Genomic DNA, 72,089 nt, shown 5'->3' with positions numbered 1-72,089 from the left:
CTGCTCCTCTCCCCCTGTAATCCCCGTTCCCAGCGAGGCACAGCCTGGGAAGGCGGAAGAAAGCACTTTCCAGAGACTCGGCAAAGAGGAAGTGTCATTGACACGAGGGCCTGGGGAAAGTGGAAGAGACCGACACGGATCGGCTCCCAGGACACGGGCGATCGTCTCACAGGCTCCGCACCAGGAAGTCAGGAAATTAGTCTCATCAGCAGCCTCACCCTGGAGGCTGGCTCTTCTGCGCAGGTGGCCGAGCCACGTCCCCTGGCTTCCGGAGGCCCCTTGTCCCCTCAGCAGCCCACGTGGTGAGCCGGGATTGCCTGACGGGTTAACGCAGTGACAGGAGGAGATTTCACCCAACACGGCCAGGGAGCTTTGGTTGTCATGTCACTAGACAAGACCAGTTTCTGTTCTAAGGAGACTGGGGCAACATTTTAATTTCTCTGAAGATGTATAAATAGATGCATATTTTTGAATCTTTTAAGAAAGGACAAACACTCTTTTTGCTTTTGTCACGGTGTTTCATGTCAGCTTCATGCACACACACTGCAAGAATGCATGGACTGTGATTTCTGGTCTCACTTTTTTCAAAGTGGATGGAGAACACAAGGACACTTGTGAAACAATCTGAGTTCAGAGCCCTTCTGCGTTCTTGCAGAGTTTTTCCCCATTGTTTATGGTTGTCCTGCTCACAATTGACTTGATGACTTTTTTTAACTCCTCACTTTTAAAAGGTCACTCCAAGATATTCATATTAACTTTCAGAAAAGCAGCTCTTTCTCCTTTTTATACTATGTAATTTTTATTACATAATTTTACATAATTTTAAATTTCAAAATATTTTATCTAGCACCTCCTGTGTGTCTGACCATGATAGCTGATTAAAGTACATAATTTTAACAGGTGCAGAATGGTTTGGGACAAATCTGCATGGCTCTTGGTGAACATACAAGCCAAGTGCAGGGAGCAGAAGGATAAGGAGACAGTAAAGGGATGTCCACAGGTTGTGAGTGTCCCCGTGTCAGGGCATCAGGCCCTGGGGATTCCAGAGGAACTAGAGAGAATGCATCAGTGAAGCGAGTTGGTTAAGTGGAGGCCAATTAAGAGAGCTTTAAATCACCATCGTCATCATCAAAGCTGACAGTTTCCAGCATTTACATTAGGTTCTACATTAAACACATCTCACAGACGATCTTGTTTAACCTACATAATGGCACAGCACAGCTGTAATTTATTATTTCCATGTTACATATGATGAAACCAGAGTTCAGGTAGGTTAAAGGAGTTCCCCACAATTGTGTTCCTGGAGGCGCGAGGCTGAGTTGAAGCCAAGATGTCCTACTCTAATCCCACATTTTAAGATGTTATCTGATATTTTCCCTCTCAATGTGCTGTTGTCACTGTTTTACAGCTCGAGGCACTGAATGGTAGGAAAGTTAAATAACTTACGGACGTAGGGCTCACAGCTCTCTGGTGTGTGTGCCGGGGTGGAAGGCAGCTTTGTCCGACTCCAGTGCCCACCTCTTTGCACAATGCCCGTCTCACCCAGCTTTCCTTCATTGCAAGGATTTTCAGATCCAGGAGTTCCCATGGCCTCAAAGCATTTATCTCACCTCTGGACCCGCAAGCTGCGACCCTCCCGTGGCTCACACCGTGCCCAGGGGCCATCAGAGCCTGAGGTGGCCTGAGGTGGACATGGTTTGGGTGGTCCCGGGGCTAGAAGAAGGGAGTACTGATGATGTTGGTGAGAGCTGTCGGGGTTTATAGCTAATGACGAGAAATTTGCATACATTGCTCATTAAACCTCCAATTCCTCGGAGGTAGAATTTAATTCTACACAGGAGAAAACTGAAGGAAAAGCCATCCGATAAAAGAGCTGGGGTTGAAATCTCGCTCCCTGTGATTCTAAACCTGGAGTCCTGTTGCTGCTTCTGCTTTCCTCACCCCAGTAAAAGGAGCCCTGTTGGATTCTCTTACAGGACCAAGCTTGGAAGTATCCTCATGAGAGGAGGGAGTGGGTCAGAATCTTGTGCAGTTATCTCCAGTTTTAGGGGGTGTAATAGTGAGGGTTCTCAAGGCAAACAGAATCAACAAGAGATACCTGTGAATATAAGATTTTATAAGTGTCTCAAGCAACCGTGGGGATGCACCAGTCCAAATTCCATAGGGCAGCATGCATGAGTCCAAATTCCATAGGACAGGCAGTGAACTGGCAACTCCGATGAAGGTGTTTGATGAACTCCTCAGGAAATGCTTCTCTGGCTAGCCACAGAAGTGAAGGTCCTCTCTCTTTCTTGCTTACAATCTTCAACTGATTGGATTAAGTCCAGCTGACTGAATTCTCTCATTGTGGAAGACATGCCCTTCATTGATGTCATCAGTCACAGTTGGAGCAAGTTGACTGATGATTTAATAAACCAGCCTTCTGGTTTATTAACCAGCCATGAATGTCCTTGCAGTAACGGTTAGGCCAGTGCTTGCTTGACCAGACACCTGGACACCATCACCTGGCCAAGTTGACACATGAACCCAGCCATCACAGAGGGTCAGGGATAACTCTCATGCCTCTGTGTAGCATCTGAGTCTGGGCATTTCTTACATCCCCCCACATTGTCTCCCTCAGCAGGTGGAAACTTTGGACCCTGTTTATCTAACCAAGAATTTGAGATTTGAGTCAAAGCCTGAAACCCTCCCTGGGTTCTAAGATGCTTGCCTGGGAACCACATGCTCTGCCCAATTTCATGAAAATCTGGATCCTGCTTCTCTTACCCTTTAGCTGCTGTTGTCTGGTATTTGGTGAGGAGACCACAGAGCACTCAAAACTTTCTATCAACACTGGCTGCACACGGGGAGAGTCCTACCACCATTATTTCTCTTACTGCCACACCTGGTGGTTACACTAAACTCTCCCAGCAGCCAGTTGGAATCATGTCTGATCTAGCTACAACAGGCCACTCATCTCACTCTTCCCAGTGTCCCTACCCCTCCAGGTCCTTGTGTCTTCCTGCTTGCATGCACACACATGCACACGCAGCACACACATGCACAAATGCACACATGCATACACATTCACACACAATTCCCTTCTAGACTGAGTTGCGCAGAGCACACAGCACATCTTCCCCTTATCGCATCCCCAGGGCCAGGCCCAATCCTGGCTTTATGGCAGGTGCTCAATAAGTCATTATTTAATGGAAGTAACTACAGTAATGAAATTGTTTATTTTAAATAAACATTTATAAAGTCAGATGTTCAAATGAGTATTGTCTTTCAAATACTGACTTTGGAAAATCGTCTGTTTGGTTGATGGATGAAAACACTTTTGAGACTCATTTATTCAATACGGTGGCATTTATCAGACATCTGTGACATTCTGTGTTCAGGAATGGCTCACATTTCTCTCCCTGCCTTGGGGGCCCCTGTTTTCAGGGCCAGGGAGTGAGCCTCAAAACAAAATCTGTTCCTATTCTGTTTTCTTGGCTTTTAAAATGGGGGGTTAATCGTTCACAAATTTACAGTTCTACAGCCATGAAAATGTCGCAGTTAAGGCATCCAGAGGACCCACAAGTCGATACCTTCTCTGAAGAAAGCCCAACGGCACCTGGGTTCCTCTGTCACGAGGAAAGGCACGTGGCTGGAGTCTGCTGGGCCTCTCCTGGGGTTAGCATCTCACTTCCACTGCTTTCTCCTTAGGTCTCTGGCTTCTGTCTCTCTTAGACTCCTTCTCTCTCGGCTCCTGTGCACCCTTGCTTATTTCTCCCAGGGCATTTCTCTCTAAGCTTCTGAGGGTCCTCTCTTAACTTCTCTGGGACAAATTCTGGATTTTGTCTTTTAGCTTCTCTCCTGGTTCTGTCTCCAAAATGTCCCTGGGCATTTTCTCTCTCCCTGTTCTCTTATTGTCCCAACTTGACTGTGGGAAAATTTAGTTTTAGAATCTCAAGTCTCCAAGTCACAAGGGCCCTCAGAGGTGACCTACTTTTATCTGTCAACGAAAGTGGGAATCCTCTCCCACGTTCTACCAGACAACCACGCAGCTCTGCCTCGTCTCTCCCGGGAACAGAAGCCCTCCACTTCGCAAGGGTCTCATCCGTTCACAGAGCCAATGGCTCTCTTTATACGCTGTATTTGTCTTTCAGTGATGGATGGATCGTTACAGAAATGAAATATGTGCTAAAAGGATGGGAGAAAATGTACAGGAAAATGTGCTGGAGGCCCTGGGGCTGCTTCCAAAGGAGGATTAACAGTGTTTCTGAAATAAGTGTATAGACTTGTAGGCAGCCTCACTGGATTCATTATCTATTGCTGCATAACAATCTCATCAGAAATCAAGGAGCTTAAAACAACCCACATTTATTATCTTTCAGTTTCTGTGGGCCAGGGGTCTGGGCTGGGCTTGGCTGAGTCCTCTGCTCGGTTGCAATCAAGGTGTCTGTCAGAGCTGGGTTCTCAGATGACGGCTCGACTGCAGGAGGATCTGCTTCTAAAGCTCACGTAGTCGTCAGCAGGATCCAGGTCCTCGAGGACTGCTGGAATGAGGTGTTGGTTTCAAGCTGGCTGTCAGCTGGGCAACCAGTTCCTACCTGGCTGTTGGATGGAAGCTGTCTTCAGTTCCTTGCCAGGTGGGCCTCCCCTTTGTGGCTGCTTTCACTAAAACCACCAGGGAAGAGGATATCTTAACAAGAAAGATGTTAACGATTTCACATAATGTGGTCATGGACGTGCTATCCCAGCACCATTGCCATAGTCCACCGGTTAGAAGCCAGTCATAGATCAGCCCCACATTCAAGGGTGTGAAGATGGGAGATGGGGGCTAGCGGGGCTGTTCTAGAGTCAGTCCACCACATGTGTATCGGAGTGTAGTTTTCTTTACTCGTGTACTCTGGGATGGGAGTAAAATTGACAACCAATGCATTTTATTAAATCTCCTCCCACTACATTCCAAAGACCCTGTTCTGCAGTCACGTGGAACTTCTTCTGACTCTTCATGGAGACTTGGATTTCAGGAGAGCGATCTGGGTGGGAGATGGGACCATGGGAGCTGTCAGCATATGGAAGTAGTTGAAGTCCCTGGGCTGGTTGAGATTGCCCAGGTAGAGAGAAAAGAGAAGGGCGTAAGGGCAGAGCTCTAAGCAGCACCAATGTTTAAGGAGGAAGGAGAAAGGAATAGAAGGGACAGCAGCAGGGAAGTGGAGGGTGGGAAGAGGCAGGTGCAGATACTGAGCCATCATGCAAGAAGCCAAGCAAAGAGCCTTTTTCCAAAGAGATTAGTCAAAGGTGCTAACTTCTGCAAGGAGGTTGAGTCAAGAAAGTCCAAAAGGGAGTTGATACATAAATGAATGAGAAACAGCGAGATTAGAATGAAAGGTTTGGCTTCTAGTTTGGTAAACTCTCCATACCCTTTTTTCTGAATTTCCCCCAAAGAATGCTCCTCGCAGAAGTGGGCTCCTGACCTATGTGAGGACTGACAAGGGGTAAGTCCCATCACTGAGACATTTAAGAATGAATATTCTTATTTCTTACGGCTGTGAAATCACGGGCAACTTTTTCGGTCCAACGTTTGGGAGGCTCCCGTTGCCTCCTTCAGTAGAGCGGATGGGGAGGAGCCGGCGGGACGGACAGTAGCATTGGGTGGGAAGGAAGTAGGTTCAGATGGTGCATTGCGGTGGCTGAGCCTCAGACACAGGCAACACTTGGATCTAGTTTGACCCCATCCTTCCCCTAGCTGAAGGTCAGCAAGGGAGAAGCAACCTCAGTCGTGCATTTCTTGCCAACGTATAACCTCGAGCTCTCTTTCCACTTAGTTACAAAGCACATATTGGTAAGCCAACCACTGAAATCCAAAGACATCATCCACCTCCCAAAACATCTTTAACTTGCCCTTGTTGAACCAAATTATGACTGGGGAATTCACTGCCGCCCCATGGAAACTGAGCCAACTGTGCCAGAATGAGCCACATCAAAAAACCCTGTATAAGGACAATAAAACACGCACAGCAAGTAAATTTCAGGATGGTGATTTATATTGTAAAATAAATGTTTTATCTTATGGCAGGATTCCTTTACATTTTAAATTCCTATGATGTAAAATTGCCTTTTTTTTTTTTTGGTAAAAATTCAGCAGAAACATTGGTTTTTCAGTAAGTTGTCAGTTGTATGAAGAAAAGCACACCTGCCTTTGAAAGCCCCCTGAAAATTTGCATCCTTGAGGTTGTACAGTCAATATATTCAGTATAAGAAAATCTATTAATTTAACTCGGCCTGTTAGTATTTCTTAGAACAAAAATCATATGATCTGCATTCTTGCCAAAAAGGCATTTGACAAAATTCAGTAAGCTCAGTGGAATAGTACTAGTAGATTCATTATTATGATAAAATATATCTATTTCAGCCAGCATCATGCTTAGTGGGAAAATAACGAGGCACCACTGACATTTGGAGTCCAGTGGGTCTCTGTTGTGGGCTGTCCTGTGGGTTGTAGGATGCTCAGCAGCATTCTTGGCCTCTGTGCCTGTGGTAGTTAGGTTCATGTGTCAACTTGGCCGGGTGATAGTACCCAGCTGTTTGGTCAAGCAAACACTGGCCTAACAATTGCTGTGAGGACGTTTGTGGCTGGTTAATAAACCAACGGGCTGGTTTATTAAATCATCAGTCAATTGACTGCAGCTATGACTGATGACTCACCGAAGGGTGTGCCTTCCACAATGAGAGAATGCAATTGGCTGGATTTAATCCAATTAATCAGTTGAAGACTTATAAGCGAGACAGATAGAGGACCTTCACTTCTTCTTCAGCTGCCCAGTGAAGCATTTCCTGAGGAGTTCATCAGACATCTTCCTTGGAGTTGACAGTTTGTTGACTGCCCTACAGAATTTGGACTCATGCATACCCACAGTTGCGTGAGACGCTTTTATAAATTTTATAGTCATAGACACCTCTCATTGATTCTGTTTCCCTAGAGAACCCTGACTAATACAGCACAGTAGATACCAGAAGCATCTCTTCCCCTGCCCCCACCCTAGTGGTGACAACGACGAACATCTCCAGACATTGCTAAATGTTCTTGAGGGCAGGGGTGGGGTTGTGGAGAGGGGAGCAGAATCACCCCTGGTTGAGAACCACTGACCATCCCTCTAAAGTCCGGAACCAGACAAGGATGCCCACTGGCACCAAAACTACCCAACGTTCAACTGGAGTGACTGGAAAACACCATGAGAAATGAGAAAGGGGTAACTTTAACCATCTCTTCCTTCAGATGATATGATTCCATACCCAAACATCCAAGACAACCATAAACGGAAAAACTACCACACACACCAAGACAGTAGAGTAGCAGGATACAAAGTCAATATCTAGAAATCAAGGGCCCTTATGAACAAGAACCCGTTGGAAGATACTGTGGAGGAAAAGGCCTCATTTTGGAAACAATGGAAAAGATAAAACACCCAGGAATAAACTTAATGAGAAATGTGCAAGAACTATCCACAGGTAAATTGACAACATTCCTAAAGGACTTAAAAGGAGATTTTAATAAATAGGAAAACATCGGTCGTCTTGAATGGAAGGAGCTTCACCATGAAGAGGTAGCTTCACAGGCAAAGACACACAAGCAATATGCCCATAGTTATTCAGGAAACGGGGACTGGAGTCACTGGAGCACAGAATGAGAGTTAGGTGGTCCAAGAAGCTGGGTGGGTGAGCAGGGGCTGGGTAGGACAGAGCCTACTGAGGGGGCTTGGCCTTGATCATCAGGCAGGAGAGGATCTGTCTGCTTATCGCTGCAAGGCAGCCGTGTTCTGGTTTGCTAATGCTGCTGGAATGCAAAACACCAGAAATGGATTGGCTTTTATAAAAGGGGGTTTATTTGGTTGCACAGTTACAGTCTTAAGACCATAAAATGTCCAAGGTAACACATCAACAATCAGGTACCTTCACTGGAGGATAGCCAATGGTGTCCAGAAAACCTCTGTTAGCTGGGAAGGCACGTGGCTGGTGTCTGCTCCAGACTTCTGGTTTCAAAATGGCTTTCTCCCAGGACGTTCCTCTCTAGGCTTCAGCTTCTCTCCAAAATGTCACTCTCAGTTGCTCTTGGGGAATTTGTCCTCTCTTGGCTTTTCTGGAGCAAGAGTCTGCTTTCAATGGCCGTCTTCAAACTGTCTCTCATCTGCAGCTCCTCTCTAAGCCTATGTGCATTCTTCAAAGTGTCCCTCTTGGCTGTAGCAAGCTCGGTCCTTCTGTCTGAGCTTATATAGTGCTCCAGTGAACTAATCAAGGCCCATGCTGAATGGGCAGGGCCACACCTCCATGGAGACTATCCAGTGAAAGATCTCACCTACAGTTGAGTGATCACATCTCCACAGAAACATCCAATCAAAAGTCTCCAACCCAATCAACACCAATACATTTCCTGCACACACAAGATGGCATCAAAGATAATGGCATTTTGGGGGACATAATACATCCAAATCAGCACATGCAGTTTTCGTGATTCGAATGTGAGTGCAGGAAGAAAAGTCAGAGATTCCCATAGGCTACAAAGAGGGGCAGAAGAGAAACTAGAGGTACCCTTCCCCATCCACTGGTCTTGGGATGAAGTTTTTGTAGTGTCTGAGAGGTGGCGTCAGTGGCTGGAGCTACAGAAAGCCAGAAGGACCACATCCTGGCCGTGGTTTAGGCTAGTTACTCAGCCTCTAAGCATAGAGATTAGGGTATTCAAAGGCCTCTCACGCACTCATGGATTAATTACCTTCATGCTGTGGATCCTCACCTTTATAGCTTGCTCTTGCTCTTTGTGGATGATTAACAAATGTTTATCAGTCACGGTTAATAAAAACAGTATAAACTGGACACTCCTCAGGCTTCCTAAATTTACAATTTCACATACTTCCTCACTGTCTTCTTGGCAAACCAGAGTGTTAATAAATAACATTACCTATGGATGATCCTCAATATCTAATTTACTAACCAAATGGGGCTTGGGCATGGAAGGTTCAGCAATTTGTTTATATATGGCAGGAAAAAGCCATTCCCACCACAAGAGCTCCTCTGAAAGAGTTCTTATTCAACAGTTTTGTTGGTTGATGGAAACTTGGTAGAACTGGGTGAGAGAAGAGAAGATGTAACAACTCTTAAAAAACTCAGAGGAGAATTAACAGCTTATTTTTTTTCCTTTTCTTACAGCAAAGCTTTCTCAGATTAGGATACTTTTATATGTAAATATTGATGATCCTATACATATATTAGTTAATATTATTGCTTTTGTAAGTATAATAGTTGAAATTATTCACTGTTGAAAAGTTAACAGGACCTTGTACACAGATTTTGCCAGTTGAGGAAGGTGGAGGAGGGGAGAGGAGATTTATGACCCTAGGGTAGGAAGTTGCATAATATTTAATCTAAGATTGTGCATTGCCATTTTCCTCAAGGTTCTGACATTTTCCCCAGCAGTGCAGAGGCATACCCATTCGGGTCCAGCCTAATAAGTTATCAGTCTTAGATCCAAAAGGGGCAAATGTAACCTGAAGAGTTCTCTCTGTATTTAGCATTCATAATACACTCGTTTATATTTTCCAAAACTCTCTCAAGTGTATTATCACATTGGAGTGCTACACCAACTTTACAAGGTAGGAAGAAATTTTCAGGTTTGCTTTATTGATGATGAGCTTGCATTTCAGATTCAGTGAAACTTACAGGACGTACATATTCCTATATTCTGTCTGCTGCCTATTCATCACCTGCACCAATCGGCTGAATTCTGTACCATCGTCAGTTTCCTCCCATTATCCTTAGTCTCCTCTGCACTGTCTAGCTCACTCTTGCCCAATTCTTTCCCTCTCCCATCAACTTAGTTGCCTTGTCTTGGGAAAGATCTTCTCTGTGCCCTGGTGTATCTTGCACCCAGACCCCCAGGCCACCACTATTGGACGGTGTTAGACAAGTTGTTACAAAAAGGCAAGGTCCTAAACAGCAGTATTGGAAGTCAGAAGTTAATAGGCATATTTATATGCCCTTCAAGTGGAAAACAATCACATGTAGTACTGGATCTTGGGGAAACTGTAAAATGTGAAAATTCTGTCCCAGCTGCTCAAGGATCCATAGCTGTGTTTGTACAGCATGGTAAACTTCATTGATTTTGTTCTCTGTTTACTGACAAAAGAGCTCCAATTTATATTTTAATAGGAGACAACTAGATGCACAACTATTTATGCTAAAGGAATGACTCACTAAATATGGAATCTTGGACAAGACTGGCAGTAGAGGAGTAATTTTAGGCAAAACTAAGAGTCATGATACATAAAGTGTTGGGGACAAAAGAGGAGGTGCCCTGAGTTCGACTCTGTTTACAGCCGCCATGTGGCTGGAGAGGCTAACGCAGAAATCGAGGATATTTAGGAGATGAAATCAGCGAGTGGCTCTTGTTGATTGTCAGGCTTGTTTGATGAGTTGCGATGGAGGAGAGGGAGGGATTGAACATGAGTCCAGGTTTCCACTCCGATCTGGTAACATGGAGGTGGGCACCACTGACTGACAGAGTGAGCACAGGAATTGGAGCAAATTTACAGGAAAGAAGGTGAGTTCCTATTTTGTAGGGTGGTCCTAGAGATGGGAGGCGTCACGTAAGGTTAAAGGAAAGAGGCACCCAGGAATGAGACTCAGAAGGAGAGGTCAGAGGGGCACAGAAGTAGAACCAGGAGGCAGCGGTTGTCAGAAGACACGTTAGGTTCCTGGGCTGCTCAAACAAAAACCTTGAAATGGGTAGGGCTAAATGATGGGAGTTTATTTGCTCAAGGGGGATCAATGTCCAAATCATCAAGGTGATGCTTTCTCCCTGAAGACTGTGGCGTTCTGGGGCTGGCTGCTGGTGAGCCTTGGTCCTTGGCTTGTCACATGGTAATGCAGATGGCGGCATCTCCTGGCCTCTCCCTTCTTTTCCGGGTTCCATGGATGCTCAGCATCTGGCTGCTCCCTCTGTGACTTCTCACTTTCTGTTTGAATTTCATTCTCTTATAAAGGACTCCAGTAATAGGATTAAGACCCCTCCTGACCGAGGTGGGTCACTCCTTAACTGAAGTAGCCTCATCATTAGGTCCTACTTACAGCAGGTTCACACCCACGGGAATGGACTATATTTAAGAACATGTTTTCCTGGGGTGCACACAGCTCCAGGCCACCACAGAAGACAAAGGAGTGGATTCCCTCAAGAGGCTGGGATGGGTGGTCACCAGTGTCACATGCAGCAGAGAAGCAGAGGAAGTTAAGGACTTAACAGTGGGTAACGATTCTTGGCAATATTAGGCCGAAAGTTACTTTTACTAGAACTGTTTTAATGAAGTGTCAGGGGCAGAGTTGAGACTGAAATGGGGGAGAAATGAATGGTTGAATAGGAAATAGAGAGAGCACGAGAGAGCCTGGGCCCCTTTCCATCCTGGCCTTCTCATCAAGAGTGACTGTGATTTCAGTTAGAGCCTCTGTTTGTATCTGGGGCAAGGCCCATAAATCGTTTGCCTTTCTTCAGGATAATATTGTTAGGGAAACACTACTTTATATCATTGTAGCTCCCCCGTCATGACCCTCCATAAATATTCATTGACTATGTTATCAAATAAATTAAATATACCTTCTCTGTATTGAATATATAATAAATACAATAAATATCTATTATGCATTTATGAAATATGTAATATACGTATACATCAAATAAGACAGGTAATAATAATAATAATTTAGTCCACTCGGTGCAGAGTTTGAGAGCTAGTCATGGCGCCCTCCTTGAACAAGGGGTACAATGGTATTTGATTCTGTTTTTTCTGAAATTGAAAAGGCTTATTGTACCATGATACCTGAGAAATGACAATGCCAAGGTCCTTCTCACTTGTTAAAAATCATATGGTGTTGACCAGGGTTTTATTTTTTTTATTGAGAATTTAAATTCTGACAATCTGAATCAAAATTCCCAAAAAGATATTTGGTTCATCATTGGAAATACACTGCATGAATGGCAAGGAAGATTTTTTTTTTAATTGTATTTCACATCATCTCCCCCAAAGTGGCAAGATTTGATTATCCCCATCCATCAGTTTCAGCTGCCGAGAGTAAAAGAAAAGCCTCAGTGGGGCGTGGGATCCCCCAGAGGAGAACTGAACGCCAATTTGGAAACCTGTGGGGAAACCCAAACGTAATCAGGGTGGTCAAAAATCTTTTGTAAATTATTAGACACCCCAGTGGCCATACAACCTCTCTCCTAAGACTCATGGAAGATCCCACATTTTTCTGAACAGCAAACGAGAGAGCAAGAGTGATTGACCTTGACCTGATTTCACCCTCTTAGACAGAGGGCATGAGGAGAAGGGATTTGGGCAAGGACTCAAAGAGAACTTCATTCAAGATCTGAAGACTTCCAACTAGTTGGGTGACTTTGGATAAGGTTGATGGGCCTTAGTGTGCTCCAGGTCATATTGTGATAATGACACCTGCCTTTCGGGGTGGTTGTGACTACAGGAAGCCATGTGTGTGGCTGATGGTCACAGGATCAGTAATAATTCAAATTTAGCCCATGGTTAAGGACTCAAGTGGTGTTTCTGGGACTTCCCGGGGGCATCTTCCATGCCAGGAACCCTCACCAGCTCTTGGGGGGCTGCTACGTCCCCACCTCCTGTCTTGCTCTCAGATGTTGCTACAGAGACCCCTCATCACAACTGATCACATGCATCGCACCCCTACTGTCAGCTCTTACCTCATTTGATGCTTGTGGGGACTTTGTGTGGCACACCCCTGTAGTACCTTTATTTAACATTAGAGCTTTTCTGATCCTACTTGGAGCCGAATAAAATATTCCTCTCTTCAACTCTGGGTCAAAATTCTCTCTAGCCAGTTCTCCCCAGGGAGGCTTTTATTTATTGTAATTGATATTTAATTCATTAGCCTTGTAAATTTTAAAATGGAATTGTTCTTAACCCAATAGGTGTAACGCATATGGTTTATTTTATTTATGAATGTTGTAACTTTTGTATTGAAGTTAAAAGCACCTAGTGTCTCTGGCTCTTTGTTTAATAGCTTGTAAATTTGACAGATTAAATTCAGATAAATATTTTATACCCGTCAACCAACTTAATTTCTTCAGATGTTGCATTTCAAATCATCATTATAAATTTAAGACACCCAATTTTCTCAGTGCTCCAGGATCCATAGCCAAGTTTCTATTCTATGAGATATCTCATTGACCTTGTTCTCTGTTTACAGACAAAAGAGCCCTAATTTATATTCTAATAGGGGACTACTAGAGACACAACAATTTATTCCAAAGGAATGAATGATTAATAATGGAAATTTAAACAGAATTGACAATGGGGGAGAAATCTTAGGCAAGGATACTTCAAAAGCAGAGCAAGGAAGACACAAATCTAACCAAAGGAAGCTTCCTAAGTAACTAAACAATTTTTACAATCTGCCTGATTTAATAAAGCTGATTTCTTAAATGGGGCTCTGTTCACCTCAGCACTACTGTGCCACCTTGGTGCATAATTGTCTGTCGTGGGGCTGTTCTGTGCATTGTGGGACATTTAGCAGCGTGTTGGCCTCTGTCTGCTAAATGTCAGTAATATCCCGCATTTCCAGTAGTGACAATTAAAAATGTCTCCAGTCATTGCCCAGTGTCTGCTGGGGCTAAAATCGCCCCTGGTTGAGAGTCACACGCTTAAATATTTAAAAGTTTCTTAAAAGTTTAACTAGCTAACTCCTATGGATTTTGACAAAATCACAAGCTTAGTACTTCAGATGTTCACAAAGACTTTAAATGCCTTTAAAAATCAAAATATCAAAACTATTATGATTACAAAGCTTATTGCTAGCTTATAGTTAACTGCTTATCAAAGCCTTAGTACTCTCAAGTTGGATTTATGTTATCAGCTCTTTGTATCTATTTTCCTACTTGCCCAAACAGAATAAGTGGAATGACCATCTTGGGTTCACAGAGATTATGCCCGCGGGGTTTCCCAAAGACTCAGCTCAGAGGAGAGGAATTTTAGTCAGAGATTGGAAGGCCAAAGGGGGCTGGTTGGTTGCTCTTTGTGGTCGTCATTCTGAGGCTGCAGCTCTTGCAGCCAGCTTTAGTTCGGCTTTCTTTTCCATGCAATCTCATCAGAAATTTTTACTGCCTTTTTTGAACCCATGGGGTTTGCAACCTTCCCAGCCAGCCTTTTGCCAGATTTTGTGCTGATGCAATTATCTGCTGGGTGTGGACCAGCTCTTGAATGAGGCACACACCCCTTTGGGTTGATCAGTGTACTAACATTCTTTGCAAACATTATCTGAACCTCTGACATGTCTTTCCTTATCGAACCGCTTATTTGCTCCTTTTGAAACTCTCATGGACGCATGGATTTTCATTGCATAATTGCTTTTTTCTTTGCTGTTTGCATTGTCGCAACTCGGCCAGCAGAAGCCCTTTTAAACTGGATGCCTTATCCTTTAAGCTCTTCCCTGGGCTCTTTTCAAAACATTTTTTCTTCCTGGAAATAACGTTATATTCTAAGCTCATATTGATTTTCTCTGCACCAAGATATGGGGTCAGCTACTCTCTAAGAAGCCCTGGACAACAGTCTTGGAGACTAGTGAGCTGAGTGCCAGGGTGCGTGTGTCATATTGTTTTCCATGGGTTTTCCATGAGTACTGAGGGTGAAAAGGAGTGAAAAGGAGAAAAAAAGAGATAGTATAGTATTATTTTTTTCAGGTCATGATTTTATACTGTTATTTTTATTTTAATCTCACTGTACTGCCTATCTTTATAAAATATCACTCTCAGAGACAACATTTGTCACTATTTCTCTCTGTTTCATGATACCGGCTTCTTGACAGTTATTCCTTAGCTACTTGTAATATACCACACTCTAGATGGTCATAATGTACAACGTGTTTAAATTATGACGGTGTCTTGTCTCGCTATGTTGTAATTAGATGTTGGGCGTCTTTCCCTTTATGAGCCTTACCTGTCTCCCTGGCTGACATCCTGTAGACGTTTTATTGACACTCCTGTGACAACGGCTCCTTCTGCTGCTCCTTGCAGGGCCCAGTGCCAGACAGGAGGACTGGGCAGAGCCGGACGAGATGCCGTCTTTTGCACGCCCATCTCATCTCTCCAGAGTATGTGCACAACATCCCTTCCCTTTTTCTTCCTGTGATAAAAAAAAAAAAAAAATTTCTCCAAATAACTTCCATTTGGAACTGCTTCCTGGCTGACCAGATATACTCCGTTAGGCTCAGATCTCCATTTGTGTTCAAAGCAGACCGTCTACTAGAGAGGAAAAGGACCTCCTAAAACGCCTGCCCCTTGGTAAGAGCTCAATAAATGTTCTCTTATTTTTAAAAACAGTGGTATTATTCAGAGTTGAAATTTTTGCTAATTTTAATGTGGTTCTATGTATTATATGTTTCATACTTATGTATCATAAAATTTGCCATTTTAACCATTTTTCAAGTGTGCAATTCAGTGGCATTAATTGCGTTTACAATGTTGTACAACCATCACCACTAACTGTTTCCAAAACTTTTTCATCCCTTCCAAACAGCAAGTTTGTACTCATTAAGCAGTAACTCCCCTTTCTCCTTCTTGGCCCCTGGTGACCTCCAAGCTACTTTCTGTCTCCATGAATTTGCTTGTTCTAGATAGTTCACATAAGTGGAACCATGCACTATTTGTCTTTGCGAGTCTGGCTTATTTCATTTGACATAATATTTCGAAGGGTGTTGACATTTAATAGCAGAGAAATTTCTGGCCTAAAATCTCCTCTAGAATATCCATGTCCTCTTGGATTTTTTGCCCCTTAACTTTTGGAATTTCCCTGTGCCATAACTTCTTATAATGCCTGTGACTTTATACTAAAAGTAACTTCACGTGAGCTGTGGAAGAGATACTTAAGAACCTAAAGCAAAATGTAAAATATTCTCAGATAGATACACACATCTGGCACGAGACATTTTTTTCCTAAAATAATCAATAAATGCTCCTGAATGTATGAATGAATGTCCCCAACGGAATGTTCTATTGATTCTAAAGCAGAGACCTGAGTTTTCCTTGCTGTTCTCTCACTATATTAACCATTTCATCCTTCGAAGCAATTTGGCTAGCATGAGCATAAATGCTCGCTGAATTAACCCCAACGCTTCAGGAGAATGGCATCATTTATTTCCAAGGCTCTCAGTAGCTATTTAGCAGCAACAACTCAGTGACACTTACAAGTCTGCTCCATTAAAGCACCTGACACATAGTTCTTCATGTGCTTTATCTTCTACTCTGATCAAAAAGGAAGCTCCTTTCTCTCCATAAATGACCCCTCCATCTCATATTTAAAGACCCTCATAATGTACGTGTAGAAATAAGGAAAACCAGTAGGAGAACACTAGCCCAGAGGAAGCAAATGTTCCTGGCTCCCAGGAACAGTGGCCAAGCCATTGGTCGTGGAGAAACTTTGTGTCTGTGCCTTGTGGCTGCCTGTCAGCCACGTGCCCTGCCAGTGCCCCGGAAGATCCCCTGGTTTTCCACCAAGTAAGAATTGAAAAGGAAGTCTCTGGTTTATAGTCTTCTCATCAGCCTGGAGAAAAATTAGGTCAGCCCTGCCAGTGTCTCATTGGAAGCATGAGAGGCAATCGCGAGCAAACTGGAAAGAAGGCTCAGGAGCGCTGGCACGCGTGTTTTGTGACCTTTCTTGTCCTCTGCTCTTTGTTCCTCTTCTTGAAGGAATGCGAAATTCAGATTCCACACCAGTGTGCACGCTTCTGTTGGAAATGTTCTGCTTCTCTGGGGACTTCCTGAGCCCTGATAAATGCTGACCTTGCCTCGAGAGATGCAAGAAGTAAATTCCAAACATTTAAGAAGCCAGAGTAGGAGAGGGCTCTTACTTCTCGTGCTTTCCTGGCTTTGGGGGCGGCTGGTGACCAGGGCTGGTGGGGCGGGCAGGGAGGGAGTGTCAGGGTGAAGGGCCATTTCCTTCAGGCCCCATCTGGTAATCAGATCCTGCCCTCCAGCACAAAGTCTGATGAGTCTTACCATGTTTATCTTGGCAAGCGTTTTCAGAGCTGCTTCTGTTATTCGTCGTAGTGGTAATCCCTCTTATGAAATGTGCCATTTGCCTTATAATGACATGGTATCGCTGTGATATAGAGACAGAACAATAGGGCGCTGAGTGGAAGGGGAAATCTCATTTCCTCACGGGAGAGAAGTCCGCTCTCCGTGACGCTCCGGTGACCTAATGGTGGACTTTGGAAATGGCCATTATCATCATCATCACCGTCATTAGGGACGTTAATCGAGCGTGGCACTCTTTTAGGTGCTACAAATCTAAGATTACCTCATTACATGAATTATTAAATAAATTCGCATGTGTTATGTGGTAAACGATGACCCCTCAGAACATAATAACTCTACACGATAAATTTCTGATATGTCTGAGCACCAAAAACAATATAAACAAAGGGCATTTTCTCCTTTGATTTGGAAACCTAAGAGGTCTAAACACAGACATATCTATGGCTCCCCTTAGACACGTTGAACATACTATATGTGAGTTTTAAGGTTGCACAGAACACAGTTCACAGAAGAAACCCTTTTAAAATAATGATTTTTTCTTGATGACACATGGGGGCATGGCAGGCGTCAAAAGGCATGGGGAGGGCTGGGGACAGGGACAGTCCCCTCAGCGTCAGCTTTGATGAAGAAAGCCAAGTTGTTGGTGCAAATTGCACAACATTGTGCTTTTCCTTTCACGGTGACCCTCTTCCTTTGCCCAGATTGAGTCTTGTATTTTTTTTTGTTGTTGTTGATGAAAATAAAGCCATGTCAGCATTTGCAGTGCTGAGATGAAGGGGCAGAGGTCTGGGATCTGGCTTCTGGTCAGGGACATTGCACTGAGAAAACGTGTGTCCCTGAGCGAGTCATTTTACTGTTGGTAGAATGAGGGAAGAGGACGGGGTTCTCTGTGGTTCTAACTAGGAACACACTGCGCGTTCATAGCCTCTGGGTTCCACTCTCCAGGCCTCTAACCATCTCCAGAGGCAAACTTGACCAAGCTGGTCATGAAGGAAGGGCGGAAGGGCAGGTGCAAGCAGGGAAGGGAGCTGGCCTGTTTGGTTGGCATGTTCTGCTCCCCCAGCTCCCTCCCTCCCACCGAGCAGCGAATCTGCCAAACAACACTCCAGGAGATTAGTTATTAGTTATCGGGCAGGAAGGCAGGACAGGATGTGAACTTTCCTAAATGGCAGGCTGTGCTCCTGGCCGCAAGCAATAGCTAACCAGGCTCTGAAACAACCCGTCCCTAGACTCATCGAACTCTCCTCTCTGAGGACCAATCTAATGTACGCTTTATTGAAGAGCAGGTCACTTGCACGAAAGCACCATGCGTATAGTAAGTGCTCAATAAATATCAGCTTACACCTGCATGTCCTGATTTATACATCATTGTTTCCAGGTGGATGTTTATCAAATGAATAAAGATATCTGATTGGAACTATAAATACCATTGATACATAGTATAAAACTCTGTCCCGTTGTATTTGATGTGCGTCTATTTTGGAGTTGAACATACTTTGCACTGCACTTTTCTCTCTAAGGAAAGCACACCTGTTCTCCAAGCCTGTGACCCACCTCCAACACCTGCACACAGGTGCAAAGACACACATCCCGGGTCCCCTCATCCATCCTCTCTTCTCACCAGCTTATGCTGCTCCTCGCCATGCTCCCTGGAGTCCTTTAGCAGCACCCGTGTCTGCAGACGTGTGAAGACAACCTAGAGACTGAAGGAAAGAGCAACATGGAATTCTCTGCAGGCGTGGGGTGGGAGACGCAGGGCTTGTGCACGGATGCTGCCTGCCGGGAGGGGTGCAAAGGCTCCCAGGGGAGGCCATCTGGAGATACGGCCATTAACATACAGCAAGGGCACCGCTTCTCCCACAGGCTTAGTCAAATAATACATATTTAATGTGATGACAGGTTCGTGGGAGGTGGAGGTGGGGGAGCAAACATTGGCAGAGCCAGAAAACATAAAAAGAAAAGAAAAAGAACTTCTGCCCTCTGGAAGCTGGAGGCTTGTTTTCCACTTGGGGGTGATGGGCAGGCGATGACAGGCAAAAGCTAACTTGCCCTGCATGGGGGATTATTCCCACACCCGTCGGGAGGGAACTCCTGTTTTCATAGCCTCAGAGTTTTAAACTCGTGTAATTATTTACCGATTTATTTTAATTGTTTTTTAAGTCTGAATTGTTTTGTTTGAGTGGGAACTCCTTGTTTACCTTCTGTCTTCTCCTCTTCCTTTCTTCCCTCTTCCCAATTCCATCTCTTGCCTTCCTGGGCAGATATTGACGAAGAAAATAAAGGAAGCATCTTGGCCTTGGAGAGCCAGGAATAAAGAGGCTGGGGGCCATTTTTTCTTTGTTCAAAGCTGCTCAGTCTCAACCTTCCGCTGTGTTCCTTGTCAGGAAAAATGTCTGCTTTGAGGCCATTATAAATCTGTTTAAATTTCATCTATGTGAAAAGAAAGCTAATTTAGGGAAACATTTTATTTTTCTCAAATGAGAGAATAGGGAATCCAATTCCCCACAAAACCCATCCTAAGGGAGCAGGGAAGGAGAGGAGTGTGAGTGTGTCATAGATTCCTGAGCCAGAGCCCCTCGGTCCTGCCAGTGTCCAGTGGATTTATCTTGGCCCAGTGGCTTTTAGACAAGAACACAAGGTTTTAAGCTTTGGACTCTCTAAGGGTCAGCTTTACCCTGTTAGTCTAAGGAGCCAAACTTGACCTTGTGGATGGTGAACAAGGCCACAGCTGAGCTTTTGAAAAGTCATTTTGGCATCAGTGGGAGCTGATTGGAGGCAACATGATGTTTTTGCAAGTCTCCTTCCAGGGAGAGTGTGAGAATTAGATTAAGTTTAGCTTTCACACAGGGTGGGGGCAGCTCAGGGGAATGGCAGAGGGTCAAGCAGCCAAGCTATAATTGGTGGCCGGTCCTCCTGTTTATCCACCCACTGTCTTCGCAAGGTGGAGACTGGGGGTGGGGGTAGATGTCCCTTAAACAGCTTCATAAGTTGTTACCAAACTAGCTTAGACTGGCTCTGCAGTTAAAGAACAAAGGAAAGAGGGTTGGAGACTTGTTTCAAATGTTCCAAGTTTGCACAGGAGACTTTTTTTCCAAATGCTTCCAATTTGGGCAGGCTGCATGTTTCAAATTTGTGCAGGCTAGTTAGGCTTGTCGAATAGAATGTAACCTCTGGAGTATCCAGCCAATGGAGAAACAGGGGAGGGACTTGTGGTTAGGTGTAGGGAATAAATACTGCTGGGTCTATTGTTCTGTGCACCAACCCCCCACATTTTGGTTGGTTGCCCGTTCTTGCAAGATCGTGAATAAATTCTTTTCTTCTCCACAATTGGGTAAGCATTTATTCCTTTTAGGAATAGTGCTTGTTTCTCACAGAGAGGAAAACCAGGAGTTTTTCCTGCCCAAAGTTGCAACGGCTCATGTACATGCACAGAGAGCAAAACAAAAACCGACAACCCCAGGCGTGATGGAACAAACTAGAGGTTGCTGCTTGAGCCCAAGTCTACCATGTGTAGAAGTGGTTCTCTACCTATTTGAGGGACATGGGTCCTTTTGAAACTCTGATGAAAGTAAAGAACCTTCTCAGAAAAATAAACATGAAGACATAAAAAGATGAAGCTTGGTAAAATGATCTCTATTATGAAGAAGACTCAGGAGAGAGGTCCACCCCTCCTATGGAAGGTACCAAACAACCAAATCAGAGCCCCTTTCTTGGGAGGTATATCTGTGAGTAATGCATTGCTGCAAGAATCAGAAACTGATTTGTTTAAAATGTTTTCCTCACAAATCAAGACATCTGGAGGTGGACAGTTGCTAGCATTTGTTCAGCTGTGCAGACAGGCTCCACCTTTGTGTTCTGAGCCCTTCAACTGTTGACTTCCAGCCTCAAGCCTTGTCAGCGTGTGAATCCCCATATGGCGGCTGCAGCTCCAGATCTCATATTCAGGAAGAAGGAGGAAATGGGAGGAGGCCCTGGTTTCACATCACTTTGGTAAAGCGAAAGCTGCCTCAGAATTCCAGTAGACTTCTGCTTCATCTCTGTGGCTGGAATTGTGACACGTGGCCACCCTGCTGGGCAAGGGAGTCTGGGAAGTGGACTGAGTAGATTTCCTCTTCGTGGGGAAGAATGTGAGGAGGAATGGGAGGGAGAAGGGAATCGGTGACGGGTGTCAAGTGTCAGCCACGGGGAGAATGTATGTGAGGCACACCTGGAGGAGAGTGATGTGAGGGAATGTCCCCGGTTCTCACCTGTCCAATAGAACAAGCATCTCACTTTCAGAAGATGTGGAACACAGAGAGACTGGGTATTACCTTCTGTTCTCTTGGACTGTTACACTAAGCCCTTTATCGGTTGGGGATGCATTCAGAAGCATGGCGACAACAACGCTTGATAGTGGCTTAAACAATAAGGACACATATTATCTCACAAAATGGGACGACCACACTTGGCAGAGGCTCAGAGACGTCACCACACACCCAGGTTCTTTCCAGAGTCTTGCTCTGAGCTCCTTGATGTATCTACCATTATGTTCTAGGCATCTTTGTTGACACAACCACCTCCAGTGAAGAAAAGATAGAGGACTTTCCATTTATGTGGTCCTCTTCATTAGAAAATGAAACTCTTTCCAGAAGCTGCCCAACAAGACTGGGTTCCCTGTGCATGCCTGAGCTTGAAGGGAGACTGGGAAATCTTATGTCTTACCCTTTCTGCCTCTCCAGTGGGATCTGGGTTCTGCCATGAGGACAGAATAGAGGGGGTCTGGTTGTTGGGATCTAGTTAACACAATCTGCCTCAACCCCCCTTACTGGTGTGATAGAGGCATGGCTCTCTTCTTTAAACCATAAAGGATCTAAGGAGACCCAAGACCTTCCAGGCATTCAGACTGGCCTTTCTCCTATCTGGTATTGAAGATTTTTCTTTTCCTATCAAAAATCCCATAGCATTAGGGACAAGTATCTGTTGGAAAAATGTTTGTTGAGAAATCAGAGCACACTTCATCTTGCATTCAGTTGGGATTATGTTGTCATTTGAGAAGAGTACAGGGTGTTTATTTTCTTGCAACTTCAGGTAATGCCTGCCCTGCTCCGAGCTTTTTACTTGACACTTGTTCTATGTTCTTGCTCTGGTTATACAACATTAAGTATGTGAAATGTAGGAAATTTCAAATACTTTAAAATTTAGACAAGGCTCACCTGAGGTACCAGTTGGAGAACCATATTTATGGGCACAAGCTCTAGCTATCAAGGTTTCCTACATGCATGCCAGGCTCTGTTTAGATGTCTTATGTATGTGTATTTTTTCACTTGTTATTGACATCATACTGATGAGAAAATGGAGATCTGGAGTTAAGCAACTTTTTCAGATTACGCAGCTATTGAGTAACAAAACTGAAATTCAAATCAATGTTTGGCTGATTCCTTACTTCCTTGTTCTCTTCATGCAGTGCACAACTTGAAGGTGTATCTGTTTGCAAAAAACCACCCAGGAGTTCAGAGACCCTGTCTTGGTTCATCTGAACGTTTTTGATGTCCTTGCCCTGGAAACGGCCTCTTCCCCACCCACCTGTCCCTGTGCATGCCCCAAACATCATTTGTCTTCTTCTTGGGGGTGACCCCTGCTCTCTCCTTACCTCTGCTGCTTCCTGGAGTGAATCACCGTTGGCTGTTTGAAGTGGACAGCACCTGCAGTTCCGCTGGTAGGGACATAATTACAAGGACCATCAATCTCTGTGCTCCAGAGCCCAGGAATGAGCAGAGGGACAAGAGGACACTCGTGTCCCTTATTCTCAACCTCACAGGATAAGGTTTGATTTGTCCCTTCAGGTCCTGATGGAATGTGCCAGTCTTGGGTGGGAGTGGAGATGTGTTCCGGGAGACAGCTCTCAGGAGGCCTGGGAGAGTCTTCTAGTCTCATGCTCTTCCCAGTACGTATTCTTCCCTTGGGTTGCACAGAAAACTGGTTTCAAGGAAGGACTACCCCACTTCCTGTGACCCAGGTCTTTTCAGGCCTATGAAGTCGATACTACTCATATCCCCATTTCATAGATGGGAAAATGGAGGCCGAGGTAGAGCTAGGGAATTGTGTAAGATCACAAAGCTGGTAAGTGGTGGAACCAGGATTTGAGCTCAGAGTTATTGGTTCCATAGGTAAAGTGGCTTTAAGCTCTGCTTTTCCAAGTCCAAGAGTTGCAATTACCATGTTAACTGGACTTGAACTCCACCCAGATCTTGCAATGAGCAAGTGGTTGAAAATGACCGATGACCTGGGCATGTTCTTTCTTTCTTGGTCTGCTATGATCAGATGGGACTCTTCTTTAGGACTGCCTCCTCAGAGAACCCTTCGCAAAACAATGTCATTGTTCTATACTTTGTTACGTGCTTCTGTACAATCTGTCGTAGTTGCTCTCGCAGAAAGATTAGGCAGGGCGGTTCTGATTGTCCCCAGGGGACAAATGGAGAAAGTGTAATTGAGCAAGGTTAAGAGAGTGTCTGAGATGGTGGCTGCAGCCAGGAGAGGAAGTCTCTTGCCTCTGGTTTGCCATCACACTACCCGCATTTCCTCCATGAGGGCGTGGGCACACTTGGCCACGGGAGCGAGGGGACGCTCCATTCTGGGGCATTTTCCAGCCATGGATGTGGCTTTATTATTTACCCACCCAATCACCCCAGGAGGGATGAGTGGATACAGAAAAGAGAGTTTCAAAGATAAATGGCAAACTTTGCAAGGAGCTGGAGCAATGACACATGCTCAAAAGAGAAAAAGAAAAGGGGGAGATGGAAAAAGGCAGGAGAAGAGAAAGCATGAGGACATTTTCTCATCAAACCTACTGTGATATAATTTGCAAATCATTCTGAAGTTTTTCTAAACTAATGATATTTAGTCTAGAATAGACCACATAGTCTACTCAAATATAAAATCTTCCAAATTGATGAAATAAGCTTCAGTGGCAGAGAGATTCCAAAAGGAGCCAAGAGGTCACTCTGGTGGGCACTCTTACGCACAATATAAACAACCTTTTTTAGGCTTTAATGCATTGGAATAGCTAGCAGTAAATACCTGAAACCATCAAACTACAACCCAGAACCCTTGAATCTTGAAGAAGCCATATGGATCACACTCCCCTTTGTCCAGTGAATGGATAGATGAGTAGAAAAATGGGGGAAGAAAAAAACAAAGGCACCCAGTGATCTTTTTTTACTTTAATTGTTCTTTTTCACTTTAATTTTTATTCTTAATATTTTTCTGTCTGTGGTAATGAAAATGTTCAAAAATTAATTTTGGTGATGAATGCACAACTATATAATGGTACTGTGAACAATTGAATGTACACTTTGTATGACTGCATGGTATGTGAATATATCTCAATAAAATTGAATTAAAAAAAATCTTCCAAATTACGTATTGCCAGTCTTTTAAGTTATGGATTTGTCTCACACAATATATCCTTTTGAGGGTGCACTTTTCATTTCCCTCATACGCAACCAATTATTCAGTGGTTATTATTTCTGTATACTCTCTCTTGTCTCAGAACTTGTATCTCGTGGTGGACTGAGGGAATTTTAGGCAAGATATGGTTCCATCAAGGAGGTATGAGCTACATTTATTTTTATTTAAGTATTTAGTTTCCTTACTGTCAACAAATTGGTTTTGGTCAACATCCACGTTACCCTATTTCCACCATGGGCATCACATATATGTGAAATCCATGTGTCCTTTCTCTCCCCAGCTTCTCTGGGAAACAGATGACAATGATTCCCAAAGTCTGATCACCACCCTTCCGCCAAACAAATTTACCTGGCTAGAAATTTGTTGGCTGCTCAAAATTCAAAACAATATGAGAAACAAGGAATAGCAAGGTGGTGAAGAACACGGGTTCTTGAGCTTGACTCTTACTTAACTGCTCTTAAGAGCTGTGCAAATGTGGGCAAGTCACTCAGATCCTCTGTGCCCGGACATCTCACCTGTAAAACGAGGATGATGTTAGGTTATGTGCTCGTGAGGTAGATCTGAGTGCAAGGAGCTAAAACATGCAGGGCTCTGAGAACACTGTCTGGCACAGAGCAAACACAAAATAAATGTCAGCCAGAGTTATTGTTGTTTTCTCTCATTTCAAAGGCACATGGTGCCTGAGCTTAGAGGGTGATTTCCAAACCTAGATTTGGAGGTGCTGGGAGTAAAAGGAAAATGGAAACCACTGGGTACCCACTACGCATCAAGCAGTGTCCTCCAGGTCTAATTTCTACCACTTCTGCAAGGCTTTAATGCCATTTTCCAGTTCAGGAAATAGATGCCCAGAGCGATTTGATTTTATTAACAAATATGGGTGACTGGCTTTGAACCAGTATTTGTCTGATTACAAAGTTCATGCCCTTTTTGTCATATCAAACTCGTGGCACATCTGCCCCTAATAACAGGGAAAATGGAGCCCAAATGCCCTATGTCTAAATATTTAAAATTAATAAATCAAACCAAGAAACCATTAAATAAAATAGCTTCTATTTTGCATTTACAAATCCTTAGGAAGATCTGGAAGTTCAGGTGCACGTTTAGAGTTACTTAGCCCTGTTGGCGTTCTGTGCCAAAATGTGGGAGTGTGGAGAGAACGGGCCCCCACCTTGGGCTCGAGATCAGTTGCCCGTTTCTATTTTCTTTCCAGCCTTGGCTCCATCTTGTATGGACAGCACAGTCTGTGGTCCCCAGCTCTGTCCACACATGCACACACAGCCGTTCCTCGGCCACCTCTCAGACAAAGCCTGTCAGCGGTAGAGACCTTCCCGGCTAGGACAGGCCCTAGCGAGAGGCCATCAGAACTTCTAAGCCACCAGGGTCTCTTCGGGAGCAGGAGGATGTGGGGTTCAGGGTTCCCAGGGCCTGCCCCACAAGAGGAGGCCTGGGTTCCTGGCTGCATGGGTTCCTCACCCCATGGGAAGAGTTGTAACTGGAGGAGGCCCAAAGGGAAGACTGACATGGCCTCTGGCCCAGGGCATGAGCCCCTGTTGCAGGGGCTCAGGGATCCAACTGTCGAGGGGTTCTAGCACATTCACTCCCCTCCGCACAGCAGTGAGGCCTGGGGCTCGGCGGCCCGATGGCTGCCTGTAACACCAGCCTGCTCGGAAGGCAGCCTTTGGCGGACTGGCACACACAGGCCTGCTCTGTCGTTTCCTCCCCAGGCCTGTGGAGAGGCCACACACGGTGCTCCCAGCTCCGCCACATTTGCTCTCGACTGAGTCCTTCCCATATGAAGTTCTCATTTACCCACCGTCCCTCGGGGGAGCCAGGCGAGGCCTCAAGGAAAGGCAGAAAATTGAGGATTTAATGACTTTTTGATGCTCACGCACCCTCTTCCCCCGTCCTGCCCGCTGCTAAGATGAAAGGCTGCCTGCACTTCCTGTGCTGGGGCCTCTGGGGTCGTATTGTTTTACAGAAACACACGGGGGCCAAAAGGCCCTGCCCCTTCTGTCAGCAAACGCAGGCCTTCCATTTTTCTACTATTTTACTGTGATCTCCGGAATCCAAGGCTCTTTCAAGGAAATCACCCGCTCTCCCCCTCACCGCCTTCCCGCCCCCATGGCCCGTCTTTAAAGGTAGAAATGATGTGTCTTTGGTCTGTTGATTGCGGCAACCCCTGTCTCCTCCCGGTTTCCCCACCTGCCCTCCCTCCTCAGCCCTGCTTTCTGACAGGGCTCTCTCATCTACTAAAATATGAACATCTTTGCAAGTGTACTACAGATGCAGAAAGATTTTTAAGTGTGTGAATTCATTCATTTATTCTTCCCACAAATATTTATCCAGTGTCTACTTCTGCAAAGCATGGTGCAGGGAGCTTACAGGGGAAGAAAGACCCTGTAGGAAACAGAACCCGACTCTGCTGCTGCCTGCAGGGAACTTCCAGGCTGGCAGACACAAGACGCAAGTGCATAATTGCATCTGAGAGATGTAGATGATGGGCGATGATTCGGAGGGTGAAGAAGGATGACGTAAAAGTTAAGAAGCAAGGGTACAGTCAGACCGATGTAGGCTTCAAAGACATGGTTTCTGGGCTGGTCCAAAGTTCTGTTCATTTGTATATTCCCAGCACTGTGCCTGGCACACTGTTGGTGATCAATATATGTTTGTTAACAGATTGCATTTGGACGTAACAAAGTAAGCATTTGAGAAGCAGAGAAAATCATCTTTAAAAGCACAGATGCAGAAAATTAGACAAATGCAATAAGAAACAGTGAGATGTGTTGGCGAACTGGAGGAAGGACATCTAAAGGGCAGTCATGGAGAAAAAGGAAAAAAACAGGATGGAGCCAGAGGATGGGAGCTCTGAAGGCTGGCTAAAGGTGTTGGACTCTCCCTGCAGAAAATGGAGCTGCTTATTCATCAGACGAATGACTAACTAGACATTCCTTGCAGGGTAGTTCATTTACTTGTGCTTCTAATTAGATGTACTGCTGAGATGACCCATTCTCCAGTTTGCTGTCTGGGGAGCCTGCCACTGGTCCTGGCTTAGCGGTCTCACAGGCTTCAAAAAGCCACGTCTTTGCTTGGACAAGCTGCCATTCCACCCCAGCATCCAAGAGCTGGACAACAGCAGCCATGTGTGGGTCAGCAGAGCCTGCGTGATGTGGAAACTGCAGCGGTTAAATGTAACACCACTTGCAACTGCTGCCTGGTTGCATGGTCAGTGTTTTCTAGAAGGCAATCAGAACACATACTGTTGGCCGTGCTTCTGCTGAATAGAACATGGTATTATTAGAATTTCATTTTATTCGTTCATGCATTCATTCAGCAAATATCAGACCCTCACTTTGTGCAAACGTGGTTCTAGATCCTGGGAAAACAGCACTGAAAATGACAGGTGAGATACATTCTCATGGATCTTAGTGGGAGGAAACAAATGAACAAAAAGCAAGCACACCAAAAAACAGGATAATAATAAATGCTATGAAGACAGTAGAAGACTGCAATGTGGTAGAGAGTAGCTAAGTTACAGGGCAAGGGGCTGGGTGGCTTCAGATCAGCAAAAGTTTTTGAACTTTTGTGGACATAAATTCACAATTAGAAAGATATTTCACAGTGTGGTCCAGTGTAGATATGCTCACACACACACATGCAAACACACATCTGCAGAACCCCAAAGTTCCACGGAGCTACACTTGTCCTGACCAGGGGTGATGCACTGCGATATTCTATCATCTATTTTATTTCATAAAAACAGAAGCAAAACAAAAATAGCCACTGATCTCAGTATACGAAATTTATTTCATAACTTCCTAGTAGATCTTCATTACAATTTGAGAGTGGCCCAGGCCGTCCTCTTTGAGAAGGTGGCATTGGGCTGACGACTGAATGGTAGGAGGTTAGCAATGATGCGAAAATCTGGGACACGAGCCCTGCAAGTTGTGGCAATGGCAAATGCAGGATTCTGCTGAGTTTGACACACAGGAAGTTGGCTGGTGCGGGGCAGGCCGAGCTGCCAAAGGGGGAGTGGGAGGAAATGAGCTTGAGAGTTAAGCAAATCCCAGGCCCATAGAGCCTTGTGATTAAGAATTTGGATTTATTTTGAGGGCCCAGGGAAGCCACTGGAGGGTTTTCAGAAAGGGAGTGATCCGATCTGCTTTGCATTTTGAAGAGATCACTCTAGCTTCTGCTTCATTTTGAGCGTCTCGTTCCTTTTGAGTGTCTCTAGCCAAGAGATCATCATTCATTTGACAAATTACTGAGAACCTGCTGTGTGGAGGACACAGTTGGAATATAGCTGAAAAATCCCTGTTCTTATGAAGTCTACATTTTAAGGGGGATAAAACAGTAAATAAAATATGCAAGAAAATAACAGCATGGTGGACAGTGAGAAGCGCTAATGAAAGAAAGGAAAGGGAGGGGGACTTTTCAGTTTTTGTTAGAGAGTCAAGAGAAGGTTTTACTGTAATGGTGATGTTTATGTATTGACTTAAAGGGATTACAAAATAAAGTTGGATAAATCTTTCCTATTTTGAAAAATTAATAAGTAACAACACCACTTACACACCGCATCGCTCACCCATCATTGTTTTTCTGAAACAATTGACTTTAATTGGAGTTGTATTGGTTTCCTGGAGTTGTCATAACAAATTCTCACAAACTGGGTGCCTAAAACAACAGAAATGTATTTTCTCACAGTTCTGGAAGTCTGAAGTCAGGGTGTCAGCAAGCCTTGCTCCCTCCAAAGGCTCTGGAGAATTATTATTCCCGGCCCTTTCCCGGCTTCTGGTGGCCAGCAGTATTCCTTGGTGTTCCTTGGCTTGTGGCAGCAAAGCTCCAATCTTGACCTCAATCTTCACAAAAAGTGTCTTCCCTGCCAATCTGTCACCTCCTGGTCATTGGCTCTAGGGCCCACCTTAGTCCAATGTGACCTTACTAATTATATCTGTGAAGACCCTATCTCCAAATCAAGTCACAGTCTCAGGTTCTGGGTGGACATGAATTTGGGGAGGACACTGGTCTACCCAGTGCAATAGTCTCCACTTCCTCAACACTAATTTTTTGCTTCATCCACCCTGCTCTGGCTGCTGCCTCCAGCTCTCCAATTACATGCCCCTAACAGCTTCCGTGTCCAAAGCTCGGTCTTCAGGGATTATCTCCCTGTCACCTCTACAGTGTATAAGGTTGCAGGTCAGCCCCTTTATCTGAAGACTCTTGTTTGGGTTTTTGGACCCCTACTCTTCTGTTGCGGCCCCATCCAAGTCTCCTTTGTAGACTCCTCTTCTTTTACCTTTCCCATAAATGTCAGGGGGGTCCATGCTCGATTGTTGACTCTTCTCTCCTTTCACCCTACAAACTCTCCCTGATTATTCTCAATCCTTCCATGTCTCCAATCACCACCCATGTGCTGATGGCTCCTGAATCTGTACGTGCAGCTCAGGGCCTTCTCTTGAGCTCCATGTAGCCAACTGCCTATTGGATATATCCACCTCGATGTCAGGAAGGCACATCAAACTCAACATGGCCCAAACTGAAACCATCCTCTACTTCACAGAATCTGCTCCCCTTCCTGTCCTACTCAACTCGGTGAAACTTGGTGTCATCGCTGATTACTCTCTCTTCCTCCCCTCTCTTATCCAAATGAGTCATTGGCCCTATCATTTCTACCTTCTAAATCTTTCTAATCCGTGTTCTTCTGCCTCCCTATTGCTACGACTCAGGTCCATTCCTACAATGACCTCCTAACTGTTCTCTCCTCCTCCAGTCATGTCCTCCCCCAGTTAGTCAGCTCTGCTGCTCCCAGATTGTCACACCCCTCCTTCAACCCTTCGATGGGCCCTTGACAAGATGTATGACATCCTGCATGAATTGTCTTTGCCTAATCACCTTGCCCCGTCGTCTTCCTCTTGCACCCTAGGATCCAGCTCTACTAAACACAATTCTCTCGTGCCTTCTTATTTGTGATCATTCTGTCTTCTGTCTGGGAAGTCCTTCCCCCTTCACCTCTGGAATTCTTTTCCTGACAACATCCCCAGTGTGCAATATTTTGCCTTTCTTATGTGCTGTCATAAGAGCTTGCATCTCTCTACTGCAGAACTTATCACTCAGTAACAAATTGTCTATTTACACATCTATCTCCCTGGCAAGATTGTGAGCAGGGGACCATGTCTTATTTGCCTTTGTACTAGCACGGTGGGAATAAATGATGTTCTTATTAACACATACTGGGCACGAAATAAAAAGCAGTTGGAATAATAAATGAATAAATCACTGCATTGTTAATAAGCAGCTGTTGTCATGCACATTGGTGCATGGCTAAACCTCAGCAGGTCCAGCCTAATTATAAGTGAATTGTAATCTGCATTACCCTCCCCCTCCAGTTCCCTGTTTGAAGATTCCTTTTCAACAGCGTTGTCTTTCTTGTTGGGTCTTTGTGAGACCAAAGAGGTTCCTTATGCCTAAACAGAGTCAGAGCCCACAGACTAAGGACAAACTCCAAGATGGGCAGTGGCCTCTCATTTAGGCAAGTTTTTCAAAGAGAATGGTATATATTCTTTTGAAGAATTTACCATGATCCAGAGCTTTGCCATTAATTTTGAGGCCTGGAAGTTTGTTCTTGCCAATGCCTTGGACAGATCAGACTCTTAAATAATCAACTCATGTATATCCAAATACACGTGAAACAAAGTTCATATTTGTGTATAATGAAAAATAGAAAAACTGACATCTCATATTGGCAGGACTGACACTCATAATCAGTAGAACTCTGGGAAAGCAAGAAGAAGACAAAGACGGTTAGTGGGTGAATCAGAGGATTACTGGCTCAAGTTAGGCTGGCCGGATGTGTCTGTAATCGTCTTCCCACTGAGGTGAGATTTTGGGTTGAACATCAGTAGAAAGAGCTTAGGAAAAGCAACGGACACTTTTCTGGTTCTGTAGGTGAAGCAGCCCTTCTTTGCTCTTGGAAGTGTCCCTTAAGCCTGAAGATTAAAATCAAGTGGCCGTCCTTGCAGAAGAGTATAACAATATCTCATGTGCCCAGGAAAGTCTGTTTCTCCCAAGACCCATTGATGGGACAGAGCTGACCACTGGGGAGCAGGTGCAACAATCTGAAGAAAGGCCAAGGGGTCTACCGAGAGGAGATGGAATCAAGACTCTGACTTCTTTCCCTAGAAGTTCAAGGATATTTGAAGCACTTTGATGGCTTGGATTGGTCCCAACAGAGGACCGAAATCGGGGAAGGACTCCAGGGACACTTAGAAGTGACCATGAGGGAAACGGGGCATGGAGTGGTGCCCCAATCTCCACCCCAGGGTCTGGACGCCAGGGAAGGAGGGACAGGTAGGAAGAGCAGGGGGCTGCAGTGGACACAGTGGACGCGTCGTCACCACCATGACCATGGAGGTCACCGCTGAGGCTGTTCAGGGCTCTGTGTTAGGAAGGCAGCAGAGCAGCAGACGGTGCCCAATTCCCAACATCACAGAAGAAGCCTGTGGAGAAGCTGAGGCCAGAAGCAACACAGTCAGGCCTTTAAGCACGTGAGCTCCTTTGTCCCAGTAAAATTTGGGACAACTTAGTGGTGGCCTTAAGATGAAATCTTGGATTTCCTGCTGATAAGAGCAAATGAGTGTTAAAAAATAAATGGGAGAAACAAAAGAGATGTTAGCTTAGTCATAGCCAAGTCTGGTCCAACAGGTCACCCTGGTGGAGTTGAATTTTCTAAAGGAGCAGTAATATTTGCAGTCCTCGGTCACAGGTGCTTGTGGAGCTGATGGGAATATTTTAGCAATGGCATCAGAATCCTTGACATGGGAATATTTAGGTTTATTCTCCCCAGTCCTTGGTTGATCCTCACCTCTGAGTCTTCCTGATCTGTGTCCCATTGCCCACTCCCCACTTTTTAAGGATGCATTTTTCTTAGGCATACAGACATACTCAATCCGGTCAGCATCGAGTCCTGAAATCATGGGAGACATTCTGATTTTTAAGATGACTTTGTATATCCACTGTGGCTCAAATGGACTATTTTACAATTTCGTTCTCCAAGGGCAGGTTTTTCCAAAATAATTGGAAGTCAGCTTACGGGACCTGCCCCTCCCCACTCCAAGTCTTCACAGCAACCTGTTTTTCTGTACCATTAAATATGTCGACATACACATGATAATCCCTTTCAAAGTTTTTCTGAGTTACTTGGTCAGGAGAAGGGAGAAGCAAGTGTGGATGGAAAAAAGCCATAGCTTCTTTGGTTTTATTGATAGGAATGTAAATTTTCTAGGAGACAGCAGAAACAACCCCTAAGGCACCAACCGCCTTTTGAGTGATTCAATCTCAACCTGTAGCCCATCATCCCATTGCTTTAAACGTTTCCCTCAGTCACCCTGACAACCTGGAAAACTGAGGGCAGCCTTGACCCCCAAGGGCACGCTCCCAGTCCTCTCAGCAGAGGAAATCACTCCTGCTCTGCTAGCATCCCATCCCACACTTCCTTACTGGGTGGCTCTCATCACACAGCAATGGGTTCCCCCATCCCCACCTCCAGAAGGTGAGCATCTTGGAGGCACTTCTTTATTTATTGGTCTCAAGCATCTTTCCATCCTCAGAGCCTAGCACAGCTAATATTGGTAGAATAAATCAATGAACAAATGAGGGTGAATGGATGAAATACCTCCTGCTTCTCTTTACACTGTGGGGTGGTAGGATGCGCTGAGATTTTAATTCTCTTATACTCTGCAGTTCATTCTTGAGTATTGACCTTTTGGGGACAGTTGAGGCTCTACCTGTGACACAAATCGGGGCTCCTTTCCTGGTCAGCCATGGGAGTGTAGAGCTAGTTGGCATGCTCTAGGATGCTGACTGAGTTTCTTTTCTAGGGTGAATCTCTGTTTTTCTTTCCTGTCCTTTTTCTCCTCCTTTCTCTGCCTCCACTTGGCATGGCTGGGAGCTATGGCCCTGGCCCCAGTCAGTTTGAGGCTAGTCTAGGCCAGTTGAGGCTAGATGTTGGGGCAAACTTTCTCTTTCTACAGCCTCCATGTTTGGTAGTACAGGTTGCACGCTGCACAAGGGCACCTGACCAAGGGGGGCTACTGGGGACTGAAATCTAGCCCTTCCTCTGCTCTCTTCCCTATGAACCTTGGCCAGGCCCCCTGTGATCTCCCTATAGGTATTGCTTTCTTCTTCTAATTCTCACAAATGGACCCATTCTTGTTCTGATGCTGGAGAGGGTGCTTTTTGTTCAGTCTTTCCTTGCCTTAAAATGGGAAGCATTGAGATTTTGGTTTCCGATGAGGGGAAGAAAGCCTGGGCAAAATGAACAACTTGTTTGTCCATCCAGAATAGAAGCGTTTGGTACTGCAGTTTGAAAATAGAGCCCCGACCAATTATTAAAAAGTTACCTGACCTTAATTGCAAATATTACCCATGCAGGGATGTCCCAGGGCCCCTTTTGGAAGCACAGTATCTTTTCTGCACCCTGAGTCCTAGGCTAAAATACTGTAAATAGTTTATCTTGAAACTTGACTTTTTGCCAAACTAGTAGAAAAAGTATTGATTTTTATAATCTAATACTTGTGTTGTACCTGGGACAAGCTGAGACTGTGGGCACAGCCAAATCTGATTTCAAATCTTTATTGTACTGTTGCTGAAACAGAACATTTTGGAGAACTGGATAAGAAAAACCATAAAGGCACATCTGCCTAGGTGCCTATAAATATTTTCCTTGCATCTCTTACAGCCTCACACTTGCTATACTTTCAAAAGCACTTCCTCTTTATTTCTTACATACCCAAAGCCTTTGCATGTGTGGACAAAACTGATATTGCCTAATCCCTTTGAAAATTAACTAAGATGAGCACATTTTGATTGCTTTGCTGGCCTCATAAGAGCTCCTTTGTGTCTCTAAAGCCTTTAAGAATGTTTCCTTGTAAATCCAGGGAGGTGTTTCTTCCTAGAGATAAATTGTGAAATGTACAGATTCGGTTTGAAATGTGAAGCGTTTTGAGTGGGTTCTAGACCTATATTTTGGAATTATGCCCATTTTCTTGCCACCCACCACTCTTCTTACTAAGTTAGCTAAACATCCACAGTCATCACCACTTTGAAATATTAACAGTCACTTGGTGGCACATGCTGGTATGTTTCTAAGTCCAGGAACATACCAGAGCAGCCACTCAAGCCATAGGGTACGAAGCCTTGCTTTGTAAAACTTCAGCTGGAATTTAGAGTTGAAGGAGACTTTGGGGTCCCATCCACCCAATCCGTGTTCATGACACACATGAAGAAATCAAAGACCAGGGAGGAAAATCATCTGCCCAAAGACTTGAAGCTGTTTAATTAGAGTTTCAAAATCAGCTCTTCACTTTATCAGTTTATAAAGTGATGTGTTCTTTATTGCTCAAGGAAAGTTACCCTCCAGTCCTTGTGACAATGGCCAAAATGGTCAGTCCCCACCGGTTTTTTGGTCCCTTTTTCTACTTTGTACGTTGCTTGACTTGGCTATCTTTAATGATGATAACTTAAGATGTATCTTCAAATTATTAATATTTTAACTTCTTGGAAAGCTTCATATATATTTTCTCTTGGGTAATTTCCAGTAATTATTAATTCCCTTTGTCTTCCCCATAATAGAGAACTGCAAAAATATCTATCAACAGCTTCCGAGACACTAAGGTAAATTCTTTGTCTGTCATGTTTTCCTATGGGGAAAAATGGAAACAATTTATACTTTGAAATCATTTTCGCACTTGTCCTAATGATTCCTCATGGTTTTACTTCATCCTCATTTTATCTTTTGCGTGCGAGGCATTTCTCTACTCTTCTAACACATATTTTGCATATGTACACATGTAATAATTATTGCAAACTTTTATTGAGCATTACTGAGCTAAGTACTTTCCTTTGTTCTTTTATGTGTTTGATTACTACAACAAAGCAAGGAGAAATGAACTATTGCCATGCCCATTTTTCAGAAGAAATGAAGCAACCTGCCCACGGTTAAGGAGCTGGTGAGTGGCTGGGGCCCAATCTGACTCCAGAGGCTACGCCCCGGTTTGCCGGACTATATTTAATGACACGCATGATGCCTCTTGGGGGGTGATTGTCTGCCTCTCACTCAACCATGGCCCTGAAATCATGTCCATTCCATGTCTCTTCAGCTACCTGTTGAAGGACACCCAAGAGCCAGGAGTCAGAGGAGAAGCCGGGAGCCTGGGCATTGGCTATCTTTGTCACTTGTCTTCCCTTGCAATGCTGCCTCTAGTCTGTGGAATTCAAGTGACTGTTTTCTAGACGTCTGTCCATTCTCCGCTTGGGTTCAGCTCCAGATGCCTCAGTCTCAGCTGCAGGGGCAGCAGCTGGCTGTGGGCCCACGGGGCAGGATTCAAGTGTTTGTAAGCAGCTGGCTTCTTGGGAAAGTTTGCTGCAAGACACACAGCGGGAGACGGCTTCTCCAGCAACCATCTATCTGATTTGATGTTTCCAGAAGAAAACCAAAATGGGGCAAGGGAGGGGGGGCTAAACTGGATTTGGAGAAGGGGAATCACGTCTCCTCTTCTGGAACTCACAGGAAACACGAGGGCCGGTGACCCTGCCTCGTGTCAGGGAATCCATGACAGTTGGGAGAAGAGAGCATAAGACACATTTGGCCCCAAGTGTGCAAATCACAGCCTGCAATGACAAGAAGGGGAGTCCCATAAAAATCAGCACCCTGTGCTTTTAAAGGAAACTGGAGCAGAGGCTGGGAAAAGGGGCCCAGTGGGGAGGGAAGTGATTTACAGCTGAAAGGTACCACTTGGCATTGCTGTCTTTGAAATGGCTTTGACTCATCGGATGGCAGCAGAGCTAAGCCTGGTGCAGAACTAGGAAAAGAATGTCCACGGCACTGCATGGTTGGGCTGACTGGGGGTGGGTGGGGATGGGGGTGGCTGCGGAGCTGGACAGATGGTTAAGTGTGAGTTGTAACTTTTCTGCCTGTGCCATTCCTCGATTGCTTGAATCACCAGCAAAGAGGGAGCTGTGGGAAGAGCCCTGCTTTGGAGTTGAAAAAAGAAAAAAACAGAGTTTACAAGATTTGCACTCCATCTTTTTACAAAAGGGCTCTCAGAGGATTTTAACTCTTACAGACTTGAAACAAAACCATAAGGAATGAAAGCAGAATAGAGATCTTTCAAATGAACAGAGAGAAGATATGATACCAGGAGGCCAAGAGAAGCTGATGAATTTTCTAGCACCTGAGGTCAACAAGACTATTTGTTGCATAGATTTTATTTTCTTTCAAAAGGAAACACAACATATTTTTTGGAAATTACCACTGTTATGGCTACCACCTCCATTTACTGAAGGCTCACTGCATGATAAATGGTTTATATATGCTATTACTATCTGCATCACATGTCTGTAAAGATGATATTTTTACACCCACTTTACAGACAAGAAAACTGAGATTAGAGAGGTTAATAAATTTCCAAAGGTCACAGAATTAGAAAGCAGGGATGTTGGGTTTTCAATTTCAGTTTTCCTGTCTCAAAGCCTTTGCTTTTTTTTTTTCCCTCAACCCAACAGACATTGGACAATACAATGGAACATACCAATCCCTACAGTTCCAAAATGACAATTGTATTTTAAATGAATGAGACTAGAAATAAACCCATATAACAAGTAAGGGTCCAAGCGCTTTGCTTTTTTGGTGCTTTAGTTCAGGATGGGGTGAAAACTTGGAAAGTCTAAGCTAATAGAGGGTCAATATGTTGAAGAGACAAACGTTTTCACACGTGAAACACCTTAAACAGCTCTTGGTGGGGTGTTACTGTAGTGATTTCACAACTGAAATCTCTAGCAAATGCCTTTAGACCCTCACTTCACAACGGGAGAATCGTGGAACGTAAGTGCCCCTGGAGATGATAATAAGGATCTTATAAAAAAGGTGTCAACTGTGTTTGAGAAATGCTGTGTATTGCATGTCTTTCTTGGAAATTCACAGCGTTAGCAAATTAAACTGGGGGAAGAAACTAGTCAAAGGTCTGGGTACTTTGCTTCCTGGTGATTTAACTGCTTTAATCTAGTATTCACTAGTATTCTCCTCCCTCCAATAGTTTCAAAGCTCCTGGGATGAACATTTCATGGGAACCATTTAGGGCAACTTAAATTCCAGTGTACATGTACTGTGTGCTACTGAAAATGAGAACTGTCTATATAATTAAAAAATTTTTTTTCCTATTTAACATGAAACATTTTTAAAATTTTAATTTAATTTAAAATAAGTTTAATTTTAGTTTAAACTTTACAAATGTAAAAATACAGAAGGACATATAAAGCAAGTGCTTCATTCCACCCCCAAGCCTCACTTTTGGGAGACAACTGCTTTCCACATTGCTATTTTTAGCTCTTCTAGTGGTTATTTTTATACCTGAAATAGTAGGTTTATGCTGCCACATCTTGTTTTACTGTCTTTAGGCATTATTTAATGCCTCTCTTCCTTTCCTTTCACCCCACCCCAAACCCCACCCCCACCAAAGCCTTTTCATCTGTTCATGTCACTGGGCAATGGGTATCATCTCAAGAAGAACTGATTGCGTGCACCACCATTGCGGCTTGGATGTCTTCAAATAGCACTCTCTCTCCAGTTAATCAGAGGCATCCCTGATCTCAGGAGGATGAAAGTAAGATCAGACCCCTTACAGTGGGAGCATTCAAAGAAGGAGTCTGTGTCTAGGATTTGATTCAAAAATTGGTTCTGGAAGACCATGGTAGAGACAGTGGCCTTGGGTGGGAAGGATGGCGTACAAGAGCCCGAGTCCTGGCAAAAACAAGAGGTTTGAAAAGATATTTTTCACATCATTTTCCCCCCAATTTATGGAGAGGGGATGAAATTCTTTTCCAGGATGGGGAAGGAGCTTGAAGAAAGAGAGGAGAAGGCAGTGTAGCTTTGGCCCACCTCGGTCATATACTGGGACAGGAGTTGGTGGCCTTTCTAAGGTTGGGGGCAAGGGATGGAGACACTCAGGCAAGAAGGAGACCCTTTTTCTTGAAGAAGCCAAAGTCCAGCCTGTCCCTGGCCAAAGGAAATCAAGCCTGAAGGAAGCCTCAAAGCCCGGGCACACAGATGGTGCAGAAAAACATCCAGATGTTTCCAGTGCTTAAGGGCCTTAATCACCCCTCATTGGAAGAAGGAAAGAGGGGGAGGGGAATCTGGAACAAACTGAGTGTTTATTCAAGTGGGACTGAGAAAACTGCATTCTCCTTGGCAAACTTGAGTCCTCTGTCATTGGCAGAAATGAATGCCCGAGCTCTGAGTTAGGTTCTTTTATAGGGAAATAACCATTCGGGCACCTCTGGGTTTCTGACAGTAAACTTATACATGCCTTAACTATTCTATTGTCTATTTGATATCTTCATAACTTGAAATAATGCACTCAAATCTTGACATCTTAAGCCAATTCTGTAGCGTGTATTTCAGGCTCCCCACCTTACATCATTCTCTTTCTTTCATCTCTTCTCCCCACTTCCATATCCTGATTTCCCACATTGGCGTTTTTAGTTTTGACTCTCTGTTCCATAGCCACAGTGAAGTCTTCCTTGCCTTGCTTATAGCTGACTGTGAACGCTGGAAAAGCAATAGTGAGTGCTTCCACTGTTATTCTCTGTAAATTCTGATCCCTTTGCAGTGCTGAAGTGGATCTGACCCTTATCGACTCACAAGAACTGAGTGTTTTCATCTCTTCCCAGCCCTGGGTACCATGACTTTACTTTTGGTTGCTTGAAATCAGCCCCATGAGAGTATTTGCACCACAGAATTCAGCAAACACTGCACTACTGGGTGGGGGTTTGTTTGTTTGTTTTTATTTGTTTAAATCAGAAAGCCAGTTGTTAAATACTCACCAGCATACCACTGCTTCAGAAACACAAGTGCAGCATGATGGCATTGTTTTTTGTTAAAGCTTTTTTAAAACTCAATTCTTACAGTGACTTAAACAGAGTAACTAGATTATAAGCTCACATTTCAAAAAATTGGACCCCTCTGTGCTCCTGATCAGATCCGGGCTGGCCGTTCTTGGCCTTTGAACAGTTTTTGCACAGAAAATGCTGGGAATTTCTCACATTTGAATTGACTGTTTCCTGTATTTTAAAATTCTTTTTTGGGTTATATCCTCCTTTGGGGAGAGCACACTCTCAAGTATCTTCTGAAGAAAGGGTGTTTGGGAGGCAAACTTTCTGAGTCCTTGCCCTCTTCAAGATGCCTTTTTATGCTTCCATATTTGAATAATTGTTTGCATGGGTAAAAAAAAAGCTAAGATCAAAAATCATTTTCCAGGCTGATTAAGAGAGATCAGGCAAAAGTCTCTTCATGAAAAGCACTAGACAAAGGACAGAAAGTTCTCCAGAACAGCAGTTCCAGGATGCCACCAACTGGGCAGGGACTTCTACACCCATAGCAAGAGCGTACTTGGAGAAACAGAAAGGCTGTATCAAGATGGGTGAGTGCTCAGCATGGAAAGCTGCAGGGAGTGGGCAGTTGGAGCCAGTGGATGAGCACGAAGGGGAGCAGCTGGAGGGGAGCAGCCTTCCACGCCCAAGCACCCTGCTCAGTACCTGGTGTGGGTAATAACCCTTCACAGACCCACAGCCAAGAGCCCCCGTGCCAGGGACTGGAGGTGTGAACAGGCAGACAAGCCTGGAAAGGGAAGCTTTCCATGCCCCTTGGAGCCATTTTTATGACCGGCTTGGAGATAACTCATCACAGCCCCGTGGCCAAGAGCTTCCTTGAGGGAATTTGGGATTTGGCAGGCTTGTGATGGCATCCACCCTTCCTCCATGGGAGCCCACAGCGTGCACAGCTTATAGGCAGGGGTGATGCATGATGCACGGAAGTGCCAGGAGCCCTTCCCCAATCCCGGGGACTCACGAGCCCACGGCAGAGAGGGGCCATGGGAAATCTGAGCTGGAGGGTGAGACGTGCAGCTCTACAGCCCCTGAGTACTCCCAGGAATGACCAGGACCACTGTGTCCCGGAGCAGATTCCCTGCCAAACTGCAAAGGGCACACCCCCCACCCACAGAGGTGGTGGCTCCCAGTGCACATGGAAAACTGGTGCACTGACTGGACCTCCACTCAGTGCATAGATGAAGTTGGGGAGAACTGGCTTGAGCATAAGCGGTGGCTCAGGAGCATCATCTGCAGGTAAGTCAGGGAAAGTGCACTCCACCAAGCTGTAGCTCTGCCAAATTATAGATAAATGTTCAAATAAATCTGCATGTCCTAAAAGAAACCTATCAAGATAAGCAAATGCCAAGAGGCCAAAAAGAACAGAAAATTACAAAGCATGTGAAGAAACCAGAAGATATGGATAACCCAAACATCCAAATTAAAAAGCCAGAGGAGACACAGAACATGGAGGAATTAATCAAAGAAGGACACACAAACATCAGTATCATGGCTAGAAATACATGAAATTATTTCATTAAATGTTTATTGATTACCATGACCAACTGTTGGGAAAATGAGATAATACATATCAAACACTTGGAAGAAAATCTAGGATGGGTTATAATGAAAGGCCTGAGCTTCCTTTAAAAAAAGTGAGTGGGGAAGATCTACATGTTTGGTATCTGTTTTCATCTCATGTTAGCTACCCAAGTAATTAAATGGATTCTCAATGTTTGACAAAAGTCTTGGAACTGCAGTCATTATATGCATACTTACATTCATGTATTTATTAGGTGATATATCCTTTCTCTTTGGTTAGTCAACCAAATTACCTCATTCTCAGGCAGCCTTTTAGACTACAGATCAGATTCATTAGAGGTGAGGGAATTGCTAAATATGAACTATATTTGTGGACCAAGATGGATTAATACTGAACACATTACCCTCCTGCATTAAACAATTAGAAAATGGGGCAAAGTATATAAGCAACAGACAACAGGTACAGGACTGTAATATAGTTTCCAGGTCACTGTTCAGGGCAGGGGAACCCAAATAGCCTGGCAGACTGTGAATTGAGAACAAAGATTATAGTTTGGGAAAGCCAAGGGGACTACAATGTGTGGGACACAGTCCTGGAGAAGGAGAGGCTACACAGAACGAGAGGTGAGAGCAGGAGGGCTAAAACTTGTGGGGCAGAGAGCTGGAGAAGAGAAAGCTACAGAGAAAGAAAAAAGAGGCTGAAAGACGGAATTTAAAGCAAGAATGGCTGTAAATTTTCCAAACATGTTGAAAATGGAAACCTCATAGATCCAAGGCATTCAACAAACCCAAAACAGACTAAACAAAATGAAAACCACAGCAAGACATATCATAATCAAATTGTGGAAACCAGTGGCAAAGTGTTAATCTGACAAGCAGCTGGAGAAAGAAGTCATGGTGAGTATAGAGAACAAAGATATGAGTGACAACAGACTTCTCATAAAAACTATGCATGTCAGAAAACAATAAAGGACCATCTTCAAAGAACTAGAGAGGGAAAACCTGTTATACCAGACAGAGTTCTTTATTCAGTGAAAATACCTTCCAGAAAAAAAAAAAAAAGTGAACTAATCACATTTTTAGACAAACAAAATCTGAGAAAGCTCAGCATACCCACACTACCAGAATGTTAAAGGAAATTGTTTAGGAAGAAAGAGTATCTTAGGTGAAAACTGGATCTATAAAAATGAAGAATGCTAGAAATAGTAAAAATGTGGGCAGATAGGAAACATATTTCTCCAAGTTTTAGTCTTTTTAAAATTTGACTATTGTAAGCAATAATAATAATGTATTGTGGGGTTTATAGCACATATGGAAGTAAAATGAATGACAACTGTTGGGGATGGAATCATGCCCCCCACAGAAGGCAGGTTCAATCCCTGGTCCTGGGGGTGTGAACCCATTTGTATGTAGGACCTTTGAAGATGTCATTTGTTATGGTGTGCCCAAACTAAAGGTGGGTGGGCCTTACTCCAGTGGGGCTGGGGTCCTTATAAGCAAAGGAAATTTGACACAGAAAGGAAGGCAAAGGGAGCAGCCAGACCTCGAAGTCAACAGAACCCAGAAGAGAAAGGACAAGATGCTGCCATGTGCATTGCTAAGTGACAGAAAAGCCAAGGACCCAAGGATCACCAGTGGCCCCCCCAGAACGCCACAGTCTTTGGAGAGAAAGCAACCCCTTGCTGATGCCTCAATTTTAGACTCCTTCTAGCCTCAAAACTGTGAGCCAATAAATTATGGTTGTTTAAGTCTACCCATTGTAAGGCATTTGTTTTAGCAGCAGGGAAACTAAACAAACAATAGTACAAAGGGCAAGAAGGGGAGAGTGGAACTACACTCTTGTAAGGGTTTATATCTTATGTGAGGTGGTATAATATTATTGGAAAGTAGACTGTGGTAAGGTAAAGATGCACATTGTAAACCACAGAGCCATCACTAAAAAGTAAAACAGATATATAACTAATAAATGAATAGTGGATAAAAAAAGAATAATAAGAAACCCAATTAAAGAGAAGGCAGGAAAAGAGAAAATGAACAAAGAACTGATAGAACAAATAGAAAACAAATCGCCAGCTGCTATATTTAAACCCAATTATATTGATAATTACATTAATTATAAATGGTCTAAATACACCAAATAAGTCAGATATTGTTAAATTGTATAGAAAAACAAGACCAAACTATGTGCTTGAAACCCATTTCAAATGTGGAGACACAGATAAGTTAAAAATAAAAGGATGGTAGAAGAGAGACATTGCAAAAGCTAATCAAAAGAGAGCTTAGGAAAAAGCAATTAACATAATACACCATGTTAATAGAATAAAAGACAAAATCCTCATGATTATCTCAATGAATGCAGGAAATAGTTGACAAAATTCAACATTCTTCCAGGATAAAAAGTCCCAGCAAATTGGGAATCAAAGGGAGTTTTCCCTACCTGGTAAAGAGCACTGTGCTGGTTTGGATGTAGTGACCCCCAAAACACCAAGTTCTTGAATGCAATCTTGTGAGGGCGGATGTATTGGTGTTGATTGAGTTGGAATCTTTGGATTAGGTTGTTTCCATGGAGATGTGACCCAACCAACTGTGGGTAATACCTTTGATTAGATTATTTCCATGGAGGTGTGGCCCCATCCGTTCAATGTGGGTCTTGATTTAATCACTGGAGTACTTTAAAAGAGAGCCACCCAGGCCCAGACAGTTGCTGATGCTGATGCTTAGACGTGCTTGGAGTTGTGGACCCCTGATGTTAGCTGCAGCCAAGAGAGACATTTTGAAGATGGCTGTTGAAAGTAGACTTTTGCTACTCCAGAGTTTGCCTGGGAGAAACTAAGAGAATACCCCCAGACGTCTAGAGAGAAATGTCCTGGGAAAAAGACACTTTGAAATGCAACCTAGGAGCAAGCAGACACCAGCCAAGTGCCTTCCCAGCTGAGAGGTTTTCCAGATGCCATTGGTGTTTTTCAGTGATGGTGCCCTACTGTTGATGCCTTTGTTTGGATATATGCATGGCCTTCAGACTGTAAACTTTGTAACCAAATAAACCCCCTTTACAAAAGCCAATCCATTTCTGGTATTTTGCAAAATGGCAACATTAGCAAACTGGAACAAGCATCCATGGAAAACATACAGCTAACATCCTACTTAATGGTGAAAGACTAAACGCTTTCCTCCTAAGACTGGGCACAAAGCAAGGAGATCTGCTTTAGCTACTTTTATTCAACTTTATTCTGGAATTGTTAGCCAATACATTAGGCAAGAAAAAGAAATTAAAGGTATACAAATTGGAAATGAGAAGTAATATTGTTTTATTCACAGTTGACAGAATCCTGTACATAGAAAATCCTAAAGCATTTAATGAAAAACACACAAACAAACAAACTTGAACTTGGAAGGTGCCATGTTGAGTGAAATAAGCCAGACACAAAAGGACAAATATTGTACGACCTCACTGATATGAAATAATTCAAATAAGCAAACTCATAGAATCAGAATCTAGAATATGAGATACTAGGGGTCAGGGTAGGGATATAGAATTGGGAGTTAAAGCTTAAAATCTACAGGATTCCTATTTGGAATGATGGATGGTGGTGATGGTAGCACAATGCTGTGAACGTAATTAACAGCACTGAAATATACATCTGAATGTGGTTAAAAGAGGAAATGTTAGGTTGTATACATGGTAATAGAATAAAATAAAATAAAAAATCCATGGTACTACACTACACAAACAGTGAACCCTAAGTTCAACCATGGACTATAGTTGTAACAGTGCAATTATAAAATTTGCTTCCATCAATTGTAACAAATATTCCACACAAAGCAAGGTGTTCATAATATGGTGATACATGGTGTGCCAGTTTGAATGTGTTATGTTCTCCCAAATGCCATTATCTTTGATGCAATCTTGTGGGGCAGATGTCTTAGTTTTGATTAGATTGAAATTCTTTGATTGTTTCCACAGGGATGTGACTCAATCAACCATGAGTACAGCATTTGATTGGATAATTTCCATGGAGGTGTTACCCCACCCATTCAGGGTGGGTGTTAATTGGATCACTGGAGTCATATAAAGGAGTTCGCAGACAGAAGGACCTCAGAGCAACTGAGAGTGACAATTTGAAGAGGAGGTGCAGCTAAGAGAGGACAAAATGCCCCAAGAGCAACATTTTGGAGAACACCATTTTGAAACGCAACCTGGGAGCAAGTAGACACCAGCCACGTGCCTTCTGAGCTGACGGAGGTTTTCCAGATGCCGTTAGCCATCCTTTGGTGAAGGTATACTTGTTGACGTCATAGCTTTGACACTTTTTTGGCCTTAAGACTGTAACTTTGTATCCAAATAAGCCCCCTTTATAAAAGTCAATCCATTTCTGGTATTTTGCATAATGGGCAGCATTAGCAAACCAGAACATATGGGGATCTTGTATTTTATGCATGATTGCTCTGTAAACCCATAACCTCTCTAATAAAAAAATTGTAAACAATCAGATTACTAGAAGTAATAAGAGTGTTTAACAAGGTTGCAGGGTACAAGAGCAATGTACAAAAATCAATTGTATTGGCATATACCAACAATAAAAAAACCAAACAATTCCATCTACAGAAGCATCAATAAGAATAAAATAATAGGAACAAATTTAACAAAAGAGGTGCAAGACCTATATCCTAAAAACTACAAAACATTGCTAAGAGAGATGAAAGAAAATCTAAGTAAATGAGGGCACATTTCATGTACCTGGATTAGAAAACTCACCTGTCATTCACCTATCATTAAGACAGTCATTCTCCAAAATGGTCTGTAGATTCAACACAATCCTTATCATTGTATCAGAGGTTTTTTAATAAAAATTGACAAGTTGATTCTAAAATTTATATTGTGTGCTGTTTTGGATTTATTATGTCCCCCAAAAAGCCATGCTCTTTAATGCAATCTTGTGGGGGCAGACTGATTAGTCTGTTGATTAGGGTGGAACCTCTGATTGAACTATTTCCATGGAGGTGTGGCCCCACCCATTCAAAGTAGGTCTTGATTAGCTCCCTGGCATATTTAAGAGAAAAACTAAGAGCCAACAGAGACCCAGATGCTTGCCGATGCTTGGATGCGCTTGGAGATGCAGACAGAAGAATGTTTGGAGATGCTAAGCTAAGAGATGAAGCTCAGTTTGCCCCAGGAGAACCAAGCAGAGAGCTGAGAGAAGCTAAGACAGATGCTCAAAGACATTTTGGAAAAAACCATTTTGAAACACAACCCAGGAGCACAGGACCAGCAGACGCCAGCCACGTGCCTTCCCAGCTGACAGAGGTGTTCTGGATGCCATTGGCTCTTCTTCAGTGAAGGTATCATCTTGTCTTTGCCTCAGTTTGGACACTTTCATGGCCTTAGAACTGTAACTTTGTAGCCTAATAAATCCCCTTTAAAAAAAGCCAGTCTATTTCTGGTATTTTACATAAAGGCAGGGTTAGCAAACCAGAACATATGGAAATGCAAAGAACCCAGAATAGACAAAACAATTTTGAAAGAGAATGAAGTGGGAGGACTTACACCACCTAATTTGAAAACTTGCTATAAAGGTACAGGAATCAAGACAATGTGGTATTGGTCAAGGATAAGCATATAAATCAATTGAGAAGAATAGAAAGTCTAGAAATAAACCCTCACACTTATGGTCAATTGAAGTTAGACAATAATAGTGGAGAAGGGTAGCCTTTTTAACAAATGGTACTGGAAACATTGGAAGCCATCTGCTAGAAAGTGACCTTAGGCTCTTTCCACACTTGAACATAAAAATCAATTCAAAATGTATCAAGGATTTAAAAGTAAACATTAAAGTATAAAACTTTTAGAAGAAAATGCAGGAGAAAATCTTTGTGACCTTGGTTTAGGCAAAGTTTTCTTATGTATGCCACCAAAGGCATGATCCATGAAAGAAAAACTGATAAATTGGACCTAATAAAAATTTAAATCTACTCCTCCTCAACAGACACTGATTAGAAAATGAAATGAAGAAACAAACCACAGTATGGAAGAAAATATTTGCAAAATATATATTTTTCAAATAAGAATTACAACCATAGTATGTAAAGAACTCATACTACTCCCTAATAAGAAAACAATCTATTTTTTTTAAATGAGCAAAAGTTTGAATAGACATGTCACTAAAGAAGCTAAACAAATGGAAATAAGCATGTGAAAAGAGCCTTAACATCGTTAGTGATTAGGAAAATTCAGATTGGCACCAGAATGAGATATGACTATCTACTCACTAGGAATGGCCAAAATGAAAAAAATAAACTCTGGCAATACAGGGTATTGGTGAGATGTAGAGTAACTGGAGCCTTCATATACTGATATATTGATGATGGAAATGCAAAACGGTATGCCATTTTGGAAGGCAATTTAGCAGTTTTCTTATGAAGTTAAATGTATTTGCCACACAGCCCAGCAACCCCACCCCTAAGTATTTACCCAATGGAAAAGAAAACATATGTCCACATGATGTCTTGTGCTCAAATGTTCATATCAACTTCATTCACAATAGCCAAGAACTGGAAACAGTTCAAATGCCCATCAACTGATGAGTGGTATACTCACAAAATGGAATACTACTCAGCAACAAATAAAATAAAAAGCTTGAACTGCTGATACATACACATGAATACATCTTAAAAGCATTATTCTATGTGAAAGAAGCCAGATGCAAATGACGGCATGTATATGGTTCCATTTACATAAAATTTTAGAAAAGGCAAACTACAGTTACAGAAAAATAAGCAGTTGCCAGAAGCCAGGATTGAGGGAGGAGATTGACTGAGAAGAGGCAGGAAGAAATTTGGGGGATGATGGAAATGCTCTATATGTTGATTGTAGTAACAGTTACATGATGTATACGTTTGCCAAAATACATTGAATGGAACACTGAACATTGGTGAATTTCATTATGCATAAATTATACCTCATTAAAGCTGATTTTAAAAAACAACAAAATGTTTGTAGGAATTTTGCTTAGTCACAGATGTAACATGAACTGTTTGAACATGATTCTTCCTGAATAAACCCAGGGACAACCTTCAAACCCAAGATCAGGTTGAAGATCTGCCCTCCCATACAGAGCCCTGGTAAGTAAGCTCAGAAGAGATTTCCAAATATTTAACAATTGTTATGCCAATAAAAATCTCTCTCTCTATATATATGTACATATATGCAAATATATATTTATTCATATATAGAAATTTTAATATTAACACAATACGAATAATATAAACTAAAATATACTTTCACTTCTCTATCTTTCTATGTATGTATATATTACATACTTCATAGAACTTCTTACCATATGACATAAGTTTTAGCACAGCTTGTTCATAAAATCACTCTAAAAGTTTCCAAGTCACTAATTTTTAGAAATTGCTGGGATAATTCTTTTGTCTGAAAAGACTGACACCAGCCAAATGGACCCCTGTGTGAACCATGATTTAATAACAAGGACTGCATCACCTCTTCCCACAATTTCCTCTGACCTCACTAGTTGCAAGAGTCTCTGTGACTAGTGTTTTCTTGCAGCAAAAGGGTACACTGCCAGCTAGGATACTGCGCACAATTCTTATCACCCAGCTCCATCGCTGCTGCCAGGTGAACGTCATTAGGTCACTTGTCTCAATAGGTACAGAACTTTCTTTTTTACCATTTGCTATGGAAGTATTTCAATATTTTAGTGACTGAGTGTGGCCATCCTGGTGAAAGTCAGTCCTGCCTCAATCCTTTTCTCCTTTCTCAATCCTTTTCTCTGCATCCTCAGCTGCTTCAGCTTTAACAGACATCTGCTCCCTCTACATCTTTCTTTCCCACCTCTCTGGCTGTGAATGGCTTCAGGGTTGCCCTTTCATTGACGGTGTTTTTCATCACCCTGATCCCATCAGCCAAGTCTCTTCTTGTTCTGCATAATCCCTGATGCTAATCAGCGGACTTTTTGTTCTAAACATCCTGTCCCAATACAGAATTACAATAATAAAGCAACCATATTTACATCAAGATTCTCTTCTTGGTTAAACTGGGGTAGCCTGTTTATATAAGTAGTGGTTTTAAAACATGTGGACAAAGTCTTTAACACCTCTCCCATGGGAAAAATAGGGTCTAAATCCCCCTCCCCTTGAATTTAGGCCCGGCCTTAGTGATTTGGTTCAAAACAGAATGTGATGGAATCTATACCAAGTGCCGTCTGCGTTGGGTCATGAAAGAAGATGGAGCTTCTCTCCAGCTCTCCCTCTCGAGGCATGTCCCTTGGCAGTTCTGGGCCAACATGTAAGAAGTCTAGCTCCCCTGAAGTTCCCATGCCAGAGAGACCACATGGAAAGACCACCCAGAGAGAGAGATGTCTGGAGGGTCTCAGCTGCTGAGCCCTCTCAGCATCAGCTGCGAGACCTGGACTCATGTGAGCCCTCAGGTGCGTACACACCCAACTTCAAGCCACCCCAGCTGAGGCCGAGCTGAGCAGAGTTAGCTGAACCTACCGAGTCCTGTCTAAATGACAGATTCATGAGCAGGATCTGTTTAAGCCACCAAGTGTCGGAGTGGGTTGTTGTACAGCATTAGTTAATCAGAACAGTTGGAAAGAATCCCATGTGCTAGTTACCAATCCTACTTTTCTTCCAAAACGTCCACAACACCTTCATTGTCTTGTAAAATAACTTTATTGACACCTTCTGCTGCTGGCCTTGTTTATGTCTCCCACAGGGATTCAAAAGGATGTTTGACACGAAGGAACAAATATCCTAAATTGTTTAATTCTGTCATAGCATAGCTACGCTCCATCCATTATCATCTGACTTTCGTGCTGACATTTCAGGCTTCAGAAAGCAAAGTGGGAGAGATGAAATAATTTGATTTTCAGAGCTCTCCTTAGGGGGCTGATGTGTAAAAAGGTCTGAATCTTTTTACATATGTCAGCAACAGTGAAAGCTAAAAATTTTTAGAAGAAAATATAGGAGTAAATCCTTGTAACCTTGGACTAAACAATGATTTCTTAGCTATGACACCAAAAGCATGAGTGTTAAGAGAAAAAATAGATAAATTCGACTTCATCAAAATTAGAAATTTTTGTGGTTCAAATGGACACCATCAAAAAAAGGGAAAAGGCAACCCTTGGAATGGGATAAACTGCAAATCAAATGTCTGATAAGGGATTTGTATCCAGAATATGTTACGAACTCTTACACCTCAGTAATAAAAAGACAAAATCCAAATTACAAAATGGACAAAGGTGTTGAGTATTTATTTCTCCAAAGATAAACAATAGACAACACATAAAAATATCAAGAGTTATTAGGGAAATGTAAAAGAAAACCACAATGGTACATAACTTCACACATACTAGAACAGTTATAATAAAAGACAAAATAGGTGTTAGTAAGGATGGTTCGAAATTGGAGCCCTCATACATTACTGGTGGGAATGTAAAATGGTGCAACCACTTTGGAAAACAGTTCGACAGTTCCTCAAAATGTTAAACATAGGGTTACCATATGATCCAGCAATTCTGCTCTGAGATATATACCCAAGAGAAATGAAAATTTATGTCCACACAGAACTGGTACAAGAATGTTCATGGCATAATTATTTACATTAGCCAAAATGTGGAAGCATCCCAAATGTACATGAATTGATGGATGGATAAATAGAAATGATATACCCATTCAATGGAATATTATTCTGCAATTAAAAAGAATGAAGCCCCGGTGCATGCTAAAATACAAATATTATGCTAAGTAGAGAGTCACAAAAGGCCACATATTGTATGATTTTATTTATATGAACTGCACAGAATAGGCTAATCTATAGAGGCAAAAAGTAGATTAGTGGTTGCTTATGGCAGGAAAAGGGGCAAGGGAGTGAGGAGTGACTGTTACTGGGCTGTTAATGGGTACTGTGCCGGTTTGTATATTCATGTCCTGCAGAAAAAGCCATATTCTTTAATGCATTCTTGTGGGGGCAGACATACTAGTGTGGATTGGGCTGGAACCTATTGGTTCAGTGTCTGTGGAGATGTGACCCACCCAACTGTGGGTGATGACTCTGATTGGATAATTTCCATGGAGTTGTGGCTCTGCCCATTCAGCGTGGGCCTTGTTTCATTTACTAGAGCACTATATAAGCTCAGACAGAAGGCTCTCAGAGCTAGCTGGAGCTGAAAGACACATTTTGAAGAAGGCCGTTGGAAGCTGATGCAGACATTTTGGAGAAAGCTATTTTGAACACAACCTGGGATCAAGCAGACACCAGCCATGTGCCTTCCCAGCTATCAGAGGTTTTTCAGACACCATTGGCCATCCTCCAGTGAAGGTACTCTTTGTTATGGACACTTTATGGCCTTAAGACTGTAACTGTGTAACCAAATAAGCCCCCTTTATAAAAGTCAGTCCATCTCTGGTATTTTGCATTGAGGCAGCTTTAGCAAACTGGAACAGTTACAAAGTTTCTTTTTAGGGCAATAAAAATGTTCTAAAATTATATGATGGTGCTGAGTGCAAAACTCCATAAACATACTACAACACATTGAATTATACACTTTATATGGATGAATTTTATGATGTAAATTATATCACAAAAAATCTGTTTTAAAAAACCCTCATTGAATGACACTTGGTAAATTCAAAAATGTTTATAGACTGGCATTTCTAAAACTTTTTCTTTTAAAGAATGCAAGTGTTTCACCAAATGTTAATGTGTTTTTCAAAAAAAATAAAAATAAAAATAATATGACCTCAATGCAAGTAAATTTAGGAAGTGCCAGGCTAAAACTATCAAACAAGCTTCTTTAATGCAAGATATGGAAGAACTTTTAATATGCTAATGTGTATTGTGAATATCCAAGGAGATTGGAGGGGACATGGGATAATAAGAGTATGTATTTTTCCACAGAACCTGATTTGGCTTACAGTTGTAGGTTTTTAAAATCTTTTCCTGTTTTTTCGTTTTGTTTTTGTTTTTGTTTTTTTTTTTGTATAATGACATATTCACAAGGCATTTGGAAGACGGACGAGCAGTTGGTTTGGTAGGTGTCTTAGTTTGCTAGGGCTGCCACGACAAACTGGATGGCTTAAAACAACAGATAGTTATTGCCTCACAGTTCTGGAGACTGGAAGTCTGAAATCTGCAGACTTCTTGCTCTGAAGTCTGCAGGGTTCTGGACATGCTCGGTGGCAATTCCTGGGGTTCTTTGCCTTGTTGCCTAAGACGATCTCTGCCTCCGTCACGTGGCTGTCTTCTCTCTCTGTCTCGGTCTGAGTTTCCATGTCTTAAAAGGACACCAGTTATATAGCGTCAGGACAACCCTAATCCAGTTTTGCCTCATCTTAACCAACATTCTCAAAGATCCTATTTCCAAATAGGGTTGCACTCAAGCCACCAGGGGTTGGGACTTGCGTATGTCTTTTGGGGGCACCCAATTCAGTCTCTGAGAGTTGGCTTTCACTTAGGATGATTCTCCTTTCTGGCAGGCTCTCGTGCACAGGTTTAAGGGATAAGGAAAAGTGAAAGAAGGCTGCTGCAGCCAGTGTTTCCATAAAGCTCACGGGTGACAAGGGATCGCCGTCAACCCTCTCTCACGGTGGGAATGGGGTGGGATGGAGCTGAGGGCAATGAGAACATTTGGGGAGACACTCAGTTGGTGCTGGAGGGGGCAGGAGGGGTCTCAGCTTGGGAGATGTTAGCTGTCCTGATGGGGCCTGGGGCTCTGAACTCCTCTCTGCAGTGACCCTCCTGCCCTGTCACCTCCAACAGTAGACCCCGGGCTGAGGGGCAATAGCTGGAGGCCTCTGTTTTTTTGGGAGATGTTTACTCCTGAAGCCTTAGTCAAAACACACAAATTAGAAGATGTCGTCTCCTTTCCTGCTGCTGATTTCACCTTTCTATTTGGTCCTTGCTAACCAAGTCTGCGTCACCTATTTTCAGGTGCTTTGAGGCAGGGAGGTGCACACGGGGGCCCACTTTGATATATTATGCCATTGAATTCAAAATCTGGATACCTGATCTGTATGTTTTGAGGCAATCACCCCCATATTCCTTGTCTGAAATAAGGATGCTAAGTAGCTAAACTGGCATGTGCCTCCCGTTGAGAAAATCGAATCATTACACAAAAACCCAGACTTACCAAGCAGATGGCCCAGGAAGTAATAATTCATCATATTACAAAATTCTTTTTTTTTTTCATTTCATGAAACAGTTCTCTAAAGTTTAGAGGAGCAGAGCCATTGGGAGGAGTTGTGGGGAATAAGAAATTTGGCAGAGCTGTCGGGGGATGAGTAGTTGGCACAAGCTGTGAGGTTGGGAGAGTTACTTGAGCGAGGGCGGATGCACTTTCCTGTAAAGGAGACTGAATGAAAGGTTAGGGGGACGGCAGAGGTATTCCAATTGCATTCCGAGGGGCTATTCTCTGTATTTTCTGAAAAGGAAAGGTTGGAGGCGACGGGCTCATACAGGGAGGAGGAGGTGCAGAGACAAAGCCAGCAGGAGGAGGTAAGATTGGGGTTGGAGGAATTCACTGAGGTGAAGGCTGCTTGGATAAGGCCGAGGAGGGGAGAGGAGTAACAAGAGGGGGGTAGGAAAGGTTGGGGTGGTGGGGTTGGCGATGCGTTGTTTGTAGCTGAGGTGCAGTTTCCGGATGCGCTGCTTGTACTTGAGGTGCGGCTGGAGGGCTGTGGATTAAGGGGGTTAAGGACTTGGTTGGGACCTATGCCAGAGGGTGTTTTTAATGCAGTATTTTGGCATGGTTGGCTTGCAGCCTCCTTTTTTATGAGAATAAGTGATCCTCGGTCGGCTCCTTTCTCATAGATTCTGAAGCCCCAAGTTCGACCGAGTAACCAGGAGGGATCAGTGGGGAGCTGCACTGTAAGATTAAGATGTGTGCAGGATCCCTCGCTTTCTTGGCCGAGCCAGTTAACTGTGGGGAGTTTGCACCCTGTAGGGGCCCACTTTAAGGTAAGGTATTGATCAGGAACAGGAGGCTTCCAATTAGTGGCCAATGTTTCACACCCCCAGTAGGGGCAATAAAAATGCGAGGGGTCACAAATGCTGGCAGTAAACGAAGGAGCCTCGGCTGCAACATTATAGAGGAGGTCCTTCTCTATCCCCCCCATGATATGGACTGTCCAGTTAAAAGGTTGGTGTAGTGAGTTGGCCTGGGTGGAAGAGGCGAGGGCAAGCATGATCATTAGAAGGGAAGCAATGCTTGGGTGGGGGTTATGGAGGTGCAGGGGGCTTGCTTTTGCCCGTCTGTATAGGCATATAATCTCACTCTCCGGGGGTATTTCCGGACTGGGCTCCCGGTCTACCTCCGCATTGGGGCACTCCCTGGCGGCTAAGGCGGCAATGACAGCGCCAGAGACAGCCTGGGCTAGGGATGCGGCAGCTGGGTCAAAGGCGCTGCAGGCAAGTACCCAATCGTGTAGGCTTTTCTCCTGCAAGGGAAGAATAGCCTGCTTGCAAGGGGGATTGGCTCCCTCGAGAATGAGTTCTCTAGCGAGAGCCAGTTGGGCCTGGGGATCACTAACCTTTCGAGCGCAGGTTTCTTCAACCCTAGAGACAAAGGTGGCGAAAGGCTCACTCGGCTCCTGGAGGAGCTTGGTGAATTTCGCAGGCCGACAGGCGGAGCAGTTGGCAAACGCTCGCAAGGCGATTCCCCGAAGGATAGGCCAAAAGGTGGCGGGTGCATTAATATAGGCAGATGCATGTATAAACGCTCCCGTGCCCAAGTAGGCTTCGGGATCATGATTGGCCCCAGTGGCTGCATCTTGCTCGCTCTGCCTAGCTGCTTCTGCCTGGAAGTGGGCACGCCAATCAACGAACTGGCCGGGGTTAAGGATGGTACGGGCAAGCGAGGCCCAGTCTTGGGGGAGGCAAAAGTCCATGGCGATATCCTGCAGTAATTGGGAAGCGTATGGGCTACCCAATCCTTCCTCCTTGACGGCCCTGCGAAGCTGCTTGATAGTGTCTGAGACAAAGGGATACCAGTCGTACGGTTTTTGCGGCGTGGGGGTAACATTAAGGGGAAAGCAGCGAAAAGCGCGAGGGAAAGGAGGATGCGCTTGCAGAGAGCCTGGCACAGGGGTGGGGGCAGGGGCAGCGTTGCCCCAAGGGTTGCCTTGAGGTGTAGAAGGCAGCCAGGGGTTGTTTGCCAGCAGGGCGGGAGTGGCGGCGGCAGCCGCCGGCAGCGGCTCCGAGGGGGAGCTCGCCGAAGGGGGAGGCGGAAGCGGGAGGCCCCAAGCGTCGCAAGATGGCGGCGCGGTGGGTGTAGCTAAGGCGTAAGATGGCGGGCTAGCTCCGCCCTGTGGAAGGGCGGGGTAAAGCGCATGCGGTTTCCGGCCCGGCTTAGGGCTGACGTCATCGCTAGAGCACTTCCTCCCCTCAGTGGAAGAAGAAGGAGGAAGTTCGCCATTTTGGAGAGACTCGGTATTGTTTCGTTTTTGGGGGGTGACTTTGAGCGCGTTGTTAATTTGCTCGACTAAGAATTCTGTGTCCGAATCGTGGTCCGCATTGGTCTCACTGTCCGAATTTGCCGATTGAGTTGACAGGGCCTCCTTGGATTTAATAGGGCCCCGATCAGGGGGGAGGGAGCCTTGAAGGCAGGAGCGGACGGTTATTAAGGTGGGGAGCAAGCCAGGAGGGAAGCGCCCGCCCCCATGCTCCACGGCGCCGGAGACCCGACCAACAAGGCGATCATAAGTGACGGGGCCCCAAAGATGGCAAGTGGTGAGCCATGGGCCAAAGGGCAGCAGGAGGTCCCAGCACACCCGCAGCTGCCGGACAGACACCCCGCAACGACGTGCGTCCAGAAGACCCGCCAGAGCCCGGACCCGAGGCGCCCGGCGCGCGGACAGACGACCACCCACAGCGGAGGGGAAAAGAGGGGGGGGGCCGTCCACCGAGCAAGAAGAACGAGGCAAACCGCGGCCGCGAGGCTGAAGAAGACGACGAGAACAGAAAGCAGGACCCCCCGGCAACGGGAACAGTCCGGGGGCGGGGGGCGGCCACGGCGAGGCACACCGCGCCGAACAGAGAAATGAAGACACAGAGGACCACACGAAGGTAATGAAGGGGTAGAGGGAGAATGTTAGGAGGAATGGGGGTTATAGAAAGAGAAGACGAGAGGTAGTCGGGGGCAATAGCCAGGTTAATTCGGGAAGGGAGGAGCGGCCCGGGCGCGGAGCGGCGAGGGAGGAGCGGCCCGGGCGCGGAGCGGCGAGGGAGAGGCGGCTCCGCGGGGCGGCGAGGGAGAGGCGGCCCTTACCTTGCAGGCGAGGAGAAGGGGAGTTGGAGAGGCGTCCGGGCGAGCGGGCGACCTGCTAGACCGTCGTGTGGAGATTAGGCCTCACACGGGGTACCAGTTGCGGTCGCGTCTATTGCGCCGGGGGGGCGGCCGGTTGCTGAACCCTCGGCTCTCGGCGTTGCTCGGAGGGTACCGGCGGCGGGGGCTCTTTCCCAGAGGCGAGGGCGAGGCGGGGGACTTGGCCAGGTCCCCGGCGGTGGCGTGCAAGGTGTGGAGGGCGGCGAGAGGAAACAGGCGGGACGCTTTTTTCAGGAAGGTAAAGCCAAGAGCCTTTATTCAGGGGTGAGCACCAGTTATATAGGCTGGCATAGAGGGCGGGGGTTGTTTGAAAAAGGGGCAGGAGTTGCTCTGGCAACGGTGCATGCGCACTGGTGGTGGCGGGAGTTGCTCTGGCAACGGGGGTGGCGGGCAAGATAAGGGGGGGCGGTTTTCTCTGGCAAGCTTCCTGGCGCCCAACATGGGGCAAGATATTTTGGGCGAGGAAATGGGGCCTGCATCCGGCTCCACTTTCTCAGGCCCGGGGGGCTGTGGAGGGCAATATCCCCCGTGCCCACCACCCTCCCCAGGGGCGGATCCGGTCCCCCGGCCCAGGCCCGCCAAGTCGGAGCACGTAATCAGTATCCCGCAAAAGTTCAGTGGGACAGGAAACTTCTGATGTATTCCAAAAATTATTCAATTTCCAAACTCTACATTTCCAGAAATACACTTATTCATGAAGCAGAATTCAACTGCACTTTGCATGAGCTAAAGAATTTTGGATATATATTTCTTATCTGCTTATATGTTCTGAACCTGACAACCACCAAAAATATTTCATTGATGAACCACATCTTCTTCTCTCTGGGACAATTGTAATAGCCTCTTAACTGTGATGCCCACTTCCATTCCTGCTGCTTCCAATCTATTCTCCACATTGCTATCTGTATTAGTTGGGGTTCTCTAGGGAAACAAGATATACATATATATATATATATATATATATATATATATATATATATATATATATATGATTTATGAAAGTGTCTCACACAACTGTAGGTATGCATAAGTCCAAATTCAATAGGGCGGGCAGCTGACTGGCATCTCCAATGAAGGTGTTCAGTGAACTACTCAGGAGACTCCTCAGGAAACACTTCACTGGCTAGCCAAAGAAGAAGTGAAGTTCCTCTAACTTCCGTAAAAGTCTTCAACTGATTGGATTAAAACCAGCTGATTGAATTCTCTCATTGCAGAAGACATGCCCTTTGTTGATGTCATCAGTCACAGCTGCAGCCAATTGACTCATGATTTAATAAACCAGCCTTCTGGTTTATTAACCAGCCACAAATGTCCTTGCAGTAACGGTTAGGCCAGTGCTTGCTTGACCAGACACCTGGACATCATCACCTGGCCATGTTGACACATGAACTTAACCATCACATTATCAAAGCTATCCTTTATAAAATAAAATCAAAGCAAGTCAGACTCAGACTAGAACCTGTCAATGCTGTCCAACATTGTAGTGGATTAAATAGGGACCTCCCCAAAATACGTCCACCCAGAACCTCAGAATGTGTCCTATTTGGAATAAAGGTCTTTGCAGATGTAATTAAGGCAAGGGTCTTTAGATGATGTTCCAGTTTGCTAAAGTTGCCAACAAGAAATACAACAGAAATGGATTGGCTTTTACAATGGAGGCTTATTAGTTCACAAATTTACAGTTCTAAGGCCATGAAAATTCCAAACTAAGGCATCAACAAGAGGATACCTTCACTGAAGAAAGGCCGACGGTGTCTGGAACACTTCCGTCAGCTGGGAAGGCACGTGGCTGGTGTTTGCTGGTCCTTTGCTCCTGGGTTGTGTTGCTTTCAGTTTTTGATTCTAGTTGCTTTCTATTTAAGCACCCCTGGGTTCTCACTTAGTTTCTCCGGGACAAACTCTGGGCTTCTTCTCTTAGCTTAGCAAATGTCTTTCTGTCTGCATCTCTGGGTCCTTCTGCTTGTTTCTCCCAGGGCATTTCTGTCTCAGTGTCTGGGGTCTGTGTCAGCCCCTGAGGTCTCTTACAGACTCCAGTAAACTAATCAAGACCCACCTTGAATGGGCAGGGTCACATCTCCATGGAAATAATCTATTCAAAAGTTCCCACCCACAGTTGGGTGGGTCACATCTCCATGGAAACAACCTAATCAAAGGATCCCACCCACAATAAGTCTGCCCCCACAAGATTGGATTAAAAGAACATGGCTTTTCAACTGTTAAAAAAGCTGAAAAAGAATTTAGACTTCAATTAGAGATAGGAATGAAGTGGATCTGGTTAGGACTAAGGCAAATCAAGCCAGAGGGTAAAGGACGATGTTGACTATGCTTTAAAATTTCAACTCCTGTGTGAGACCAAGGGAAGAGATGTTTATCTGGTGGAGGATGTATATTTTTTGAGGCACACTAAATAATTTAACTTGTATGGTCAGTTTATTCAAACACCGTAATTACATGGAACTTTGAATGGGAAGTGGGATTTGGAGAGTTTGTACAGGTTGGTGTGGGATAATGATGCATCCCAGAGTGATTTGGGCAGAGAGTAAAAATCTATTTGCAGAGCCCTCCTGAGGAACTGTGGAAAAATGAAGAAATGTTGGACTTCCCCACCTGGGTTATTAGTGATATCCTCACAAACATTGAGGACCACCAGTTTAGTAAGCTGAGCCCTTGATCTTAGGGCTTTCCCTTATGAAGCTTATTACTGCAAAGGAGAGGCTAAGCCTACTTATAATTGTGCCTAAGAGTCTCCCCCCTGAGTACCTCTTTGTTGCTCAGATGTGGCCTCTCTCTCTAGCTAAGCCCACTCGGCAGATGAATTCACCGCCCTCCCTCCTATGTGGGACCTGACTCCTAGGGGTGTAAATCTCCCTGACAATGTGAGACATGACTCTTGGGGATGAGCCTGGACCCAGCAAACTGAGTTTGAGAAAATCTTAACCAAAAGGGGGAAGCGAAATGAAACAAAATAAAGTTTCAGTGGCTGAAAGATTTCAAATGGAATCGAGAGGTCACTTTGGAGGGCATTCTTATGCACTATCTAGACATCCCTTTTTAGTTTTTAGTGTATTGGAATAGCTAGAAGGAAATACCTGAAACCTTTGAACTGCAACTCAGTAGCCTTGATTCTTGAAGATGATTGTATAACTATGTAGCTTACATGGTGTGACTGTGTGTTTGTGAAAAACTTGTGGCTCATACTCCCTTTATCCAGTGTATGAACAGATCAGAAATAAAAAATGGGGACAACATTTAAATGAATAATAGGGGAATGTGGGGTATGGAATGCTTTGGGTGTTCTTTTTTCTTGTATTTTTATTTTTTTGGAGTAAGGAAAATGGAAATTTATTGGGGTGATGAATGCATAACTATATGATGGTACTCTGAAGGTTTATTGTACACTGTGGATGTAAAAAAAAAAAAAGAACATGGCTTTTGTGGGGTACATAATAGATTCAAATCGGCACGGATGGCATCATCCTGGATGAGGGTGCACACTAATTCCAATGATGAGCGCCCTTATACTAGACTGAAAAGGAGAAGACACACCGAGACACAGGAAAAAGCCACGTGAAGAGACTGGAGTGATGTGTCTACAAGCCAAGGAATCCCAGAGACTGCCGTGAGCCTCAGAAGCTGGGAGAGGGACACAGAATGGAATCTCCCCCAGAGCCTCCAAAAGGAACCGACTCAGACACCTTGATTTTGGACTCCAGCTCCCAGAACTGTGTTAGAATAAATTTCTGTTGTTTTGAGCCACCAAGTCTGTGGTAATTTGTTACAGCAGAGCTAGGAAATTAATACAGACTTTTTGATGTACAGTGAGGTGGGGTCATGGCGGGTTAAGAGTTTGGCTTCTGGACTCACTGTACTGGGTTCAATGGTTAGCTCTGCTGCTTCTGCAGCTCTGGTGCCTCAGATGAATTTTTTAACCTTTCTATGCCTCAGTTTCCTCAAATGAGAAGCTGAGCTGCTGATAATAATTATACCTACTTGTCCAGTAGGGTCATCATGAAGACTGTTGGAGCAGAAGAAGTGCTTAGAACAGGCCTGGAACTAGCAAGCACTTACTAAATGTTAGCTTTCGTTAATTATTATTAGGATGCTATCTTAAGTTCTTAGTGGTAGAGGGCTCTGAGTACATTCCAGCTTCTCCCACTGGGCCCCACCGTGGCTTACCGTATTTAGCCTCCCTGGTCTTTGGCCAGTTGCTCAACCCCAGCTGTTTCCCACATGTGCTGATCTCCCTGCCTGAAACTCCCCTTGTCTTGGTTTTCCAGAGCTGCTGTACCACCAACATGTTGGCCTGAAATTAAAATCCAGGTGTCCACAGGTCATGTGTTCTCCAGAGACTGTCGTGCTCTGGTGGTGGCTCACCAGGACTCCATAGCTGAATCGCGGCCTCTGTCACGTGGCCGTCTACCTCCTTCTGTTTCCTGCCTGTGTCCCAATCCCCTCTGCTTCTAAGGACTCTGATCTACTGGAGGAAGGGCCACCCCACTCAGTGTGGCCGCATCTCGACAGGATCTTCGAAGATCCTGTCCACAAATGGGGTCATGGCCACAGGACTGGGCGTTGGGACTTGAGCATGGCTTTTGGGGGATGTGGTTGGATCCCTCACACCCTTCCTTTTCTGCTTCACCCACCTTGGCCTTCAGGTCCCAGGTTAGTTGCCACATCCTCAGGGAGGCTTTCCTGATGGGTCCGACAGGGTTTTTCACCACAGTCACCCCTACGCATCCCACAGCCTCCTATGCATCAGAGCATTTACCACGATGGCCATTGTATTTAATTAGTTACATGTCTGTGGATTCAATGTCTCTTCTCCCATCTAGACTGTCCACAAGAGCAGACAAATTTCTGTTTGGTGCCCTCCAATGCCGGGTATACAGTAGGTGCTCAACACATACGGGTTGAATGTTGTTCACTGTTTACTGTTGGATAGTGACTCGGCTAACATGAGGCTATAAAGTACACTTAACACCTGCAAATAAATGATTGTTTCAGCAAACAATTACCTTTGGATATTGCATCAATTCCTTCAGGCCCCTTGGGGTCCTGTTTAGTAAGTGAACATCTCCCCTCTGGCCTAAAGGCCCCGTGAGAACTCGGCCTAAGGTCAAGAAATGGGTCATGAAATGGTCAGTGCACCAAGCCCAACGTAGCAGTCCACTTGCGTAGCCCTGTACCACATGCTAAGTCTTTTAAAAACATGAGTATTCCTATTTCTAACTGTAGCAAACCCTTCTGCAGTGCCTGCTTTACCTGCAAAGGAGTATAAGAATACATTGTGATGACAGAACACCATATAAATGAAAAACGGAAATAAATAAAGAAACAAACTCCTGCATAAGCAGAGACAACTCAACCCAGAAATAAGTGGAAAGTGAAGCCAAGGGAATGACTGACCCTGAGAAAGAAAACAGCTGTTGAACGGATACCCTTAGTGTGAGCCAAATCCAACGAGCTCATAAAAGAGCAGAAAACCCTCCAACAGCTACACCTGTTAAAGGACTAGGCTTGTTAAGAGGAAAATAGACTGGTTTGAGAAAGGGGGTGATGGTTCTCCAAGGGACTGATCTGGTTCACTGTAACTCCTTAGTAATTGAAAGCTTTTTGTGTGTTTTTTGTTTGTTTGCTTGTTTGGTGGGAGTTGGAGCAGGAGAGAAACTTGAAATTATTAATCAAGTTGGGAGCTTTCCAGAAAGGAAACATATTACAGGTAATTGGTGTTTCTTTGAATCTTTATTCTAACTTTTCTTAGAGCAATTGAAGTTTTTGATGGCCCCAATTTCAATTCTGAATTCAACATGAGTCGTAAAAACAGACTTTTAAATAAAAAAGACCATGGTCAAATATCAGATTTGCTACTTGATTGTAGCCTTTGGGCAAGTTACTGAAAGCTAACTTGCCTGGGTTTTCTCCTCTGCAAAATGGGGGAAATAAAATCTCCCTGTCAGAATTAATCAGAAGATTAAATCGTATGATGAAAGCAGCTCACACAGAACTTGACACATAGTAAATGTTCAAAAATATTCTCTTCCATTCTTTGATTCCCTGATAGATGGGATTTTCCTGCTAAATGAAAAGGCCCCACGTACTTAGTTTTTTAAGAACTCCAACTCAATAAACAAGTCAAGCACCAACAAAAACAACCTGTGAAGTCAGAACTAGAGGGGAATTTTTCTCTTTCTATAGATAAGAATTTTGGAAAATGATGCGTAGCTGGAATAGAGACCAGGAGAGATCCCAGTGCAACCTTTAGCGTGTTTTGGCTGCACGCTTCACATAACGTGATTAATGCTTTCAGCTTTCCTTCTCCCCTTCCCTGCATCCCGATAGGATTTCTGAGCTCCCTCTCTTGGCGCTCGTCTGCCTCCTCCACTTTCGTCTCCTTCAGATACTTGTTCTGTGCTAGTGCTCAGTTAAACATTAATACAGGGCTAGATTACACTATTTGACAATGTCTAACAAGCAAGCAGTAAATGATAAACCTCTCTGGGGCTTTCTTGTCACCAATCCCATTCGATTTCGTAGAGTGATTCAGAGAACACAGAATAGTGAATGGTCCAAGATTAAAGTGAAAAGAGCCATGCTTCATATTATAAGCAGACATTTCTGTGAAAATCTTTTAATACAAAAGGGAAGCTACATCAGTTGAGGTTGGCGAGCTGTCAAAAGGGGCAGAAGTTAAAGTCCTCACTTCCTTTGCAGACAGGTGTGAGTCTGTTCAGCTGGGCTATCCGTGGACCGTCTCTTCTGGGGGCCCTCATAGACCCTGGTGTCCTGGTGACGGGGCCAGCCTTCAGATTTAGGGGAATTACGCAATCTTGGAGCCTTCGAGAGTGTCCACACTGCTGTCTCTGTCAAATAGAGGGAGTGACTCAGAGTGTGCGTGAATGGGCCACTTTTGAGGGGGTGACAAGTAATTAATCTTCATGTCCAATCATTTACTAACCTCTCTGACCTTGAGGAAAATATTTAAGTTGCAGTCTCTGGATACAAACCTTTAGACCACTCTTAGCTAATCATTTGATATTTGTGAAATAATTAGTCCACTGGACAAAGCTCTGAATTCAATACCATGAGGGGCTTCAACAAAAGAAGGGAGAGCCTGGACTTGGAAATGGAGAATTTAAAGAACAAAAGACATTCAGGCTTGTTTGACTATACTGGATGACTTTGCTAACCCTTGGGATTTTCCAAGGGCCTCTGAGAACATCTGCTAAATGGCAAGACATTCGGGCACAATTTAATTGGAGACGCCTTGTGTATGTCCTAGAATGGTATTAATAGGGGTCAATTAAATGTAATTCAATTTAAATCAATTTGGCAAAAATTTATTGAGTACCCATTCCAAACAAGGTTCTGAAAGGATTGAGATAAACTGCTCGAAAAAATGTATGTGCTTTTGAATTCCAAATGATCAGTTTTAGTATTAGGAGCAAGAGAAGCCCTGTTATCACTCATCCAAGTAATCAGAATTAATTTAGGATTTGATGGCAAACAGAGTCAGTTAGTAAGCAGGAGACAGAGAAATAATTAACTATGACAAGACATGCAATTTTAAAACACAAGGATACCATGTGTTAAGTTTAAAAAAGAAAATGGAATAGCCTCATTTATGAAGCTTAAAAATTCCAAAACAGCAATTAAACAATGGTGCTTTCTTGTAGTTATGAAGAATCTCTAATGCCATTCACCGCTCACGTGGATCGTGCAAATTGTGGAAGTCATTTTCCCACAGGGGAGCAGAATTTGATGCCCGGAGAGAGGAAAGCCGTGAAATGTCATGACAACTGATTCCTGGAGGGCAAAGGGGGGCCGTGATGCCTCTTCAAGAGGAAGTGTAATGGAGCCTCATCATTTCATTATTTTGCTGTTTGTTCTGAACCCACAGTTTTTAGGAATTCATTTAAAAAAAATAAGTTTAAATAAAAAATTCCTCAATTATTCATTTTAGCTTTTCTATACCAGGTATTTTTTTCCTCTCAGTTGGAATCACAGACGGGTAAGGACCTCAAGGTATATCTGGTCCATTTAACAAATGAAGGAAAGATTGAATGACGTGTCCAAGACTATGTAGCTACTGGCAGAGAAAGGACGGTGTACACAGGTAGTTGGGTTTTTCTTTTGCTTGCAGAGATCCATTCTCATTTTTTTTTTTTTTTTTTCTGGTAACAGCACTCTGATCCCTTTTGGAGAATGACTTCTCTTTCATTATAGACTGTCTCATAAGGTTCCCTGACAATCCTAGCCAAGCGTAGACACCTGATCAGAGTTAGACCAATAGGCCTTGTGCCTTGTGCTCCTGGGGTTTTGACTCTTAGAGTTCACTGCAGGGATGGCCTGTGGCAAGACTTTGCAGGAGCTCCTGCTGTTGCTCCCCGTGAGACACCTGGCTCTGTCCTCCTGAGCCTGTTTCCTCAACCTTTCATCAGATTCCAAGATCCCCTCTCCCATAACCCCTCATCAAATCCTTTTGCTCAATTAAGCCATAGTTATTTGCAAGAAAAGAGCCCTAGCTAATCCACTCTAGAATCCACGTCTCCTAATCTCCAACAGTCTTTCTATACCACTATGATTTGCCAGTTTGGGGATGAGAGGAAAAAGTTCTTGCTCACTCTAGAAACTTTGCTATTGGATATTGTGAAATGGAGGTTCCAAGGATCTGCCTTGGAATATCACCTCTTAAAACCACTTCCTTAAGAGCTGGTGGAAAGGAGCCATTTAATGGTGTCCTGATTCTGAGCTACAGGCGGAGGGAAGGACCGGAGGTCAGTTCCTCTTGACGCAACGTTCTTGGCTTCATGAAATTCTTCCTGCAGCTCCGTCTAAGGAGTTGAGTGAAAAATTTCTGAGAAGGGAAGCTATCTGTGGAAGGAACGAGGGAAACAGCTTGAAGGATGCACTGACCCAAGACCCGAGTTCTATTCTCCACTTAAAACTCACTTGCAGAGGGTTAGTACGGTTATCTCAGAAATGGTGACGTGGGTTCGTCTTTGTTCCTGTCCCAGGAGTTATCAGGATCCCCTCCTCTAGAATGCGAGTCTCAGAGGAACAGGGCCATGACAGTGTTGTCTACTTCAGAATCCCTGGTGTCTAGAACACTGCCTGGCCTTTGGTAGATACTTGAGAGGAAGTTGAAGCCTGTATCGGAACTAAATTCTACTTTCCCACACTCCTTTGATATGCTTGTTTCGGAGGCTTTAACCAACTCCACTTTCCACCTCTATTCAAAACACATGTATTGTTGCATTTCTGGAACAGAAACATTTTCCTCCAAGAGAGATCATTTCCATGTTTAATTTCCCACGTAGATGTTGTCAGATGACTACCTTACCCCTCATCTCCATCCCAACTGCCTAGGGTGTGTGTCTGTGTGTGTGTGTGTGTGCACACATGTGGGGTTGTTACATGCGATGAGCTCCAAGAGGACACAAGCCCACACACTTCCACAACAGTGCTGTCCCATGTTTCTGTAATAACAGAAATGTCCCTGCAGGCTGTCCCATACGATAATGCTAGCCACAGCGGCCTTTGGGAACGTGAAATGTACCTAGTGAAACTGAAGAATGGGAGTTTTGATTTCACTTACTTTAAATTAATTTAAATTTAAACAGCCACATGTAGCTAGTGATCACCATACTGGACAGTGCAGTTCTACAAGATTCTTCAAGAAGAAGATAAATTAAAAATTTCCCTTCAGATATCCTCCTTGGAATTCTGTTTGCATGTATGTTGCTGGAGAGGAGGATGGGGGAAAAGAAAAGGGGAAGTTACCAGAGAGATGTTATGGGGTCCAGGAACTACAATTCTAGAGACCTCATCAATTTGTCTTTTAAAATTGGGAAAATAACTCCTGCTTTTCTTTTCTCATATGATACATATATATACACATACACACACACACATACACACACACAAATATACATACATATATATTTATGTAGAAGTATAAAGTGTAAGTTGCAGTACACATATAAATTGCTATTCTTATCACTATCATTGTTATGATTATTACATGTGTGATTATAGCAATTAAACTGCTGCATCCATCACCACCATTCTCAACTGTAAAACCTGAGACATGATACTTCCCTGAACCTTTGTTTTCTCATTTGCAATTTCAAGCGATGCTTTGCACATATCATACAGATAATGTAAGGACGAATGAGAGCATGCATGAAATAGAGCCCCCCTTGTTCCTGGAGGGGAACACCCCATAAATGTAAAGCATTAGTAGTGTAACGCTGGGAATAGTACTACTTTTAAGTTCCAAATAACAACTGCTGCTCCACTATCATCTTTCCCCTGTAGCTGTCAGAATGGTTCCGTGTGAGCACACACAGCTGACTTACTGTGGTACTTTTATAAGTACTTTTTATAATACTGGCTTAGATTCCTGCAGCCCAAGTCGGCTCAGCAGAGCTTCCTCCTTTGGTGCTGTGCGGAGTTGGGGGTACAGGGGATTACTAAGCATTCCCTTCACAGTTCCTTCACACGTTTGGCTCTTTAACTACACTCTTGCTCTGATTCTAATAAAAAGACTGCCTGATAATAGCACTGAATGACACACCAATTCCCTTCTACATCCTCCTCCTATCTCCTCCATCAGCACCCACATCTCATTAAAAAACGTCACATGGAGGGAGATGGATGGAAAGGTGAGTTTTCCTTTATAAGGCTTCACATAGAAAAATGGCTCAGTCATCAGAGGGGGTTGACCTTGAGTGAGGAGCCCCACACTTGGTGCCTCCTATGCAGCAGATGCCCCGGTGCTATCCAGAGGAAGCGCATGGTGCTCCGTTCCCGACACAGTCCGTACAAGCAGAGCCCTGCTCCCAAGTTCCTGCAGACAGCTGGACGTGAGACGGCAAGCTGAGCAAGTCATCCTCTCCAGGGAAAATTGATGAAACATCCATGTAACAAGAGAAGGCAGCATCTGCCTTCTTTGCAGATGCAAAAACTTTCTCATTTTTGCACATCTGTGGGAACCTAGGGCAACTCTTTCTGAGAGATTTGGTATGGACAAGTGACTTAGGAGGTGTCAGTCTGCCAGGGCTGCTGTACTGAAGTGCCACAGCCTAGTTGGCTCAGACAGCAGAAATTTCTGGAGGCTAGAGGTCTGAATCAAGGTGTCAGCATTGCACTCTTTCCCTGACATCTGCAGGTAGCTTTCCAAAAATGTATGGCTTTCCTTGGCTGCTGTATAACCCAACCTCTGCCCCACCACAATGGCCATCTCTCTCTCTCTCTGTGCATCTCTCTATTTGTGTCCAAGTTCATCTTCTTATAAGGACACCATCATATTGAATTAGGACCCACATGAATCCAATTTGGCCTCATCTTAACTGATCACATCTTCAAGGATCCTATTCTGAAATAGGATCACACATGCACAAGACCAGGGATCTGTTTGGGGAACACAATTCAATCTGTAACATGAAGATATCAACTAAATTACATTTCTGAGTCAGTGTTGCTTTACCCAGCAAGGGTACAAGCAAATAAACAGCATGTCAAAACTCTTACAAGATGTTGTTGAGGAGAAGATTCTGATCCTGTTTGTCCACCCTTAGCCCTGTCTTTGTTCAGGGCCTGAGCAGACAGGGCTGCTTCTTTCATTTATTGCTCTCCTCTGGATGAGAAGTTTGGTTTGTTGTTCAATTGGTTTGCCTGGTGCCATCCTGTACAAGTAGTGGGAGTGGATAGTGGCTCTGCTGAAGTGCCGGGCAGTTTATGGGGTGGAGGGTGCAAAGGAACATGGATATGGGGGAACACATGATAGCATGTCCAAACAGGGGTTGGCTCTGTCCCAGTGACATTTCAGGAGAAATGCTGCTTGCCTGAGGGGCTCCAGCTGGACATCACATCTTGCCCAACAATTTCTGAAAAGGTACTTTTTTTACAGCTTATTTTGAAATTTATAAATACAATAAACAAAACCTAGTAAGGCGGATCTGAACTGTCATGATGGCAGGAATTAAGCACATTTCAAGATGTGTGGAGACGCTCGTCCTCAAACTACAAGCAAAGTTCTGGTACAGTTATGGTGGAGTTCCACGCTCACCACTTGCTCTCTGAATGCTAGAGCTTGAAGTTTGAGCAAGAGCAGATAAAGAACCTGGGAATTCTCTGCCCCCCGATTGTCAGTGTCAGTGTGGGGAGTGGTCAGAAGGAGCAGCAGGCAAACCAGGGGAAGACAGTTGGGTGAGGCTGGGAGAGGTATTATTCTGTTGTAACGGGGGAGACGGGGGAGATGGGTGCTGGGACTGTAGTCAGTGGTCTGGCTTCTGTCTGTGTACATGGACCACCCTTTTTTGCCTGAGATGGGCAGTTGGGCCCACAGTGAACAGAAGGCTGCACCAAAGCCTAAATCCAAAGTTCACCAAGCCATGAGAAAAAGTCTGTTGTAGGGAGAAGAAAAATAAGTGTGTCTTCTTCGGCAATTATCCCCACTTGTCTGTTTTCCCTTGGGGCAAATACATACAGCATCAGCAAAACACATTAAAAAGCAAACAATTCAGCAAGCTCCAACTGCTATGATAGTGTTCTAGTTTGCTAATGCTGCTAGAATACAAAACACCAGAGATGGATTGGCTTTTATAAAAGGGGGTTCATTTGGTTACAGTTACAGTCTTAAGGCCATAAAGTGTCCAAGGTAACACATCAGCAATTGGGTACCTTCACTGGAGGATGGCCAATGGTTCCGGAAAACCTCTGTTAGCTGGGAAGGCACGTGGCTGGCATCTGTTCCAAAGTTCTGGTTTCAAAATGGCTTTCTCCCAGGATGTTCCTCTCTAGGCTGCAGTTCCTCAAAAATGTCACTCTTAGTTGCACTTGGGATATTTGTCCTCTCTCAGCTTCTCCGGAGCAAGAGTCTGCTTTCAACGGCTGTCTTCAAACTGTCTCTCATCTGCAGCTCCTGTGCTTTCTTCAAAGTGTCCCTCTTGGCTGTAGCTCCTCTTCAAAACGTCACCCACAGCTGCACTGAGTTCCCTCTCTTTGAGTCAGCTCATTTATATGGCTCCGCTGATCAAGACCCACCCTGAATGGATGGGGCCATGCTTCCATGGAAATATCTCATCAGATTTATCACCTACAGTTGGGTGGGGTGCATTTCCAAGCAAACAACCTAATCCAAACGTTCTGTCTTAATCCCCACAAGATTGCATCAAAGAATATGGCTTTTTCTGGGGGACACAATGCATTCAAACCAGCACAGACAGCATAGGTAAGGTCCTAAACACAGGGACACAAAGCCAAGTAAAGAGAGCCCTTGCCCTCCAGGAGTTTACACTCTAACCAACAGCTGGGGGATCAAACTTTAAAATGGAGGTATCTATAAAAGAGATCCTGTGATTAGGTTCAGACTCAGGGTAAGACACAACAACTTCTAGACTCTTTTCCCCTGACCACCACAAAGTTCTCTGATGTGGATTCCTCTAGAGATCAATATCTTCTTCATCTGTCTCTACCTCTCCCTTCCTCTTCCTTTAAGGCTCAGGCATCTTCCAGGAACAGACAGGTAAGTGCCCTGGGAGAAAGGTATGAAAAAAGAATCCTGGACAAGCTGGGGGAAGGGTAAATCTTGGGGGAGGAAAGTCCAAAATCCTGGAACAGCAGTTGGAAAATAAGATCCTCCTGTATATAGCAGGCACTAAGGAAAGAAGTTTTATTTTCAGGTTTCAAAGAGAGGCCTCAAACAATGCAGGCCAGGAATTTCAGGGCTTCCTTTAGGAGAAAAAGTCAATGCCCATTCCCAGATTCCTTTTTGCTTTGAACTTTTCACCAGGAAATCCATTTTGCTGTGTAGACAAAGCAAATTCTCAGTGGGTTGAGGGAGGGCACTTGGAAGGGCATGCTGTCGAGCCCTAGTTCAGTTTTCATTTCCATTTTGCCCTGGAAACTGAATTGTTACAGAAAGTTGCAAAGGAAGACAGATTTCCCGGGGCTTTTCTGGTCCTCTGACCTGATATGAGAGAGTGGGGGTCCAGTGCTAGTCTATGAGTTGTACAAAGGTCTGTTACTCCCTTTTACTTTTCTGTACATCAGCTTCTCCTTGTGTAAAATGGAGAAGGAACTTCTAAAGCCATCCTCAGGAAGCCACGCTTAGTTTCAGCCATCTGCATGACTTATCTGACCCTCTCTCTACACACGTTGGGTAAAAGTGTCTTCCCTTTTTTTTCTTTGCTCTTTTGTCTCTCAATCTGAGTTGGCCTTGGTCTCCACCATCGGGGACAATTTGATTCATCTTCATGCTATCGAAAGAATCAATGCAGGTAGATAAAACCTTAGCTTTAGCAATCTGTATCTCTACTTCTGGCAATCTCTCTTTTATGCTTCTTACTTGAGTGTGGTCCTTTTTCTCAGACCACAGAGAGCAGGGGGATGGTCATACCTGGGTCAGTAAAACAATGGGGCAGGGGTGAAAGCATTTCAGGGATGCGACATACTGCTGGGCTTTGGGGTCACAAAGATCAGGAACACCAGTGCTTCTAATTATAGCAATAATCAAGGCTAAGCAATGGATATTATCTGGTAGCCCTTAGTGACTGGTGAAAGGTGGAGGAGAGAAAATGTGGAAAGGCAAACAAAAGGATTACAGGTAAAATGAAGGTAATAGCAGTCTCAGGTTTCATCCTGGTCCCATTCTAGCTGAAGTCTAGAAGCTGAGAAGGACTCACCATCAGTTACTGCAAGAGCCAGGGGCACTGTACAAGCTGCCCCTGCTAAGGAAGTCACTCAGCCCAACGTAGGGCTGACACCCATCTCTTGGGGAAGAAACTCCTCTCAGTACATTAGGAGGGGAGTATACCCACCTGAGAACCCAACACAAGGACCACAGCTGCAGGGGAGCTCCTTGGGCAGCATCAGTGAGGCAGGTATTCAAAATCCATTGGCCTCACCCTGTTGGAGGCATGCGAGAGAGCACTTGCGTGAATCCAGGGGAAACTTCATGCAAGTAGGCTCTGATATGTAGATGTACATGTAGATGTAGATGTAGATGTAGATGTAGATGTAGATGTAGATGTAGATGTAGATATATAGATAGATTAAAAGGGAAGGGAGACTCTTAAGGGAATGATGGGGAGATAGAGCTGAGAATCAAGGCAACCCCTTGGAAAATATTTCTTTGAGGTTCCAAAATTTAACTTCCAGTGTCAGAAAGAAGGAGAGAATTCTTACAAGTGTTCAGAAGATGGGGTTTACTTTAATTTTGTCCTTGAAATAATAGCAGGTTAATATTGGTAATTTATAATCCCCTGCTTCTTGAGAATTGACAGTGATGAGGTCAATTATTCATTCACTCATTCACTTATTATAAGGCAGAACCATTAGTATTATAATTTAATATTGATGGTCCAATGCTAGATATTATAAAGGAATTCAAAAGCCAAGTCCGTGACCTCAGAACCAAGATAAAAGGTAAAATCTAGTATAGTGACCCAAATAATCCATATTGATGGAAGATGTATTTGCCTTTTGTAGTCTGTGGGTATAGACATATGCTATATCTAAACATGTGTGCACAAGTCACAGGCAAATACTCAATACTATGTGTGCATGTATGCCTCTACATTTTGTGTGAAGGATCTTTTAGTGATTTTCTGTGTCATTTTTGCCATTAGATCACAATTTTACCATGGCTTTTGGGTAATTTTAGAGTTGTAAGGAAGCTTTATGGTAGTCTCCATAAATAGTTGTTGAATTGAATAACATAATAACAATTGTCATTAAAATAATTTGTTATGTAGGCAATTGTGTAT

This window comes from Choloepus didactylus, chromosome 24 (genome assembly GCF_015220235.1).
Source record: "Choloepus didactylus isolate mChoDid1 chromosome 24, mChoDid1.pri, whole genome shotgun sequence".
NCBI classification, from domain to species: Eukaryota; Metazoa; Chordata; class Mammalia; order Pilosa; family Megalonychidae; genus Choloepus; species Choloepus didactylus.
Note: the sequence above shows the minus strand (reverse complement) of the source record.